Raw genomic sequence first — 63508 nt, 5'->3', positions numbered from 1 at the left:
CTCTGCCTGTGCTGCACTCTTATCAGTTGCATTGTTCCCAGCTATCTCTGAGGACTACGCAGTACCGGGCCAGCGCCCAGGCCAAGGATACGGCACCGTGCCCCTCCCCCCCACTGGTAATGTGCTGTAGAATGGGTTTGCCGCCCTGTGTCCATTCTCTGTCCCCTTGCCTACACTCTGCCCACGGCAGCTTCCCCTCCTGCCCACCCCTGGTCCCGGCCCCCGAGACTACAGAACCCGCTCTTCAATCATTTCCCTTTGGGATTAATAAAGTATTCTGATTCTGAATTATGGAGAGGAGGAGAGGGAGGTGTTCTGTTGTCCTCCCATCCTAGGGTGGCAGCACTGCTCTTCCACAAATTCTGTACGGTGGGTGGGCGGTGTCACTCTATGACAGGATGTACACTATGTTGCCAAAAGTATTGGGACGCCTGCCTTTACACACACATGAATTTTAATGACATCCCAGTCTTAGTCCGTAGGGTTCAATATTGAGTTGGCTCCGCCCTTTGCAGCTATAACAGCTTCAACTCTTCTGAGAAGGCCGTCTACAAGGTTTAGGAGTGTGTCTATGGGAATGTTTGACCATTCTTCCAGAAGCACATTTGTGGGGTCAGGCGCTGATGTTGGATGATGTTGGCCTGGCTCGCAGTCTCCACTCTAATTCATCCCAAAGGTGTTCTATTGGGTTGAGGTCAGGCCAGTCAAGTTCCTCCACCCGAAACTCGCTCATCCATGTCTTTATGGACCTTGCTTTGTGCACTGGTCCAAATCATTTGGTGGAGGGGAGATTATGGTGTGGGGGGGTTGCTTTTCAGGGGTTGGGCTTGGCCCCTTAGTTCCAGTGAAGGGAACTCTTAAGGCGTCAGCATACCAAGACATTTTGGATAATTTTATGCTCCCAACTTTGTGGGAATAGTTTGGGGATGACCCCTTCCTGTTCCAACATGACTGCCCACCAATGCACAAAGCAAGGTCCATAAAGACATGGATGAGGGAGTTATGTTCGACTCGAACATCATGCTAATCCCTATACTTAAGCACCTAAGTGAAGGGCGGCTGGTCTCTCAAACTGAACACATGGAGAGGTAAGCTGACAGACAAACATTACTGCGGATCCATGACACGGCCGATGTCATTTCTTGAGGCCCAAAAATGCCAGGACAGTACAAATACCCCCCCCCCCCCCCCAAATTACTTATTTCTGGAAAGTAAACAATCCAAGGTATTTAGTAGGAGGCAAGTTTTTTGAAGTTGTAATTTTTCAATTGAAATTTTTTGGAAAATGAAGAGATGGAGAAGTTGTTTTTTCACAGTTTTTTAACATACTGTCACCAGTGCAGTACAACGTCATCATATAACTGGGGTGGTGGTGATCAGGAACACTGACTGGTATATATATAGATATCTATCTATATATATATATATGTATATATATATATATATATATATATATATATATATATATATATATATATAGATATCTATATATCTCTATCTATCTATCTATCTATCTATCTATCTATCTATCTATCTATCGATATATAGATATATATCTATATATACCAGTTAGTGTTCCTGATCACCACCACCCCAGTTATATGATGACGTTGTACTGCACTGGTGACAGTATGTTAAAAAAAACTGTATATATATATATATATATATATATATATATATATATATATATATATATATATATATACAGTTGTGCTCATAAGTTTACATACCCCAGCAGAATTTATGATTTCTTGGCCGTTTTTCAGAGAATATAAATGATAACACAAAAACTTTTCTTTCACTCATGGTTGGTGTTTGGCTGAAGCCATTTATTATCAATCAACGGTGTTTCTTCTTTTTAAAACATAACGGCAACAGAAACTACCCAAATGACCCTGATCAAAAGTTTACATACCCCCAGTTCTTAATACCGTGTTTTTTTCCCCCTTTAACATCAATGACAGCTTGAAGTCTTTTGTGGTATTTGTGGATGAGGCTCTTTATCTTCTCAGATGGTAAAGCTGCCCATTCCACTTGGCAAAAAGTCCTCCAATTCCTGTAAATTCTTGGGCTGTCTTGCATGAACGGCACATTTGAGATCTCCCCCGAGTGGCTCACACATCCACAATACATCAGCGATCCACCTCCATGTTTCACAGTAGGGATGGTGGACCTTTCATCATAGGCCTTGTTGGCTCCTCTCCAAATGTAGTGTTTATGGTTGTGGCCAAAAAGCTAAATTTTGGTCTCATCACTCCAAATGACTTTGTGCCGGAAGGTTTGAGGCTTGTCTCTGTGCTGTTTGGCATATTGTAAGCGGGATACCTTTTGGCATTTGCACAGTAGTGGCTTTCTTCTGGCGACTCGACCATGCAGCCCATCTTCCTTCAAGTGTCTCCTTATTGTGCATCTTGAAACAGCCACACCACATGTTTTCAGAGAGTCCTGTATTTCACCTGAAGTTATTTGTGGGTTTTTCTTTGCATCCCCAACAATTTTCCTGGCAAGTTGTGGCTAAAATTCTAGTTGGTCTACCTGACCGTGGGTTGGTTTCAACAGAACCCCTCATTTTCCACTTCTTGATTAGAGTTTGAACACTGCTGATTGGCATTCTCAATTCCTTGGATATCTTTTTATATCCCTTTCCTGTTTTATACAATTCAACTACCTTTTCCAGCAGATCCTTTGACAATTCTTTTGCTTTCCCCATGACTCAGAATCCAGAAACATTAGTGCAGCACTAGATGAAAGATGTAAGGATCTGTCAGGAGTCCAGAAACTCATTGACCTTTTATACACACACACTAATTACAAGCAAACAGATCACAGGTGAGGATGGTTACCTTTAATAGCCATTCAAACCCCTTTGTGTCAACTTGTGTGCATGTCATCAGGCCAAAATCACCAGGGTATGTAAACTTTTGATCAGGGTCATTTGGGTATTTTCTGTTGTCGTTATGATTAAAAAAGAGTAACCACAGTTGATTGATAATAAATGGCTTCAGCCAAACACTAACCATGAGTGAAAGAAAAGTTTTTGTGTTATCATTCATATTCTCTGAAAAATGGCCAAGAAATCATAAATTCTGCCAGGGTATGTAAACTTATGAGCACAACTGTACATATATATATATATATATATATATATATATATACATAAAGGTAATTTTTTTACATTTTTTTTTTTTTTTTAAAGTATTACTATTTTCTTTACATTTTTTTTTGAGTGACCAGAGCAATACAGTGTTACCATAGTAAGATTTTTTTTTTTTTTATATACACAATGATTGCTTTTTTGAATAAATTGATTTTTTTTACTGAATAAATTCTATTCATTCACTGTTTACTATTGTGATGAGCTGTGATTGTCCACAGCTAATCACATGATGCAGATGAGCTGTGATTGGCCCTTTCTGTACCATGTGATGACTGTGACCAATCACAATAGTACACAATGAAAGCCATGTAACAAAGCCTTTCATTGCGTACAACTGTCACGTGATCTGCTGTGATTGGCCACAGTGGCCACATGTCCCCCCAGAACAACAGTCATTTTACAATAGGCTGGGCGGGAAATAAGATTTAATTACAATATGACTTGTGTTGCAGTTGTATATACTATATAAATTTTATTTATTTGCTATTTTTTTTCCTACAAAAGTGGATTTACCCTTTAATGAAAGAGTTTGCACTGTAAAAAAAAAAAAAAGTAAAAAGAAGAAGAAAGCGTTTGCAGTTATTTTTCGGATTGGTTTAATTATTAAATATAAATATCTTTTATAGCTTTACATATATAAAAAAAACGAGCATATTTGCACCTTCTCATACATAAAATGTGTAAAATAATAATAGGAACGATGTGACGAATATGTAGCAAATATGTAAATCATTTTTTGTACGAGAAAAAGAAAAACGTTTAAGGCAGGAGAACAGAACGGACCGGAAGCGGCATGAAGATTTTAATCCTCCAGATAAGTGCAGAAAAGAATTAAAAAAAATAAATAAATAAAATGTAATTTCTCACAAATGTGAGATTTTCAAAATGTAACGTTTTTAATAAAGAAGCGAAACAATGTATTTTTGATTCATGACCAGTTATGTCACCTGATGTCCCTCAGGTCATTGTCACTGCCGAGTGTTTGGTTTATTATACAGGACACACGATTCCTGTGTGGGAGGGGCCGCGACACCATTCAGAATTTCTTTTACAGACACAACTGAGAATTCAGATGGGAGAATCTCACCAACGGTATCCCCGAGATACGTAAAAAAAAAAAGCAGCAAGTGATTCCGTTTGCCCCCCAACCACACAAAACACAACGTCAATTTTGGTGCTATTTGACCTTTAAGATGAACCTGTCGGCACTATAATGCTCTGTCTATGGGTGGGCACCGCAAGGCATCCGCCATTATCTTTATTAGCTATAAAATCCTGCTCTGTGTGCCCCTCTGAACTGGTTTCATTTTATTACAAGAGGCCGGACTCCCTGACTTCGAAAAGGTCAGGCTCCACCGGGTCTTTCCCATTTCCCTTATTGGATAGATAAATCTGTCTCTGTGTGCTCCTCTGGACTGGTTTCACTTTACTAGAGGCCAGACTCCCTGACGTTAGAAGGCCACGCTCCATTTCCTTTATTTGCTAGAGAATCTGTCTCTGTGTGCCCCTCTGAACTGGTTTCAATGTACTAGAGGCCGGACTCCCTGACGTTAAGAGTCCACGCTCCATTACCTTTACTAGCTAGAAAAGCGTGCTCTGTGTGCCCCTCTGAACTGGTTTCACTTTGCAAGGGTCCAGACTTCCTGACTTCAGCAGTGGTATTTGCCATTACCTATTGGCTAGATTCCTCTTCTAGAGGCCAGACTCCCTGACGTTAGGAGGCCACGCTCCATTACCTTTATTTTCTAGAAAATCTGTCTCTGTGTGCCCCTCCGAACTGGTTTCAATGTAGTAAAGGCCGGACTCCTTGACGTTAGGAGGCCACGCTCCATTACCTTTACTATTTAGAAAACCGTGATAGAAAACCGCTTTAGTAGAGGCCAGACTCCCTGACATTAGGAGGCCACGCTCCATTACCTCTACTAGCTAGAAAACCGTGCTCTGTGTGCCCCCCTGAACTAGTTTCACTTTGCAAGGGTCCAGACTTCCTGACTTCAGCAGTGGTATTTGCCATTACTTATTGGCTAGATTCCTCTACTAGAGGCCAGACTCTCTGACGTTAGGAGCCCACGCTCCATTACCTTTATTTGCTAGAGAATCTGGCTCTGTGTGCCCCTCTGAACTGGTTTCAATGTACTAGAGGCCGGACTCCCTGACATTAGGAGGCCATGCTCCATTGCCTTTACTAGCTAGAAAACTGTGCTAGAAAACCGCTTTAGTAGAGGCCAGACTCCCTGACGTTAGGAGGCCACACTCCACTACCTTTATTTGCTAGAAAATCTGTCTCTGTGTGCCCCTCTGAACTGGTTTCAGTGTATCAGAGGCCAGACTCCCTGACGTTAGGAGGCCACGCTCCATTACCTTTATTTTCTAGAAAATCTGTCTCTGTGTGCCCCTCCGAACTGGTTTCAATGTAGTAAAGGCCGGACTCCTTGACGTTAGGAGGCCATGCTCCATTACCTTTACTATTTAGAAAACCGTGATAGAAAACCGCTTTAGTAGAGGCCAGACTCCCTGACATTAGGAGGCCACGCTCCATTACCTCTACTAGCTAGAAAACCGTGCTCTGTGTGCCCCCCTGAACTAGTTTCACTTTGCAAGGGTCCAGACTTCCTGACTTCAGCAGTGGTATTTGCCATTACTTATTGGCTAGATTCCTCTACTAGAGGCCAGACTCTCTGACATTAGGAGCCCACGCTCCATTACCTTTATTTGCTAGAGAATCTGGCTCTGTGTGCCCCTCTGAACTGGTTTCAGTGTATCAGAGGCCAGACTCCCTGACGTTAGGAGGCCATGCTCCATTACCTTTACTAGAAAACCGTGCTCTGTGTGCCCCTCTGAACTGGTTTCACTTTGCAAGGGTCCAGACTTCCTGACTTCAGCAGTGGTATTTGCCATTACCTATTGGCTAGATTCCTCTGCTCAGTGCGCCCCATTGAAATAGTTTCACCTTGTTACTGTAGGCCAGACATCTTTTTAAAAATGTCCTGCATCCTTCTGGGGCCATTGAGATGGCACGTGGGTGGGGCTCAGCCCTTAAATTGGCCCCCCCATTAACAAGGTCAAGCCAATGTTGGAGGGGGTCTCCAAGGAACTTCTCCTAGCTAATAAAGATAATCAAAGGTCCCTTGTGCCATTTGCCTTCATGTAGAAATGTTATTTTGGAACTTTTACAATGGCCGACGGATCCACTTTAAGTCCAAACATCAGCGTTGAAATCCCCGAAGCACCACCCCCTCTCTGTGACATCAACGCTTCCTTATAAAACGATAGGCCACTCTTGGCTTCCTGTATCCAAAAGGTGGCGTCCAGGGTGGTCATCGGTGACCGGTCCACTTTAAGTCATATTTAAAGGGCCATTACATGGAGGTCACCTTGTCCGGAAGAGCAACTATCACAAGAAAAAAAAAAGTTCCACCTCTGTACGAAACCTGAGATATTTGGCATTTGCTTTGACAGTAGCTGGACCACTCCCTTCAGCCCTTCATTCCATGTTAGCAGCCATGTCGGGGTGGGTAGAGGTTCAACCATCACTGGTGGGTAGAGGTCAACTATCATTCTTCAAGGTCAGAACATTTCCTGGAGTTGTCGAGTTATGAAATAAGAACTCCAGGAAAACTACTAACTACGGCTGCGCCCTGGGCGTCCTACCCTCCTGCCCACCCCTTGTCCCAGCCCTAGATAGATAGATAGATAGATAGATAGATAGATAGATAGATAGATAGATAGATAGATAGATAGATAGATAGATAGATAGATAGATAGATAGATAGATAGATAGATAGATAGATAGATAGATACTGATTTGCACTTATCTGGAGAAGGTTGATTATCTGTCTCATGTAGACTACATACAATAAATTAAATTTATTAAACGCCTGCATCAGGTTTCCTTTAACAATTTCAGTCCAGTTTACAAGAGGCCTCGTACCATCCTGGCATGGTAGGGGTTAATAAATAAAACGGTCCATATTTTTATTTTTTTTCGATGACCAGGGAGGAAATAAAAAAAATATTCCCTTTAAAAGTGTCCCCGAGCTTTTCCTGGTCGCCCTCTCAATCACACGGTGTTCAAGAAAGCCTTTTTTTTGATGTGGACCTATGTACAGGATATTCTTACCATAAATATGTACATTTAAAGAGATATATACATTGCATTTTGTAATAAAAAATAGATTTGCAAAAAGAAAAAAAAAAAAAAAAAAAAAAAAATTGCAGTACATGTAAGAGCCACAGTGGGGCACTGTTTCTCTGCAACAACTTCAAGGCATTCGACTTTAGCAATACCCAAGTATTACTTTTTTTTTTTTTGACGTTATTAGTGCTGATCCGTATGTGGATTTCCGTGACGCAGAAAAGTTTTTAATACTATATTTCGCATTTAACTAGAAATCTCGGTGCTTGTTGTGGGTTTAACGGATATCCCATCGGCGCTCAATTCCTAATTCTGCTATTTTTGGAACCAAAAAAATTGTAATGGCTTTCCCCTTCCCTTTAGAAAGTGTTCATTCCATTTGAGATGTTCTCTTTTTTTTCCTCATTTGCCTTTCCAAATGAGCGTTCCTCAAAACAAACGTTCCTCAGCTCAAAACGTCAACAGGAAGACAAAAGACTCCGTCATAACTGGTCAAGCTGTCCAAAAAAAAAAAAACTTGACTCTTCTTCCACCGCTTTGGGAACCATAAAACTGAGGTCACACGTGAGTTTGCATGCGCTGTTGTGCTGGTCGGCCGTAGTCACAGTGCGTGGAGAGTGAGGCGTAGGAGAGCCGCGTGGGGCCCGATTCCAGGGTCTCGAATCGGTCTGGGCGGACGTAACTGCAGAACGCTCTGGCGTAAGGTGCCGGTTGGCTACTGGGGCCCGTAGATATACTGCAAGGACCTTGGGGTATATGGATCCTTTCACTCCCTTGGCGCGGGGTGGTGGCGTATCGGTGAGCATAGTCATAGAGTTTTGGAGCTCCGGGTAGAGATGGAGTGGGGCAGAGCGGGCTGAGACTTGTGGTTGCAGAATACAGAGGCCGAGGAGGTGAGGAAAACTCTGGATAGGCAACTGTGGTTGGGCGGGAGTCATCATGGGCTCGGACTTTGTAGTAGCCATTTGTTGGGTCCTAAAGATAGAAAACATGGGTTAAAGTTATGCCAAAGAGTTGAGTTACATTATCAAGTTGGGGCTCCACCGGCAGGACAAATATCTACCTGACGTAGCATCTGTGTAGTCTACTGTAGGCCAAGCTCAAGGTTCCTTGTATAGAGATCAGTAGACCTCCAATGCAATAGTAGATCAGTAGACCTCCAGTGCCAGGACTAGGTCATCTAGAGCCCAGGGTGAACATGCCAAACTTTGCTCCCCATAAAAACACTGAGCACTAATCTGCCCGAAGGGCGGGAAAGACTGGTGGCGTTGAGCGTGCAATGTGAGCGTCCAACGTTCTGATTCCAAGTCTAACTGGAAAAGGGTAACATGAACCCTTCAGGCAGTGCCGGGACAATGTCATCTAGAGTCCAAATTGTGCCCCCCCAAGATATATGAGCATTATGTATCTGTAATAATGCCCCCCCCCCAAAAAAAAAGCAATTGAGCACTAATCTTCATGCCTACCCCCAAAGCATAAATTCCCCCTCCTCCCAGTACAAACCCACGCCCTGCTGAAATGCCCCTTCTCAACACAAATCTGTGCCCCCACATCCCCCACCCCCCAAAAAAAGAAAAAGAATTAACCCCTCTTAGCACAAATTCTCTTCCCCTAAAATTTCCCCTTCTATTACAAAATCTTCGCCTCCTCACTTCAAATCCCCTCCCAGCACAAATTGCCCCCAAATCCCCCCACTTAGCACAAATCTTCTTCCCCCATCCCTCTCCAAACACAAATTCCCCTAAATCCCCCCTTTTAGCACGTTCCCCAAATTTCCCATCCTAGAAGAACATTTACCCCCTGCAGCCTCCCAAATTCCCCCTTCTGACACAAATCCCCCCCCCACCAATCTCCTTGTGGCACCCTCCCCACCTCGCTTGATACCACAGCCGTCCCTCCTGCCTTGTCCCAGCAATAATCTATTTGTTGCCTCAGGTTTGAAACCTAATCTCTGTTGTCTCTCCCAACATAATACGAGGGGTGTTCCAAAAGTTTCCGCATTTTTTTATATTTAATAGAGTTAAAAAATAAAATGGAAACATTTCGAAGAACCTTCATAAAATGAACGTGTCTGAATTAACCTTCCTCCTCCACAGTATCAACATGAACATCTGGGCAACCCAAGCGTTTATGCTTGAAACTCAATCTAAGGGCCGTATGATGGGCCACCCTCTAACATCTATGATCAGCTTTAGAGCCTCCAACATTAGACATGTTCATATCAAATACATAACCCTGGATACAGTTCCGTAAACGTTGGTATATGAATGGAACAACTTACCTGAGAGTCGTCAGGGATGTCGCTGTGTTCCGTCTGTAAAGTTCTCTGAGATTCTGTATCGGTGTGCTAACAAAAAAATAAAATAATTTGGTTGATTAGGGTTCATCAAAAGCTTAGCATTAGGCTTCTTCTCTTTTTTTAATACTTGCCTAATAAACCTAATGACGGACTGATTTCCCCTGCTGGGCAGCCCCGTGTCCAACCCCCCCACCTCTGCAGTGTTGCCTCTTCCACTGCCGTGGGGGATGTTTCAGGATGGAGAGCGGAGTAAGGGGGTGGTAAATATGTCATTTACCAGCCCCTTCCTTTTCTGAATGAACACGGTGACCGATTGGTACCTATTATTCACTGTGTTCATTCATAATTGTGTTTAGTTTGTGAGTGGACAGAAAGCTGCTCAGCAGAGAGAACTTCCCATTCATGTCCAGTGCAGCCGAGACTGCAGAGATGCAGAGACAAGGAACTGGGAAATCTCTGTCTCAAAAACTGAGACATCAGGGGTCTGTTTAGACCCCTGATATGTCACCAAAGCTCCCCTCATCCCCCAACGGGGCTCCAAAATTTTTTTTAAAAATAAAAAACGACTGACACCATCCACTGCCCTACTGACACCATCCACTGCTCTACTGACACCATCCTCTGCTCTACTGACACCGTCCACTGCCCTACTGACACCGTCCTCTGCTCTACTGACACCGTCCACTGCTCTACTGACACCATCCACTGCTCTACTGACCTCATCCACTGCTCTACTGACCTCATCCACTGCTCTACTGACACCGTCCACTGCTCTACTGACACCATCCACTGCTTTACTGACACCATCCACTGCCCTACTGACACCGTCCACTGCTCTACTGACACCGTCCACTGCTCTACTGACACCGTCCTCTGCTCTACTGACACCGTCCACTGCTCTACTGACACCGTCCACTGCTCTACTGACACCGTCCACTGCCCTACTGACACCGTCCACTGCCCTACTGACACCGTCCATTGCACTACTGACACCATCCACTGCTCTACTGACACCGTCCACTGCTCTACTGACACCGTCCACTGCCCTACTGACACCGTCCATTGCACTACTGACACCATCCACTGCTCTACTGACACCGTCCACTGCTCTACTGACACCATCCACTGCTCTACTGACACCGTCCACTGCCCTACTGACACCGTCCATTGCACTACTGACACCATCCACTGCCCTACTGACACCATCCTCTGCTCTAGTGACACCGTCCACTGCTCTACTGACACCGTCCACTGCCCTACTGACACCATCCACTGCTCTACTGACACCATCCACTGCCCTACTGACACCGTCCACTGCTCTACTGACACCAATCTATGCTCTACTGACACCATCCACTGCTCTACTGACACCGTCCACTGCTCTACTGACACCATCCACTGCCCTACTGACACCGTCCACTGCCCTACTGACACCGTCCACTGCTCTACTGACACCAATCTATGCTCTACTGACACCATCCACTGCCCTACTGACACCGTCCTCTGCTCTACAAATACCATCCACTGCTCTACTGACACCGTCCACTGCCCTACTGACACCATCCACTGCCCTACTGACACCGTCCTCTGCTCTACAAATACCATCCACTGCTCTACTGACACCATCCACTGCCCTACTGACACCGTCCACTGCTCTACTGACACCGTCCACTGCTTTACTGACACCATCCACTGCCCTACTGACACCGTCCACTGTCCTACTGACACCGTCCACTGCCCTACTGACACCGTCCACTGCTCTACTGACACCGTCCACTGCCCTACTGACACCATCCACTGCTCTACTGACACCGTCCACTGCTCTACTGACACCGTCCACTGCTCTACTGACACCGTCCACTGCTCTACTGACCTCATCCACTGCTCTACTGACACCGTCCACTGCTCTACTGACACCGTCCTCTGCTCTACTAACACTGTCCGCTGCCCTACTGACACAGTCCACTGCTCTACTGACACCATCCACTGCCCTACTGACACTCTCCGATGCTTTACTGACACTGTCCACTGCTCTTCTGACTGACACCATCCAATGCCCTACTGACACCATCTATGTTTATAAGAGTATGTGTGTCTGTATATAATGTACATATATATATATACCACAAGTGGTCTTTAAAAAGTTTCTGCACGTTTAAATATATCTTAGTTAAAAAAAAGCATGGAAACCTTATATATATATATATATATATATACACACACACGTGTGTTTTAACTGTGGGGTACCCACCCTAATGCCAGAGGCTGCGTACTGCATATCCCTATGTAAAAAGAGATTGGTGTTTGTCTTCTGTGTGGACTTTTCGATACTCACCAATGGTTCTTTGAGGTCTTCTTCAGAGTCGCTCGGGTGTCTATCGCTATGTTCACTCCCTGAAACCTCGACGGCTAGTATCTGTGTGTCCTTTACCTCTGTGGAGGACAAAACAAAAGAGGCATTGGAGCGGCCAGAGAAGACAAACTCAGCAACCGTCCAAGTAAAGGCATCTACGAAACCTGATATCTTGATGAAATAGTAGATCATAGAAAAAAATAGAAGGTAGAAATAGAAAAGTGACGAAAGGGCAGAAGAGGACATTAAAGAGCTTAGCTGGGTTGTGAGAAGAGAGGGACAAACAAACCTCTTCAAAAAGTTCTCAACACAGAGCTTTAGCGAAAATGACAGTAGAGCACAGGAGATCAAAAATAGGCTTTTGGAGTGAGATTTAAACTTCAAAGATAGGCAGAAAATCTTGAAGAAACTTAAGACCAAATCGGTGAAAGATGGCGATGACATTTGAAGAGGTGAGCCAAGCAAAGAACCAAGCAAGAAACTCAAAAACAACAAAGAACAAAAAGTAGAGATGAATAGAACACTTAACTCTTACAAGGGGAATCAGATGATGATATGACCAAGTAGACACAAGAAGAAAGTTGACCCAAAAATTAGGCAATTGTTACCTTTCCGTGGTCGCCGACAGCAAAGAACGCAGATGGTCACCAGTACAAAGAGGCAGAGCGTCCCCAAACCCAAAGCGATCAGCAGGAGCATCAGAGGCAATGTAGCTGGAAGGGAAGCGTAGGCTTATTATGTATTGCTCTTCAAGATGGTGACATGTCAATCGCCGAGTAAAGATGGAGGAAGATAATGTTATTCTGACACTCATAGTATGACAAATGAATGACCGCTCACCTTCCTCTCTCAGGGAGATAATCAAGGAATCCTCGCCAAACTGATTGATGGCGGTGCAGTTGTACTGCATGGTATAATCGGAAGGCTCTGTTCCATCAATAATAAGGAAAGAGACAGCGTCGTTGTTTGTCACTCGTGTCTCCACCGAGAAGCGCCCCAAAGAGCCTTCGTCTAGACTGTGCTTGTCCCACGTCCAGACCTACAGGAACAGAAAAATTGCGGAGACAAATTTAATTCCTGAAAATGGTACAACCTGTTTTTTTTTTTCAAATTGTAGAAGATTGACTCTCTAATCTTGAAATGCTATTTAAGGTAGAAAGAGTTACGAAATGCCAACACTCTGGAAAAAGTAACTGCAAGAGTGCAGATATAAAAGTAGCACTATGGTCATCATATATCATGCATTCTGTCTGTAGCATTAACACAGCAGGCTTTGCCTTTCTGAGTCACCCCTTTAACACGTCCAAGGGTGTCTCCATTGCGCCTCCATCCAGAATTGCGCCACCCAAAGGGCTTGTTTATACTTGTTTCAACTTTATCACACATTAAAGCACCTATCACTTTGGCATGCTTTTTTTTGATGCTTCGGTGGTGCTTTGGTGATGCTTTTTTGAAGCGTTAATAAAACTTGGCAAACTCCTTCTATGTGTTGATTTTCTAGAACCCAAGCTCATTAGTACCCTTGTTCAACAGATCCCCAGCTTATTAGTATCCTCATTCAGCAGATCCTCAGCTTATTCGTTCCCTCATTCAGTAGATCCCCTCAGTAGTAACTCCCAGCTCCTCTGATCCCCCCCACTCAGTAGTAACCTCCATCTCTGCCAATCCCCCACTCAATAGTTACCACCAGTTTGACTGATCCCCTGCTCAGTAGTAACTCACAGCTCTGCTAATCCACCGCTCAGCAGTAACCCCCAGCTCTGCTGATCCCCCACTCAGTGGTAACTCCCAGCTCCTCTGATCCCCCCCACTCAGTAGTAACCTCCATCTCTGCCAATCCCCCACTCAATAGTTACCACCAGTTCGACTGATCCCCTGCTCAGTAGTAACTCACAGCTCTGCTAATCCACCGCTCAGCAGTAACCCCCAGCTCTGCTGATCCCCCACTCAGTGGTAACTCCCAGCTCTTCCGTCCCCCCCCACTCAGTAGTAACCTCCAGCTCTGCCGATCCCTCACTCAATAGTTACCACCAGTTCTACTGATCCCCCACTCAGTAGTAACCCCCAGATCTGCTGATTCCCCCACTCAGTAGTAACCCCTAGCTTGGCCGATCCCCCACTCAGTAGTAACCTCCAGTTCTGCTGATTCCCTGCTCAGTAGTAATCCCCAGCTCTACCGATCCCCCACTCGGTACTAATCGCCAGCTCTGTGGATCCCCTACTCAGTAGTAACCCCCAGCCCTGATGATCCTCTGGTTTTCTGATCCTCCTTTCCCTCCGGTCCCCACTCACCTCCGCTCCCATGCTGTGCACCATGTGTAACACCTCCTAGTTTTTCCTGCTCTGGTACCCCAGCTCTGCTGATCCCCCACTCAGTAGCACCCCCCAGCTTGGCCGATCCCCCACTCAGTAGTAACCTCCAGTTCTGCTGATTCCCTGCTTCGTAGTAATCCCCAGCCCTGCTGATCCCCCCACTCAGTACTAACCCCCAGCTCTGTGGATCCCCCCACTCAGCAGTAACCTCCAGCTCTGCTGATCCTTTGGTTTTCTGATCCTCCTTTCTCTCCAGTCCCCACTCACCCCTGCTCCCATGCTGTGTAGCACCTCCTAGTTTGTCCTGATCTGGTCCCACAGCTCTGCTCTGATCCTCTGCCACTCAGTCCTCACTCTCCAGTCCAGTTCCCCTTCCACTATTGGGTTCCATGTTGCACACCACATGTTCTGTCTGCAAGGTGCTCCGTTCCAGTCTGGACACCGCTCACTATCCTGTTGCTCCATGCTGCACCCCAAATGTGACGTCTGCACCATATACTCCCAGAATATATACACATGAACCAGAAGTGACTGCTGATGACGTCTTTCCGGTTCGCTTGTTGATTTCCCAGTGCATCCTGGGATATCTTATACCTGCTATACCTCCAAAACAAAGCGAAGCCAACTCTGAATAAAAGCCCCTCCAAAGCTGAAGGTGCTGTAAGCGAGCGTTGTCATAGACTTCTATGGAGGCTTTGGAGACGCTTTGACACACCAAGAAAAGTGACATGGGGGATCATTTTTGAAGCAAAGCAAACACAACGTGTGACCATTTTATTTAGTGACGGGAGCTTTGATTGGCATTCAGGGATCTTTAAAAAAAAAAAAACATGTCCAATGCCACATTTTGAAGAAAGAGTAAACGAGCCCTGATGCAGGAAGTGTATTACTGGCAGGATCACCAGGTAAAAATAAAGGAAGAAAAAAAGCCTTACAAAAATTAAAAAACGAATGCACCCAACACATCTAAGAACTGGTAAGCTGCAATATCTTACATTTCGTTTTTTTGGGGGGGGGGGGGTTTGGATATGCTTTAACTGTGACCCTAATAAACTTTTGTATTTGCCGAACCTCCGTAGCTAGGCAACTTACAATTCTGTCCGGTATCGGTGTGGTTTCAACAAGACATTCCAGCCGTGCTTTTCCTCCAAGGACACTTTCATAGCTTGTTCCACTGCTGATGACAGGTGGCCCTGACAACAAAGAAGATGCAAGGTCGTTTAAGCACTCTAGAATGCCATGAGATGTCCGTCCGTTTTTTTTTTTTTTTTCTTCAATATACAATACAAAAAAATAGGACGAATGGAGAAAAAAAAAAAAGCATACAGTATTTTCTGGGTGTACTGAAAAGAAATATCCTGCCTGTCGTCTGTAGGTGGAAAAAGAGAAATATAAGAAAGAAAGAGGCTAAAGGGTCATAAACGTTTTGAAACCATTCCCAGTATGTGGTGTGTTCATGGCATGGTAAGAGAAGTACGGAGCTTTTTGTTCCAACCGTTTATAAAACATTATAATAACATGTAATAACAGAAGACTTAAAAAACATCCGCCATTCCTACAAGTTGAAACGGCTGGTCTTGCATCGTGTGGTGGATCTCCTTACCTCTCACGGTCAGAGTCACTTCTTTCTCCATGGTTCCAATACGTGGGACGATGGCTTTGCACACGTAGGTTCCTGCATCTTCCCGGGTCACCTTGTTTAGCGATAGGGTGTTGCCATTGCTCAGCACCTGAGAGATGGTGGGAAAGAGGTTTTAAGGCTTAGATTTACAGAGCTATGGTGGCCATCTAAAGTTTAAATGTCATGGACAATCAGCCATGAACTCGTAAGCCCACTTGTCCTAAACAAGGGCTACTATGCCAATTTAGCTTTGGGCTGGGCTGTAGTTAGCTCAGACTGATTGTATAGTTTTTCCCCTGGTTTTTCCCCTAAGCTTAAGTCTGCTTATGACTTCTCACTGCCGCCAGTATCACTGGACATAGTATGAGATTTCACAAACAAAACTAAGTTATGAATATTTATATTTTCTTCAGCCAATCCAGTAGGCGTTGAATGCCACTGGTGCATGCTCGGGGAGGATAAAAAGATTTGGGACAGGCCGTGTGCTCTTTCTCTTCCCCTGGGCTGAGGCCTGGGGAGGTCCTGCTGGATGGAGCTCTGAAGTTGGGCCCAATAGCTTGTTTTGGGGCCTAACGTGTGATGAAATGGTCCTAAAGCTGTCCTGCCTGGCCTGGAGGAAGCTGTGCCAACGAGGAGACCCAGAGGAGGCTCCATGCTGGGGAGAGCCAGGAAGAAGGCTGTTTTCTCAGAAGGGCTTGGCGACTCACTTAGAGGAAGCACAGAAATTTGGGAACAGTGTTTCCAGGTCGGCTTAAAGGTTCTGACACTGTGAAGCTGGACATTGATCTGGATCTGGAGAGTATGCAAGTGATCTGCTATGGTATCTGGGACCCCCTAACCTTCATCTTCTTAACTATTCTATGATAACATTTTAAAAAGACAAATTTGACTGGTACACAATAACCTTTCTCAGTCCCCCTAAATTAGCCATTGACTCAGCCCTGGGGTGAAATGCCACTCCTGGCCTCTGGAGGTGCTATCCTGTCTTTGTGGTGTCAGAGGGGTGCTACGATAATTTTTTTTGGAAGGTTAAGAAGGATTATTACCTTCTGATAATTACTTCTAATGTTCCCCAAATAACATCGGTAGCCAACACCTCTCCAGACTCCTGTACTGTAACTTTTCATCTCAACATCACCAAATATGGCCAAATATATCTGAGGATCAAAGAGCCTACTGCCAAGAAGGAAAAGCCTGCTCTACAGTTTAACTCTACCCTCAATCATAACACTGCCCCTTTGTTCATCACCAACAATAACCTCCTCATCCTTTAACTAACCCTAACCTTATATCCAACTCTGACTCTACACCCAATCCCAACACTAACTCTACACCCAATCCCAACACTAACCTCATTCCAAACACTAAAGCCGCGTACACACGGTCGGACTTTTCATCTACAAAAGTCCAACGGACGCCGACGGACTAAAGCTGGCTGGTAATCCGATCGTGTGTGGGCTTCCCCGGACTTTCAGCAGACTTTTTCAGCCTCAAATCCGACGGACTTTAGATTTGAAACATGCTTCAAATCTTTACGTCGTAACTACGACGGACCCCGAAATCCGCTCGTCTGTGTGCTAGTCCGACGGACAAAAACCCATGCTAGGGCAGCTATTGGCTACTGGCTATGAACTTCCTTATTTTAGTCCGGTGTACGTCATCACGTACGAATCCGTCGGACTTTTGTGTGGTCGTGTGTAGGCAAGTCCGTTCGTTAGAAAGTCTGCTGCAAGTCCGCCGAAAGTCCGCCGGAAGTCCGCCGGAAGTCTGTCGGACAGGCTGTCGGACTTTTGTAGACGAAAAGTCCGACCGTGTGTACGCGGCATAACTTTACACCCAATCCCAACACTAACCTCATTCCAAACACTAACTTTACACCCAATCCCAACACTAACCTCATTCCAAACACTAACTTTACACCCAATCCCAACACTAACCTCATTCCAAACACTAACTTTACACCCAATCCCAACACTAACCTCATTCCAAACACTAACTTTACACCCAATCCCAACACCAACCTCATTCCAAACACTAACTTTACACCCAATCCCAACACTAACCTCATTCCAAACACTAACTTTACACCCAATCCCAACACTAACCTCATTCCAAACACTAACTTTACACCCAATCCCAACACTAACCTCATTCCAAACACTAACTTTACACCCAATCCCAACACCAACCTCATTCCAAACACTAACTTTACACCCAATCCCAACACTAACCTCATTCCAAATACTAACTTTACACCCAATCCCAACACTAACCTCATTCCAAACACTAACTTTACACCCAATCCCAACACCAACCTCATTCCAAACACTAACTTTACACCCAATCCCAACACTAACCTCATTCCAAACACTAACTTTACACCCAATCCCAACACTGACCTTATTCCAAACACTAACTTTACACCCAATCCCAACACTGACCTTATTCCAAACACTTACTCTGCACCCAATCCAAACACTAACCTCATTCCAAACACTAACTTTACACCCAATCCCAACACTAACCTCATTCCAAACACTAACTTTACACCCAATCCCAACACTAACCTCATTCCAAACACTAACTTTACACCCAATCCCAACACTGACCTTATTCCAAACACTAACTCTGCACCCAGTCCCAACACTAACCTCATTCGAAACACTAACTTTACACCCAGCACTGACCTCATTCCAAACACTACATCTACACCCAACACTGACCTCATTCCAAACAATAACTCTACACCCAATCCCAACACTAATATCATTCCAAGCACTATATCTACAACCAATCCCAACCTCATTCCAAGCACTATATCTATACCCAATCCCAACACTAACCTCATTCCAAACACTACCTTTGCACCCAATCCCAACACTAACCCCATTCCAAACACTAATGCCGCGTACACACGGTCGGACTCCGACGGACCAAATCTGGCGGACAATTTGATCACGTGTGGGCTTCACTGGACCTTCAGCGGACTTTTCCAGTCGCAAATCTGACGGACTTTAGATTTGGAACATGCTTCAAATCTTTACATCGTAACTCCGCCGGACCCAGAAATCTGCTCGTCTGTATGCTAGTCTGACAGACAAAAACCCACGCTAGGGCAGCTATTGGCTACTGGCTATCAACTTCCTTATTTTAGCCCGGTGTACGTCATCACGTATGAATCAGTCGGACTTTGGTGTGATCGTGTGTAGGCAAGTATGGTCGTTAGAAAGTCTGTTGAAAGTCTGCCAAAAGTATGTCGAAAGTCTGTTGAAAGGCTGTCGGACGGGCTGCCAGACTTTTGTAGCTGAAAAGTCCGACCGTGTGTACGCGGCATAACATTACACCCAATCCCAACACTAACCTCATTCCAAACAATAAACTCTGCCCCCAATTCCAACACTAACTTCATTCTAAACACTAACTCTGCACCCAGTCCCAACACTGACCTCATTCGAAAAGGATAACTCTACACCCAATCCCAACACTAACCTCATTCCAAACATTCCAAACACTAACTTTACACCAAATCCCAACACTGACCTCATTCCAAACACATCTACACCCAATCCAAACACTAACCTCATTTGAAAGACTAACACTGCACCCAATCCCAACACTGACCTCATTCGAAAAATTAATTCTACACCCAATCCCAACACTAACCTCATTTCATTCCAAACATTAACTCTACACCCAATCACAACACTGACCTTATTCCCAGCACTAACTCTACACCCAATCCCAACAATGATCTCATTCCAAACACTAACTCTGCACCCAAGCCCAACACTAACTTCATTCCAGACACTAACTCTGTCCTTAATCCTAACACCAACCACACCCATTCCCAGCATTTACTTCATTCCAAAAACAAATTCTACACCCAATCCCAACACTAACCACATTCGAAACGCTAACTCTACACAGATTGCCAACACTAGCCTCATTTCAAACACTAATGCCGCGTACACACGAGCGGACTTTACGGCGGACTTTGCCCGGCGGACTGGATTTCGTCGGACAATTCGATGTGTGTGGGCTCCAGCGGACTTTGTTTTCTCAAAAGTTGGACGGACTTAGATTTGAAACTTGTTTAAAATTTATCCGTTGAACTCGGGTCCGGTCGAAAAGTCCGCCGTCTGTATGCTAGTTCGACGGACAAAAAGCCACGCTAGGGCAGCTATTGGCTACTGGCTATGAACTTCCTTGTTTTAGTCCAGTCGTACGTCATCACGTACGAATTCGACGGACTTTGGTGGATTGTGTGTAGGCAAGTCCGTTCATTCAGAAAGTCCGTCGGAAAGTACGTCGAAAAGTCCGCCGGGCAAAGTCCGCCGTAAAGTCCGCTCGTGTGTACGCGGCATAACTCTGCACCCAATCCCAACACTAATCTCATTCCAAACACTAACTTTGTACTCAATCCCAATCATTCTATATTTTGGATACTTTGGTTAGAAAATGAATTACGTAATTTTCAGAAGAAACATTTATCTCACCTCTGTGGAGCCTTTCTTGTTCCAGAACTGGGTTGGTGTTGGATTTCCAGTCCATCCGCAAAAAAAGGATGCGTCTCCACCAACGTCTACCTCCATCGGACGCGGTTCTGTCAGGAGACGCGGTCCAACTGTTGGCGGAAAGGCAAGGATCGAAGGTTAGCTTGAATGATTTCAGGCTAAATTTCAGACAGCAGACTCCCTGACATCTTCGGTTGATACAACTTTTATTACTTACACAGAACATTCACGGCTGTGCTAACGTTGCTGCTTCCAACGCTGTTGGAGACCTCGCAGGACACAGGAGCGGTGAAGAAGGTGTGGTCCACGGTCACATGGTAGCGGTCTTCTGAGACGGAAATTGGAACTCCACCCTTGGCCCACCTATAGGTTGTCACCTCCGGGTTTGACACAGCACTGCACAGGAAAGTCACAGCGCTCCCTTCTGAGACAGTTGGAGGATTCACGGAAAGCGTCACCTTGGGGGGATCTAACAAAATAAGAAAAAGTCAAAAATTAGGAATTTGGAGATTTTGTGTCCTGGGCTTAAAGGGTTCAAGTGACCCTTTTCCAATTTGATTTGGACTCAGAACGTTGGACACTCACATTGCACGCTCAACTTCACCGATCTTTCTCGCCCTTCGGGCATGGCGGAGTTCCTGGCGTGGCACATGTAGCTGGATCCTGCATCAGCAAAGCTCGGCGTAATTAGGAGACTGCTGATGGCGTCCTCGCTCTTGCCGTCCGATTGCAAGTGCTGGAAGAGAAGAAGAGTTAGTCTGATTGAACACACGTGTGAATTTACCAAAGTGGACAGTCGGAAAGGTGCTGAGTGAAGACGAACCTTGGAGTAACTTGCTCCGTTCAGTTGCCTGCCGTCATGGTACCAAATTATATCAGCCGCCGGTTTTGCAGCGGGAGCCAAACAGGTGAGGTTAAAGGGGGTGTCGAGCAATACGTTGAGTACGGGAGCTCCGCGTATCAAAGGGTCTCCGGGAGGAACTGAAAGAAAAGTAGGGTGTTAGCAAACCCTGAAAAACCTGATTGTCCAATCTCTATACAATCTCTGGGCCATGTACACTGCTATCTGATGGACAATCTCCCTACGATCTTCATTTACCAAAATTGCCAGGGCCAGCCTAAAGTATCCATTTCATTTATATCCAATCAGGAAATGCCTTGCGCAGCATCATTGTTGGAAAACTGTTGCTTCTACTTCCATTACTACCAACCCGTCCTACCTAATATTTCCATTACTACTGGGCCTTGGGAGCAGCAGAACGTCATATAAAATAAGCAGAATATTTATGGCAAATAATAGGGGCCAAACTCCACAGAGGTTGCTGTGTGCCCTCCACATTTCCCGTCACTCACCCAGAACGGACAGGTGCGCTCGCTGTGACCTCAGGGCCGCCTGGGTCGCCTGGCATTCATAGATGGCGTCATCGCTGAGCTCCACATTCTCGATGTGCAGGTTGTGTTCCCCCGAACCCGGATCTCCAACAATGGAGTAACGAGACCAACCTGTATGAGGGTCAGATCATTATAATATGCAGTAGATTATATCAGGTTATACTTTCGTCTGCAAAACATCATATAATTAATAATTTCCCGTACTGCTTAATCACAATAAGGGATTGCTCACTGTTTGGTGGACACCCAAACACATTCTTATATCTACCTATTAGTTTCTGGGTCTGTACACCTGATGTGCCCATTATGAGGGCTTCCCACTATCTCTGTGCTGAGTTCCCAGGTCTGTACACCCGCTGTGCCCATTATGAGGGGTTCCCACCATCCCTGTGCTGAGTTCCCAGGTCTGTACACCCGCTGTGCCCATTATGAGGGGTTCTCACCATCCCTGTGCTGAGTTCCCGGGTCTGTACACCTGCTGTGCCCATTATGAGGGGTTCCCATCATCAAAATTTTTCACAGTCAATGATGATCTGAGGAGTCATGTCATCTGCTGGTGTTGGTCCTCTGTGTATTATCAAGTCCAAGTTCAGCACAGCCCTCTAGCAGGAAATTCTGGAGCTCTTCATGCTTCCCTCTGCTGACCAACTTTATGGAGATGCTGATTTCATGTTCCAGCAGGACTTGGCACCTGCCCACACTGCCAAAACTACCAATACCTGGTCACATGATCATGGCATCACTGTGCTTGATTGACCAGCAAACCCGCCTGACCTAAATCCCATAGAGAATCTGTGGGATATTGTCAAGAGGAAGATGAGAGACACCAGACCCAATAAATGCAGACGAGCTGAAGGCCGCTATCAAAGTAACCTGGGCTTCCATAACACCACAGCAGTGCCACAGGCTGATCTTCTCCATGCCACGCCTGAGTGCTGAGTTCCCGGGTCTGTACACCCTCTGTGCCCATTATGAGGGGTTCCCACCATCCCTGTGCTGAGTTCCCGGGTCTGTACACCCGCTGTGCCCATTATGAGGGGTTCCCACCATCCCTGTGCTGAGTTCCCGGGTCTGTACACCCGCTGTGCCCATTATGAGGGGTTCCCACCATCCCTGTGCTGAGTTCCCGGGTCTGTACACCCGCTGTGCCCATTATGAGATGTTCCCACCATCTCTGTGGTGAGTTCCCGGGTCTGTACACGTGATGTGCCCATTATGAGGAGTTCCTACAAAACATTTATTCCATCATCACTACTTAGTAACAGATTAAAAACATTTTACCATTTTTTGAATTTTTTTACCTGGAAGATCTCGCTCCGCTCCCAGCGCCAAACCATCCATCGTCCACTGCACCGTCCCTCGGTAGCCAGCCACAATGCAGGGTAGAGTCACCGACTTGCCGGCAACGACCACCTGATCCGACGGCTGCTGTGCGAAGTGAGCTGCGAAACCTGGCAAGACAGAAGAGAGAGGTGATTGAGTTTCACGCCCGTGGGCTACAGGGGGTCAGAGGTCAGCAATCAGCTGGCTGCTCCTGTATACCATATGGTATATAGCTATAGTCCTGTATCGTGTTATTGGCCTCCAGCCTACAGCTGCCAGACGCCTCGCGCCAGAAATATTCCGTCTCACCTCTTTACGCCTTCATTATATCTAATATTTATAACCCAATGGAGAGTACGCATTTCACTTCACTCACTTACGTAGGTGTCACCACACATCTGTGGTGGGAATACGTGGAGACAACTGCCAGCTGCTGAGGGTTAAAGAGAACCTGCTAGAGGACTGCACTGACTTTGGACTTGAAGAAACACAGAGGACCAACAAAATTTTCCACAGTCAGTGATGATTTGGGGAGTCGTGTCATCTGCTGGTGTTGGTCCTCTGTGTTTTATCAAGTCCAAAGTCAGCGCAGCCCTCTACCAGGAAATTCTGGAGCTCTTCATGTTTCCCTCTGCTGACCAGCTTTATGGAGATGCTGATTTAATTTCCCAGCAGGACTTGGCACCTCCCACACTACCAATACTACCAATACCTGGTCACATGATCATGGCATCACTGTGCTTGATTGGCCAGCAAACCCGCCTGACCTAAATCCCATAGAGAATCTGTGGGGTATTGTCAAGAGGAAGATGAGAGACACCAGACCCAACAATGCAGACGAGCTGAAGGCCGCTATCAAAGTAACCTGGACTTCCATCACACCACAGCAGTGCCACAGGCTGATCCCCTCCATGCCACGCCGCATTGATGCCGCAATTCATGCAAAAGGAGCCCCGACCAAGTATTGGGTGCATCCTATACTGTACATGGACAGACTTCTCACTAAGACAACATTTCTGTATTAAAAATCCTTTTTTTTTATTGGTCTTCTGTAATATTCTACTTTTCCGAGATACTGAATTTTGGGTTGTCACTCGCTGTAATCCATAATCATCAAAATTAAAAGTAAGAAATGCTGGAAATCTATCACTCTGTGTGTAACGACTCTATATAAAAATATATGAGTTTAATTTTTTTAATTGAATTACTGAAATAAATTAGCTTTTTGATGATATTCTAATTTTATGAGATGCACCTATACAGGAAAGTAAGTACACCCCTCACATTTTTTTTTTTTTTTGTAAATCTTTTCTTGTATCTTTTCATGTGACAACACTGAAGAAATGACACTTTGCTACAATGTAAAGTAGTGAGTGTACAGCTTGTATAACAGTGTAAATTTGCTGTCCCCTCAAAATAACTCAACACACAGCCATTAATGTCTAAACCGCTGGCAACAAAAGTGAGTACACCCCTAAGTGAAAATGTCCAACTTGGGCCCAATTAGCCATTTTCCCTCCCCCCGGTGTCATGTGACTCGTTGTTGTTACAAGGTCTCAGGTGTGAATGGGGAGCAGGTGTGTTAAATTTGGTGTTATCGCTCTCACTCTCTCATACTGGTCACTGGAAGTTCAACATGGCACCTCATGGCAAAGAACTCTCTGAGGATCTGGAAAAAAAGAATTGTTGCTCTGCATAAAGATGGCCTAGACTATAAGAAGATCGCCAAGACCCTGAAACTGAGCTGCAGCACGGTGGCCAAGACCATACAGCGGTATAACAGGACAGGTTCTACTCAGAACAGGCCTGGCCATGGTCCACCAAAGATATAGTAAAGTAAGACTATATATATATACTATACCATAGACCAGGGGTCTCAAACTGGTGGCCCTCCAGCTGTTGCAAAACTACAAGTCCCATCATGCCTCTGCCTGTGGGAGTAACTGTCAGCCTTGCAATGCCTCATGGGACTTGTAGCTTCGCAACAGCTGGAGGGCCGCCAGTTTGAGACCCCTGCCATAGACCATAGGCGTGCGCACAGGGTGTGCCAGGTGTGCCTGGGCACACCCTAATCACCCTGTGTGCTGTGGATGCCCCCCGTGATATTTTACCAAAGCCCCCCTACTGGGGCTCCAAAAAAAAAAATTGATTGGAAAAAACGAATTAAAAAAAAAATAAAATTGTTAAAAATAATAGTAAAAAAAAATGTTAAAAAAGTAATATAAAAAAATAAAATTAAAAAAAATAATGAAATAATAAAAATAAAAACTACTGACACCTACCTCTGCCCTACTGACATTGTCCATGGCTCTTCTGACACCGGCAGTATATACACACATATATGTGTTGGGGTGCACACCCTAATGCAATAGGCTGCGCACACCTATGTACTATACTACTACTATATATATATAGTAAAATATTTACAAAAATGCGAGGGGTGCACTCACTTTTCCGCATAGGTGCATCTCATAAAATTAGAATATCATTAAAAAAGTTAATTAATTTGAGTAATTCAATTCAAAAAGTGAAACTCATATCTTTTATATAGAGGCGTTACACACAGAGTGATACACGGTATCTCACAAAAGTGAGTACACCCCTCACATTTTTGTAAATATTTTATTTACACAATATAGTAAATTTACACAAGATAAATATATATACTGTATAAAATATAAGTATATATATATATATATATTTATATTTTATACAGTATATATATTTATATTGTGTATATATATTTTTTTATAGTGTATATATAATATATTACGCAGCTCTGTTCCTATAACAGATAAAATAGAAATGATTCTGGCTTCCCTTTAATATAAATGTCGTCTCGGAAGTATATATTGCGGAGTCTTCCCTCCAGCTGTCGGGATCGCAGGCTCTGGGCAATGTAACGCGCAATCATTTTGACTTCCCCGACAGCTCGGCAAAACATGACAAACCAGATTTCCGAACAGATATTTCCCGTCCGCCTGTCTGTGGCCGGCGTTGTTATCCGGCTGTCATTGTTGGAGGTTCCTGCTGCATCGTATCTCGTCTCTATTTGCCGTGTAATTACTCAATCTCCCGAGTCAGACAGGCGTGCGCGGGACTGGCGAATCTCTCCCAGATGCTGCGTTTCCGGTGGAGGAGAGCGAGGGGGGGGGGGGGGCGGTGGGGGAAAAAAAAAAAAAAAAAATCTTCCAATTTTCTCATTTCCCACAGGATCCAATTTGTTTCAAAAGAGTTATTTTAAGGAGCTCCTAATTTTTTTTTTTTTTTTTTTTTCACAGATCGCTGGTTCCTGAAGGTAGGTGTGTGTGCGCGGCGCTCGGCGTGCGAATGAAATGTTCGCTGGAGCGTGAATCGCAGGTTGTGCGGCTTTTTATTTTTTCTGCTTTAGCAAACCTGCTGAAACCGAGGTGATAACACTTCACCGCCGCTCTGCGCATCGGAGGATTTTTTTTTTTTATTTTTATTTATTTTTTTTTTTATACTGAAGGTCAACAGCGGTTCGGCTTAAAGTGAACCGGTCACGACCGTGTTTGAGCAAGAATTGGAAATCCTTAAATTAATTTAGTTAATTTAGATAGCTTTCCAATAAAATCCTTATGTGCTGCTGATCTCCTGAAGCCTCTTTGAGGCCACTTCCCGATGACAGCATGTCATTCATTTTGGTGGAGAAACATTGGGGGCAAGAAATCCCCCCAAACCCTTTTGTAAAATTGGACCACGCCGAACCGTATGGTGCTCTGACAGGCAAAAAAAAAAGCCTTTGCAAAGCTAGATATTATCTTGTAAAAGTAGCAGCGACATCATCACTGTGCTGTACATAGAGCAGAGCTGTGGGCGGGATCGAGCAGGCCCCGCCCACTACAGGAGGGGGGGGTGGAGACAAGACCAGTCACCCTGTGCAAAGCAAGAGAGCAGCAGTGACTGGTCTTTTTTATTACAGGAAGATCCTGCGTAGAGGCAAACTTTCACACTGGATTTGCTGCACAGATCTGGAAGAAATACACATAGCACACCAAGGGGGGTCTAATATTTGTTGGACGAACGTCAAAATCAAATTTTGGCTGCAATTTCTCTAATAGAGTAATCCCTATGATTGTTATCGCCATCTAGTGGCCAAATACAAAATGTTTTCTCAGTGCGGTATTTCAGAAAACTATACTAAATTTTTGGCCACTGGATGGAGCTAACGGTCATAGGGTTTACTTTATTCTATTACAGAAATTATGGCCAAAATTTGTGCAGCATGCAAACTATACCACATTTTGGCCACTCGGTGGAGCTAACAAACCTAGGGATTACTCTATTAGAGATATTACAGCCAAAAATGGCGCCGTCTAGTGGCCAAAATGCAGAATATTTTCCCAGTGCGGTATTTTAGAAAACTACTACATTTTTTGGCCACTAGATGGAGCTAGTGATCATAGGGTTGACTCTAATACAGAAATTGTGACCTGAATTTGTACAGCATGCAAACTATACCGCATTTTGGTCACTAGGTGGAGCTAACGAACTTAGTGATTACTCTGTTAGAGAAATTACAGCCAACGATCAAAGGGATTACTCTATTAGAGAAATTACAGCCAAAAAAAAAAAAATGGCGCCTTCTAGTGGCCAAAATACAGAATACTTTCCCAGTGCGGTATTTCAGAAAACGATGCTACATTTTGGCCACTAGATGGAGCTAACGATCATAGGGATGACTCTATTACAGAAATTATGGCCTAAATGTTTACAGCCTGCAAACTATACCGCATTTTGGCCACTAGGTGGAGCTAACGAACCTAGGGACTACTCTAGTAGAGAAATTGCAACCAACAATCATAGGGATTACTCTATTAGAGAAATTACAAAGAATGGCGCCGTCTAGTGGCCAAGATACAGAATATTTTCTCAGTGCGGTATTTTAGAAAACTATACTACAGTTTTGGCCACTAGATGGAGCTAACGATCATAGGGTTGACTTTAATTATGGCCTAAATTTTTACAGCTTTCAAACTATACCGCATTTTGGCCACTAGGTGGAGCTAACAAACCTAAGGATACTGAATTAGAGAAATTACAGCCAATGATCATAGGGATTACTCTATTAGAGAAATTACAACAAATGGCGCTGTCTAGTGGCCAAGATACAGAATATTTTCTCAGTGTGGTATTTTAAAAAATTATACTACATTTTTGGCCACTAGATGAAGCTAATGCTCATAGGGATGACTCTATTACAGAAATGATGGCCTAAATTTGTACAGCATGCAAACTATACCACATTTCGGCCACTGGGTGGAACCAACAAACCTAGAGATTACTCTGTTAGAGAAATTACAGCCATCGATCAAAGGGATTACTCTATTAGAGAAATTACAGCCATCGATCATAGGGAATACTCTGTTAGAGAAATTACAGCCAAAAAATGGCGCCGTCTAGTGGCCAAAATACAAAATATTTTCTCAGTGCGGTATTTTAGAAAACTATACTACATTTTTGGCCACTAGATGGAGCTAACGATCATAGGGTTGACTCTATTACAGAAATGATGGCCTACATTTGAACAGCATGCAAACTATACCACATTTTGGCCACTGGGTGGAGCCAACAAACCTAGGGATTACTCTGTTAGAGAAATTACAGCCAACGATCAAAGGGATTACTCTATTAGAGAAATTACAGCCAACGATCATAGGGAATACTCTGTTAGAGAAATTACAGCCAAAAAATTGCGCCGTCTAGTGGCCAAAATACAAAATATTTTCTCAGTGCGGTATTTTAGAAAACTATACTACATTTTTGGCCACTAGATGGAGCTAACGATCATAGGGTTGACTCTATTACAGAAATTATGGCCTAAATTTTTACAGCTTCCAAACTATACCACATTTTGGCCACTGGGTGGAGCTAACGAACCTAAGGATACTCAATTGGAGAAATTACAGCCAAAAATGGTGCCATCTAGTGGCTAAAATTCTGAATACTCTCTCACTGGCCTATTTCAGAAAACCATACCACATTCTGACCACTAGGTGGAACTAACAATCATAGGGATTACTCTATTAGAGAAATTACAGCCAGAATTTGTGCAGCATGCAAGCTATATGTCACTTTGCCCACTAGATGGAGCTAATGACCCTAGTGATTACTCTGTTAGAGAAATTACAGGCAACATTCATGCAGCACGCAGGAATGTCTGCAATATTTGGCCAACAAATCTTTTATAAATAGACCCCAAAGATTCCAGTAAGAATATATACGGCTCTTGTATTTAGACAATGTTTGCTTATCCTGGAGTTGAGATTTAAAGCATTTTCTGGATCTTTTAAAATGTTTTTTGTGAGTCTCAGTCAAGATTCTACTCAATTATCTTGAATTTTAGGTGATGCACAGCTCATTAACTTTCATGAAGGAGCAGAGAGCTGAGTGAAGTCTCAAGCCCTCATCTTAGATCAGCTGGTGCTCAGGCCGGGCACCATCAATACCCGCTCACCCCTATGTCTATGTGTGGCAGCTCATCCTCCAGCATCCGGCCCCGGCGCGGCTGACTGTTACCGCTTTATGACGATTTTCTGCCTCGGATGACAGAAAGTTTCCATCGTGCTGACACTGCAACCAAAAGCTACAGATTTTTGCTGCTTCAAAACTCTCATTCTTCCTCGTTAATCATATGCTGTCTGATCATTGCAAGGAACGCAGGAGATTTTTTTTTTGCATCTTCCATCTAAAAAAAATCTGTGTTATTTAAAGGGACAGTACAGAGCCCTTTTTTGGGGTGTCAGACTAATAGAAGATGATTGCTGGTTGGCTGCTTGCACATGCCTCCCAATTTCATAAGACGGGCATTACAGTACAACTAAGGTCCGTGTTTGACCCCCCAGGGGCCTGTTCCCCCTCCCCCCCTCCCAAGTGTGTATCACGTCACACGTGTGCAGAACTGTAATCTTGATGCGTTTGTGCACTGGCGGGGGGGGAAGGGGGGGGGTTGCACACAGGTAAAGGAGAGCATTCAAATTCCCTTCCTTATGGTGGCCAGTTCTGTGACTTTCTTGCTATTTGATAATTGCTCTTGCCTGCCACCGGTCCCAACCTTTGCCTGGTCATTGACCACTCTTGCCTGCCACTCTCTTTGTCTGGGTACATTCAAATTCCCTTCCTTATGGTGGCCAGTTCTGTGACTTTTTTGCTATTTGATAATTGCTCTTGCCTGCCACCTGTCCCAACCTTTGCCTGGACATGGACCACTCTTGACTGCTGCCTGTCTTGACCTTTGCCTAGATATGGACCTCTCTTGTCTGCCACCTGTCCCAACCTCTGCCTGGTCATTGACCACTCTTGCCTGCCACGCCCTTTGTCTGGGTACATTCAAATTCCCTTCCTTATGGTGGCCAGTTCTGTGACTTTTTTGCTATTTGATGATTGCTCTTGCCTGCCACCTGTCCCAACCTTTGCCTGGACATGGACCTCTCTTGACTGCTGCCTGTCTTGACCTTTGCCTGGATATGGACCTCTCTTGTCTGCCACTCTGTCCCAACCTCTGTCTGGTCATTGACCACTCTTGCCTGCCACGCCCTTTGTCTGGGTACAGACCACTCTTGCCCGGTGCCTGCCACAACTTTTGCCTTGACATGGACCTCTGTCACCTGCCACCTGCCTCAACCACTGCCTGGACACAGACCATTCTTGCCTGCTGCCTGCCTCAACCCCTGCCAGAATATGGACCACTCTTGACTGCTGCCTTCCTCAACATGGACCAATCTTGCCTGCCGCCTGACACCTGCCTCAACCTCTGCCTTGACATTGACCACTCTTGCCTGTCACATTCCTCTCCCTCTGCCTGGACATGGACCACTGTTGACTGCCACCTGCCTCAATCTTTGTCTGGACATAGACTGCTCTTGCCTGCTACCTGTCTAAACCTCTGCCTGGACATGGACCACTCTCGCATGCCTCAACCTCTGCCTAGATACAGACTACTCTTGCCTGATGCTTGCCTCAACCTTTGCCTTTACATGATGGACCTTGCTTTTGCTTGCCACCTTCCTCAACCACTGCCTGGACACAGACCAATCTTGTCTGCAGCCTGCCTCAACCACTGCCTGAAAATGGACCACTCTTGTTGGTGACTGCCTCAACCACTGCCTGGACATGGACCACTCTTGCCTGCTGCCTGCCTGGACAGGGACCAATCTAGTCTGCTGCCTACCTCAACCACTGCCTGAAAATGGACCACTCTTGCTTGGGAACTGCCTCAATCACTGCCTGGACATGGACCCCTCTTGCCTGCCCTCTTCCTTGACCTCTTCCTTGACATGGACCACTCTTGCCTTCCACTTGCCTCAACCCTTGCTTGAACCCTGACCTGTTGCACTGCTCTTATCCTGTATCTGCAACATACTGTAGCCACCTTACTCCTGCTATGCCCTCATGGGGCAACCCTCAGGGCTGTGACTTGGTAACAGCTTGCAGCAAAATAGCCCAAAAACTACTAGGGTCTCCAGCCAATCACTCCTTGTGGGGTTCTCTTGTGAAGACCAAGGTGCCATTTAGACCCTACATCTCAGGTGAGCCCACGTCGCCTACCTCTACAAAGTCACATCGCCTAGAACTCTACAGACAAAACATATATACCGCCCCTGATTATGGAGATCATAAAGAATTCTTGAGGAAAGCATACTATTCTAGAAGGTTGACACCAGCAAGATAAAAACAAAAAAAAAAACAAAACAAAATATAATATATTGCAGCCATTCCTTAGATGTGGCGGCTGCATCAGTTTGCTTTTTACCACACTTTTCCCCTCTTTTATACCTTGGGATCCTGCCACTGCCAGTAACACACTCCCTGTCCTGGAGTGACAACGCTCACTTTACTGTACTATCTATGGACGGGCATCGTTGTCACCCTAGGGCAGAGCTGCAGAACATCTCTAACTCTCCTCTTTTCCATCACATGGAGCAGGGGGAGTCCTGAAGTCTGAAGATGAAGATAAGAGTGCAGCCAGATTTCCAGGTATGTTTTGGTACTTAATTGAACAGATATAACACAAGACTTTTAATAGTAAATTAAAAAGGGGGGAAATAAGAGAAGTTTTACATATCCTGATTTTTATATAAATCCAGATTTATTCAAAACAAAATATGCGACTGCTGATTTCGAAAAGCAGAAAACTTTTTTTTTTTTGTTTTTTTGGCCGAGATCTTTAAAGAGTGAAAGGAAGGACGTCAACGTCTGCCTGAACTGCTTGTCCCCATATGATTAATGTCTCCCCCCTAAGAAAACAGACAATCGCAGTCATCCATCTATTGAAAGGGTCCCCCTTTGTGCGGACTTGTCCCTTTGTGCCAGTTTGTCTCTCTGTTCCCGGGCTGTCTCCTAAGCCCCCTTCCTGTCCCCTGAGTAGCCTTAACAGATTTTTAAAAGCTGTTTTTGCAGAGTTAATCTACTTTACCCCTTTTCATGCTTTCTGTGCCTTTGTGTCAACTGGCAGCGTGAAACTTGGTGGGGGCAAATGAGCACCGAGGGAGGGAGGGAGGCCGCGCAGGCCCCTAATCTCTTAGGCTGCAGAAGAAAAGCCCCCATGGGGTGAGAAAAGAGGCCCTTAACCCCAGATCTGCTGGAGATAAGAGCCTGGATTCTTCTCAGAACACTGGACAATTTGGAAAAATGTTGGGAGATACTGCACAATGAGATTTTCAGATATGTTAGAAGCAAGCAGATATTGCCCGCTCTTGGGCAAGTCTTCAGAGTGTTGGGTACCCACCAACAGGTTCAGGTCTAGATTAGGTCTACTTATGCAATGAAGAACACTTTTGACAGCCTTAGGTTCCCACTATCAAGCAGTTTTATTAATATTGAAAAAACCTCCATGGGGTAGGAAAAGAGGCCTTTGAGGGTTTAGGATGGCCTTTGAGGATTTTATCTGTTGATTCTATAGAAAAACAGGCCCTTAACCCCAGATCTGCTGGAGATTAGAGTCTGGTTTCCTCACAGAACAAATGTTGAAAGATACTGCACAATAAAATAGTCAGACATGTGAGAAGCCAGGAGATATCCCACCACTGTTGGTCAAGTACTCAGAATGCTGGGTACCCACCACCATGCTCAGCAAGATTAGGTCTACTTGTGCCATGAAGAGCACTTGTGACTGCCTTAGGCACTCATTATCATGCAATTTCCTTATTATTGAAATAAGCCTCCGTGGGGTAGGAATGGAAGCCTCTGAGGATTTGAGGATGGCCTTTGAGGATTTCATCTGTTAGTTCTGTAGGAAAAGAGGCCCTTAACCCCAGATCTGATGGAAATAAGCGCCTGGCTTCTTCTCAGAACACTGGACAATTTTGGAAAACATTGAAAGATACTGCACAATAAGATGGCCAGATATGTGAAAAGCCATGAGATTTTTGCCCACTGTTGGGCAAATAATCAAGAATGCTTGGGTACCCAACCCTATCTCAGCAAGATTAGACCCCCGTGTGCCATGGGGAGCATGTCTGACTGACTTGAATGCTTGTTATCGCCCAATTTCAATTTGCTTGCAAAAAAAGCTCCACTGGCATAAGAAAAGAGGCTCTTAAACTGAGATCTGCCAGAGAAAAGAGGCTGGAATTTTCTCAGAACACAATTTTACAAAATGTTGAAATACTCTGCACAACAAGAATGGACAGATATGTGAGGAGCCAACAGATATTTGCCTGCTGTCGGGCAAGTAATCAGAATGCCAGGGACCCACCACCATTCTCAGCAAGATTAGGTCAACTTGAGCCATGAGGAGCGCTTTTGACTGCCTTGATTCTTTCAATTGCCCAAGTTCAAGAAAAGCCCCAATGGGGTGAGAATAGAGTCCTTTAACCCTAGATCTCCTGGAGATATAAGGCTGGAATGATCTCAGAACACTGGACAATTTTGGAAAATGTTAGAAGATAGTGCACAATAAAATGGGCAGATTCATGAGAAGCAAGAAGATATTTGCGCACTGTTGGGCAAGTAATCAGACTGTTTGGGTACCCACCACCATTTCCAGCAAGATTCGGTCTCCGTGTGGCATAATGAGCACCTAAGGCACTCCAAAAGCCTTTTTTGGTGGCACAAGGAGACCCAATCCTGTTGAAATTGGTAATAGGCTAATATCTCCTTGTTTCTGTCCATCTTAGTTGGAGGCATCTTCCAACATTTTGCAAAATTATCCATTGTCAATCTGATTTTCCATCAAAGAAAGAACTGAATGAATAGTCCACCAATTTTAATTGACAGCTGTTTACAAGTCAAAGTGCTGAGTATCTGCTATGATTCTCAGCCAGATAAGGTCTCCTTGTGTGATAATAAGCACCTTTGACCGTCCTCATTATTCTTCTCTATGATCACATGGCCCTGTTGTCACAAGCCATACATTGCTAGCTATTATTAGTCTATTTAAAGCCAAACTTAAAGGCCACAGATGTAGGTCATAAGCTGGGTACACACAAGGAAACCTGATCATTCAATCCCAAGTTCAATCTGATTTTTACTTTGAAACAGAATTGAGCAAAATACCCTATTATTTGAGATCGAACACTGGGCACCAATCAAAGTTTTGGGTGCCTGGTATGATTCTCAGTCAGGGAAGGCCTTCTTGTGTGGTAATGGGCACCTTTAATTGCTGATCGCTCCACAGAGGATCGGAGGATCAGAAACAGCCCCCATGTTGCAAGTGATACATTGCTAATTATTATCGGTCTATTTGTGGCTACCTTAAGGCCAAAGATGCAGGACCTAACCTGGCCTTACAATGGGAAATCTGTTTTTTTAGTCCCAATTTCTATTTGATTTTCCATCAAACCTAAAGAACGAAAGAGAACCATTGAGTTTAGGAGTTCCTGTTTTCTAACAACTTCTGTTTATTCTCAGTATTCTTTGTTTTCGATTGAGTTCATAAAATTCCGCAAATTTTGAAAGCCAATTGAGTTTGCCCATGGCTTTGATTTTTGGATCACTTTCGACTATATTAGAGTTCAGAAGCTGGTTGAGAGTGGTTAAAGTGGTTGTAAACCCTTCCATATCCCCACGTGAAGTGACTGGCCCTCAGGTGATACACAGAGATGAAACAAATCCTCCTTTACAGTATCTCCCAAAAGTAAGTACACCCCTCACATTTTTGTAAATCTTTTCTTCTCTCTTTTCATGTGACAACACTGAAGAAATGACACTTGTCTACAATGTAAAGTAGTGAGTGTACAGCTTGTATAACAGTGTAAATTTGCTGTCCCCTCAAAATAACTCAACACACAGCCATTAATGTCTAAACCGCTGGCAACAAAAGTGAGTACACCCCTAAGTGAAAATGTCCAAATTGGGCCCAATTAGCCATTTTCCCTCCCCCGGTGTCATGTGACTCGTTCGTGTTACAAGGTCTCAGGTGTGAATGGGGAGCAGGTGTGTTAAATTTGGTGTTATCGCTCTCACTCTCTCATACTGGTCACTGGAAGTTCAACATGGTACCTCATGGCAAAGAACTCTCTGAGGATCTGAAAAAAAAAGAATTGTTGCTCTACATAAAGATGGTCTAGGCTATAAGAAGATTGTCAAGACCCTGAAACTGAGCTACAGCACGGTGGCCAAGACTATACAGCTGTTTAACGGGACAGGTTCCACTCAGAACAGGCCTCGCCATGGTCCACCAAATATATATATATATATATATATATATAACATAAATTATATTATTACAATATTATATTTATATTACATAATTATATATTTGTCATACTTTTATGGTTATTATTACATTATAAATATATATACATTTATAATTTTATAAATATATATATGTATGTATGTATATATATATATATATATATAAATTATATATACATATATATATATATATATATATATATATATATATATATATATATATATATATATATATATATATATATACACACATATATATATATATATATACACAGGTATATATATATTTATAATGTAATAGTATATATATATAATATAAATTATAATGTAATAATTAATACTGGTATTAGTAAAAATAATACAATTTAATTAATAAAAAGTCCAAAATGACACCTGCACCACTTTTAGGCACATTTGCTCAGGAGGAATGATGGGTCCCTGGAATTCTGTACCTTAATATGAACCATTGCCATCGCTTCTGCGCCCTGGATTCGAATGAAAGCAGCGATCTCCCTCTGCTCATTAGAGAGACTACTGCAGAGATATCAAGCTGTTCAGCGCTAAAAGAAAGTATTGTATTGAATTGCAAGCTCTTTGGTACTTCACTGCCCCCCCCCCCCTCTCTGCACACACAAATAGACAAACACACACCAGCTAGCAGCCTGTGGGGGGTTGAACTGTGTTAAGTGGAAGTTAATGCACCATATGGTGTGTTTAAGAGACAGTTTGTCTTGTGTTGCCTCTGATAAGTTTACTGGAGCGTGAGAGATCCCATTCACAGATATGGCTCTGGGGTCACAGGCCTTGCAGAGGGAGGGTCCCAACAAATAAAATGGGGCATTCAGTGTGAGAATGGAGCCAGGCCGTTGTAAGGGGTCCCTGTACCCCCCCATGTAATACGCCAGAGTTACACGGCCTGCCACCAAAATCACATTAACTCCCTAACGAGACACCTTTTCTCCTCGTGTGTGTACATCGCTATGGTATAGGTTGGAGCTGACGCACCATCAACGCATTATGCTTCCCGGGGACATTTTTAACTTCTTAAAAAAATATGCCAGATTTGGGAAAAAATGATTAAAGTGTATACAAGCTCAAATCAGTAAAATTTTACTACCATGGCAATGCCATTTTCATTCTTTTTAAATCTGCAGCTTTCATTAAAATAATCCCCGGTGATCCTGCCATAAAGGTCCTTGTTCAGGCCCTTCCTGTTATAGGGTGACAACGCTCTGTCCCCTTCTCCCAATTGTGATACTGCGTTGTCACCTTGTGATCCTGCCATTAGGGTCCTTGTTCAGGTCCTTCTTTTTATAGGGTGACAACACTCTGTCCTTGTCTCTCAATAGTGCTCCTGCGTTGTCAACCGAGGATCCTGCTTACTTGAAGGTTCTTGCTCAGGTCTTTCCTGTCAAAGGATGACAATGCTCTGTCCCAGCCTCACAATTGTGTTCCTGCGTTGTCACCTTGTGGTCCTGCCATGAAGATCCTTGCTCAGGCACTTCCTGTTATAGGGTGACAACACTCTGACCCTGTCTCCCAATTGTGCTCCTGTGTTGTCACCTTCCGTAAAGGCCCTTGCTCTGGCACTTTCTGTTATAGGGTGACAACGCTCTGTCCCTGTCTCTCAATAGTGCTCTTGCGTTGTCAACCGAGGATCCTGCTTACTTGAAGGTTCTTGCTCAGGTCCTTCCTGTCAAAGGATGACAATGCTCTGTCCCTGCCTCACAATTGTGTTCCTACATTGTCACCTTGCAGTCCTGCCATGATGGTCCTTGCTCAGGCACTTGCTGTTATAGGGTGACAACGCTCTGACCCTGTCTCCCAATGGTGCTCCTGCATTTTCAGCTGGTGATCCTGCTTGAAGGTTCTTGCTCAGGTCCTTCCTGTTAAAGGGTGACAACGCTTTGTCCCTGTCTCCCAATTGAGTTCCTGCATTGTCACCTTGTGGTCCTGCCATGAAGATCCTTGCTCAGGCACTTCCTGTTATAGGGTGACAACACTCTGACCCTGTCTACCAATTGTGCTCCTGCATTGTCACGGTCCATGAAGGCCCTTGCTCAGGCACTTTCTGTTATAGGGTGACAACACTCTGTTCATGTCTCCCATTGGTGCTCCTGCATTTTCAGCTGGTGATCCTGCTTGGAGGTTCTTGCTCAGGTCCTTCCTGTTAAAGGGTGACAACGCTCTGTCCCTGTCTCCCAATTGAGTTCCTGCATTGTCACCTTGTGGTCCTGCCATGACAGTCCTTGCTCAGGCACTTGCTGTTATAGGGTGACAACGCTCTGACCCTGTCTCCCAATTGTGCTCCTGCGTTGTCACCTTCCATGAAGGTCCTTGCTCCGGCACTTCCTGTTATAAAATGACAAAGCTCAGACCCTCTCTCCCAGTTGTCCTTCTGCATTGTCACCCTTCAATCCCACCATGAAGATCCTTATTCAGGCCCTTCCTGTTATAGGGTGACAACGCTCTGTCCCTGTCTGCCAGTGTGTTCTTCTGCATTGTCACCCTGTGGTCCTGCCATGAAGATCAGTGTTCAGGCCCTTCCTGGTATAAGGTGACAATGCTCTGTCTCACACTTGTGGTCCTGCCTTGTCACACTTTCTCCGATAGAGCCTACAATACATATTATGTTGCCATGGTTGACACCGTCAGGATACCTGTCCTAAGGAATGCCATGTAAGGATGCAACAAAAGATGAAAACAGGTGAAAAAAAGTATATTATTAAAAGAGAAAAAATGGAAATTGTTTATATAAATTTCCCTTGGGATTAATATGATCTTCTGAATCTGAATGAGGCAGAGAGCACAGAGCAGATGCAGAGCAGATGCACAGAGCAACTTAGTTACATGTCATCCTATTAGGGTTTCTATCTAGTTTGCTTCTAATGTAAGTCCTGTTTTTTAAATTGTGGCTTTCAGATTTATCTATTTGTACAATCTAGAATATTTTCTCTATGTGTGCTTAAAATTTATTTTATAGCCCAGCATGATACATTGTCTCCATTTTCTTTGTATATACCGTATTGATAAAGTGGTGAGTAAGTGCAGAGATCCATCACATTATACCTTGGTCCCCGGGGGAGCCCGGTGAAGTGACCCCGCCACGCTGGTACATACTTTTACTTGCCGCTTGGTCACAAGCCAATAAACTTGTCTGTCTGGTGCTGCCAAGTTGTTGTCGAAGGAAGACGACTTTTCGCATAATTCATAGTGATTGGCTTTCCTTAGAAAAATAGGATACAGAGGAAGGCTGCAAGGCCTTCCGTAGAGGAAACTCATTGTAGGGCTAATTTAGTCAGAACCCAAATAACCTCCCGATAGGGTTTGCTGAGTGTGGAAAGAAAGGGAAGTGCATTGGGTGAATCCTGTACAAACAAGGGGGGATAATAGCTGATGGGTATGTTGATCTTCCAACCCCAGAATGATTAAAGCCCTTTGGCTGTTGTGTTTTTTTCAAATGAATATTTTTTTCTGTAGCTATGTGTGCTATGAAAACGTCAACCTTTTATGAATCATGCATTGATTGTCCCCTTAAAACCATGACCAGTCCAGCCAATGGTGAGGCTTATGACTACAAAAAGTCTGTAGAGTCCATCTGGGATCCCAACAAATCCTCTCCCATTGTCTACCTGGGGTTCCAATATGTCCCATCTCCATGTCTATGAGGTGTACCACTATATCCCCTTCTAATGTCTATGTGAGGTTCCAATATGTCTTCTCTCCATGTCTCGGTGGGGTACCACTATACCCCCTCCTAAATGTCTTCTCTCCATGTCTCGGTGAGGTACCATTAAATCCCCTCCCACAATCTATGTGGGGTTCCAATATGTCTTCTCTCCATGTCTCAGTGGGGTACCACTATACCCCCTCCTAAATGCCTTCTCTCCATGTCTCGGTGGGGTACCATTAAATCCCCTCCCACAATCTATGTGGGGTTCCAATATGTCTTCTCTCCATGTCTCAGTGGGGTACAACTATATCCCCTCCCAATGTCAATGTGAGGTACCAATATGTCTTTCCATGTCTGTGTGGAGTAGCACTATATCCTCTCCAAATGTCTATGTGGGGTTCCAATTTGTCTTCTCTCCATGACTGTGTGGGGTACTACTATATCCTCTCCCAATGTCTATGTGGGGTTCCAATATATCTTTTCCCCATGTCTAAATAGGTATATCTTTTCCCAATATCTGAATAGAACACCAATATATCTTCTTACTTATGTCTGAATAGGGTCCTTATGTCTATACACCTATATATCTTCTCCCCGTGTCTACGTGGTGTTCCAGTATACTGTTCATGCTCCCCATGCTTGAATAAGGGTCCAAGAAATCTTTTCCCTATATCTACATGGATTTCCTATATACCTTCTCCCCATGTCTGTGCAGGGTTTCAAGATATCATCTCCCCATGACTTTGTGGGGTTGCAATATGTCTTCTTCTTCCCATGTCTACATGGTGTTCCAATATCTTCTCTCCATGTCTGTGTGGGGTTTCAGTATATCTCCCACTGATGTCTGAATAGGGTTCCAATATATCTTATCCCCATTTCTATGCGGCGTTCCAATATATTTTCTCCCAATGTATGTGTGAGGTTCCAATGTATCTTCTCCTAATGTCTGTGCGGAGTTCCAATATAACATGTCCCTATGTCTACGTGGGGTTTTTTCATATGTCTTCTTACCATTTCTACTTGGGTTTTCCAATATATCCTCCCCCTATGCCTATATGGAGTTCCAATGTATCTTCTGATGTCTCTGTGAGGTTCCCCATATATCTTCTCCAGATAGGTGGGGTTACAAAATCTTCTTCCTATGTCTGTGTGGGGTTCCTATATATACAGTATATTCCACAAATCAATGTGGTGTTACCATAAATCTTCTCCTGAAGTGTTTGTAGGGTTCCCATATATCTTTTCTCTTTGTCTACATGGAGATCCAATACATCTTCTCTGCAAGTCTTTGTGGGGTTCCCATATATCTTCTCCCTCTGTTTACATTGGGGTTCCAATACATCTTCTCTGCAAGCCGATGTGGAGTTCCCATATGTCTACTCCCCAAGTCTTTGTAGGGCTCCCATATATCTTTTCCTTATGTCCACATGGGGTTCCAATATATCTACTCCCCAAGTCTTTGTGAGGTTCTTATATATCTTCTCCTTATGTCTACATGGGGTTCCAATTTATCTTCTCCCCAAGTCTAGGTGGGGTTCCCATATATTTTCTCCCTGGGTCTACATGGAGTTCCGATATATAATGCCCTCATGTCTACATGGAACCACACTATACATTCCACTTATGTCTTCGTGGGATTCCAGTAAATTCTTCTCCTTCTGTCTATGTAGTGTCCCATGGTGTCTTCTTCCCTCTATTACTTCTCCTTCCCATGCCTATGTGGGATTCCAACCAAAACCCCATACACGTACTGGTAGTTTGACCCCTTTCTGACCATACATGCCTTGGTGTGTTAATAGATGACCATGTTAGTAGCCCTACAGAATATAAATTGATGAAATAGGTATATAGAGTATAACTTCTAATCACACATATGAAGAGTAACGAGCAGAATGAATTCAATGTGATCACACAGGGAAAATATAATATTCGTCAGTCAGCAAGTGGCCGATGCGTCCACTTTATGTTGTATTTATGGAAACCTCTCTCCATCGACTCGGCCCCAGTAATTGCTCAGTGATTACAATAATCAATGTCTTATTATCCCAGCGATTTCTATCTATGTTTCAGTTTATCTTAATTACAGTATAACTAATGATCTGCTTCATCAGCACATGATTCACTCTAAATGGATAAAGCGAAGCAATGTATGACCTATAGGATGCCAGAGCTGTGCAGCCTTCATATTATTGTACGTATAATCGACACACTTCTGTGCACGCCAGTATTATCCTGGAGTAGATAATCAACTGCTCTGTTTACTCTCAAGCAAAAGCCACCGAGCAATTAATACCCAATCCATGATCCCAAATCCAGGCTCAGATACCCCCACCGAACGAATATATATCCCTAGCTCCTGCATTGCATATGTGATTACTCGTGCATATGCAGTGTAACAATATGGTAGATGAGCTTTCCTCCTTGGTTAAGCCCACCTCAGTAGTGACACGTAAAAATGAGAACATGGTCATGTACACTGGCAGGCTAAGACTACACATCCCATAATACCTCGCGTTCATGTTCTGCAATGCCCATGCGGTTCTTTGTCATTCTACTATGCCATAGGTGGCGCGGTTATTGTAGTGTACTACTACAGGAGCACGTTCAGGATGGTGGCTATGCTGGTTCTACATGGAGACCCTATAGAGCTACTGTAGCCACCGTAAGGTTAAGTTCACATGGGTTGGCCCAGTAAAAACAGGCACTCGATCAGCTTTTTTTCCACCCCTGACCACCTACCTACAAAATTACATAGCAGTCGCTCAGGTCTATACACATTGCCATGGCCCTAATGCTGCTTAGCAAAGGCGCCCGCCCATTGGAGTCAATGGGACCTCACCAAAAGCCCGTTGAAGAGGTTGGCTACACTAGTCCTATAGGGAGATCTGGTTTGGCCAGCGTAGCCACCGTTAGGCTGAGTTCACATGGATAGGGCTGGTAAAAATGGGCAGTTGATCCATATTGACTGATATTGTCCTTGCTGGTATTAAAGATGGACCAACCTGAAAAAAATAAAAGCTGAACACCAAAACCCATTTTTTAACTGCTCAGAACTAAGTGGGGGGCTTGCCCAAAGGGAGACACCCCCAAGGCAGGGGAAGAGGGAAGCTGATGGCCACACATGCTCCCCCTAGACATACATGCATTTTTTGGCTGCGGCACCGAATTAAGAACACAATCGTATACCACATGACCCCGTTAGGGTCTTCACCAGTAAAAGCCCCAAACTCCACTTTGATAAGCCTGCTAGAGAGATGGACCAACTTGAAAAAAAAAGAAAAAATGTAAACACCGAAAATCCTTTTTGAACCACTAGGGCACCAAATTAAGCAGACAATTGTAGACCTCACGACCTGGTTGGGGTTTTCACCAGTAAGAGGAGGTGAGAAAATAAAGAAACTCCATGTGCTTATTGCCCCTGCTGGTGTTCAAGATGGACCAACCTGAAAAAACAAAAAGTTGAACACCAAAACTCCTTTTTGAACTGCCTAGGCGCGAAATTAAGGAGACAATTGTTGACCACACAACCCAGCTGGGATATTCACCAGTAAGAGCCCTGAATTCCATGTTGGCAAGCCTGCTAGAGAGAAGAACCAACCTGAAAAAAAAAAATGTTGAACACCGAAACCCCTTTTTGAACTGCTCAGGCACCAAATTAAGGAGACAATGTTGATCACATGACCCGATTGGGGCCTTCACCAGTAAGAGCAGGAGAGAAAATAAAGAAACTCCATGTAGATATTGCCCCTGCCGGAGTTCAAGATAGACCAAACTGAACAGAAACAAAAAGTTGAACTCCGAAACTCCTTTTTGAACTGGCCAGGTAGGAAATTAAGGAGACAATTGTAGACCACATGACCTGGCTGGGGATTTCACCAGTAAGAGCAGGAGAGAAAATAAAGGAACTCAATATAGATATTGCCCCTGCCAGATTCCAAGATGGACCAGCCTGCAAAAAACAAAAAGTTGAACACCAAAACCCCTTTTTGAACTGTCCCGGTACGAAATTAAGGAGACAATTGTTCACCACCCGACCCGGTTGGGCTCTTACTGGTGAAGTCCATGTTGGCAAACCTGCTAGAGAGATGGACCAAGTTGAAAAAAAAAAACTTTGAAAACGTAAACCCCTTTTTTGAACAGCTGAGGCATGAAATTAAGGAGACAATCGTAGACCGCACAACCCAGTTTGTTTTTTTTGAAGTTAGAGCAGGAGAGAAAATAAAGAAACTCCATGTAGATATTGCCCCTGCCGGTGTCAGAGATTGGCCAACCTGAAAAAAGTTGAACACCGAAACCCTGTTTTAAGCTGCTCAGGCATCAAATGAAGGACATGATTATAGACCTGGTTGAGGTTTTCTACAGTAAGAGCAGGAGAGAAAATAAAGGAATTCCATGCAGATATAACCTCCGCTGGTATTCAAGATGGACCAACCTAAAAAACAAAAGTTGAACACCAAAACCCCTTTTTGAACCTCTCAGGCTTGAATTTAAGGAGACAATCGTAGACCTCATGACCCGGTTGGGGTTTTCACCAGTAAGAGCCCCAAACTTCATGTTGACAAGCCTGCTAGAAAGATGGACCAACCTAAAAAAAAAAGAAGGTTGAACACCGAAACCCCTTTTTGAACCTCTCAGGCTTGAAATTAAGGAGACAATTGTTGACCACACGACCCGATTGGGGTCTTCACCAGTAAGAGCCCCAAAATTCATGTTGATACTCCTGCTAGGGAGATGGACCTACTTGAAAAAAAAAAATTCTAACTGCTCAGGCACCAAATTAAGGAGTCAATTGTAGACCCCATGACCCAATTGGAGTCCTCACCAGTGAGAGGAGGGAAAATAAAGAAACTATTGCCACTGCCGGTGTTCAAGATGGACTAACCGGAAAAAACTAAAGGTTGAACACCAAAACTCCCCTTTGAACTGCTCAGGCACCAAATTAAGAAATTCCATGCATATATTGTCTCTACTGGTGTTTAAGATAGACCAACCTAAAAAAAAAAAAAAAAAAAAAAAAAACTTTGAACACCAAAACCCCTTTTTGAACCTCTCAGGCTTGAATTTAAGGAGACAATCGTAGACCTCATGACCCGGTTGGGGTTTTCACCAGTAAGAGCCCCAAACTCCATGTTGACAAGCCTGCTAGGTAGATGGACCAACTTGGAAAAAAAAAATGTACGCCAAAATCCTTTTTTGAACTGCTCAGGCACCAAATTAAGGAGACAGTCGTAGACCACACGATCCGGTTGGGGTCTTCACCAGTAAGAGCCCCGAACTCCATGTTTAAAAGCCTGCTAGAGAGATGGACCAATCTGAAAAAAAAAAATGAAACGCCAAAACCCCTTTTTTTGAACTCCTTAGGCTTGAAATTAAAGAAACAATTGCAGACCACATGACCTGGTTGGGGTCTTCACCAGTAAGAACCCCCAAACTCCATGTTGACAAGCCTGCTAGAACGATGGACCAACCTAAAAAAAGAAGTTGAACACAGAAGCCCCCTTTTGAACCTCTCAGGCTTGAATTTAAGGAGACAATCGAAGACCTCATGAACCGGTTGGGGTTTTCACTAGTAAGAGCCCCAAACTCCATGTTGACAAGCCTGCTAGGGAGATGGCCCAACTTGGAAAAAAAAAAGAAAGCCAAAACCCCTTTTTGAAACTGCCCAAGCACCAAATTAAAGAGACCATGGTAGACCACATGACCTGGTTAGGGGTCTTCACCAGTAAGAACCCCGAACTCCATGTTGGTAAACCTGCAAGAGAGATGGACCAACCTGAAACCCCTTTTTGAACTGCTCAGGCACCAAATTAAGGGCACGATTGTAGGCCTGGTTGGGGTTTTTACCAGTAAGAGCAGGAGAGAAAATAAAGAAATTCAATGCAGATATTATCTCTACTGGCGTTCAAGATGGACCAACCTGGAAAAAAAAAAAGTTGAACGCCGAAACCCCCCTTTTTTTTAACCCCTCAGGCTTGAAATTGAAGAGACCATCGTAGACCACATGACCTGGTTGGGGGTCTTCACCAGTAAGAACCCCCAAACTCCACATTGACAAGCTTACTAGAACGATGGACCAACCTAAAAAAAGAAGTTGAACACCGAAACCCCTTTTTGAACCTCCCAGGCTTGAATTTATCTCTACTGTTGTTCAAGATGGACCAACCTGGAAAAAAAAAAAAGTTGAACGCCAAAACCCCCTTTTTTTTTTAACCCTTCAGGCTTGAAATTAAAGAGACCATGGTAGACCACATGACCTGGTTGGGGGTCTTCACCAGTAAGAACCCCCAAACTCCATGTTGACAAGCCTGCTAGAACGATGGACCAACCTAAAAAAAAAGAAGTTGAACACTGAAACCCCTTTTTGAACCTCTCAGGCTTGAACTTATCTCTACTGTTGTTCAAGATGGACCAACCTGGAAAAAAAAACCTGGAAAAAAAAAAAGTTGAACGCCAAAACCCCCTTTTTTTTAACCCCTCAGGCTTGAAATTAAAGAGACCATGGTAGACCACATGACCTGGTTGGGGGTCTTCACCAGTAAGAACCCCCAAACTCCATGTTGACAAGCCTGCTAGAACGATGGACCAACCTAAAAAAAAAGAAGTTGAACACTGAAACCCCTTTTTGAACCTCTCAGGCTTGAATTTAAGGAGATAATCGTAGACCTCATGACCCGGTTGGGTTCTTCACCAGCAAGAGCCCCGAACTCCATGTTGCTAACCTGCAAGAGAGATGGACCAACCTGAAACCCCTTTTTGAAAGGCTCAGGCACCAAATTAAGGAAATGATTGTAGGCCTGGTTAGGGTTTTCACCAGTAAGAGCAGGAGAGAAAATAAAGAAATTCAATGCAGATATTATCTCTACTGTTTTTCAAGATGGACCAACCTGGAAAAAAAAAGTTGAATGCCAAAAACCCTTTTTTTTTAACCTCTCAGGCTTGAAATTGAAGAGACCATGGTGGACCACATGACCTGGTTGGGGGTCTTCACCAGTAAAGAACCCCCAAACTCCATGTTGACAAGCCTGCTAGAGAGATGGATAAGAGGGCAGAACAATTCCACCCCTCCCCCCCCCCATCTCGCTCCTTATCTTTCCATTCAGAGCTGTGATCTGCCTGGGGATTACACCGCGCTCCTTGCCGTCTTGAGTGGTTACACTTAAAGAGAATTCAGAATTATAAGGAAGAGTCAATCGCATTTCTGAAGCTTCTTCTGTGCGAAAAAAAAAATAGAAAAAAATATAGGAAGAAAAAAACAAAAAAAAAAACAAAAAAAACCACCTTTTGTATTGTGAGACTAAGGAGCGTGATTCGCCATCAGGCTGCGTGGGGGGGGGGTGGGGGGGCAGCAGGTTCAGCCCCCCCCCCCCGAAACGCGGGAGTTCTCCTAACCGGCGGCGGCGGCGGAGGTCGAAAATCCCCCGCATTCCCTTCAATCTCCTCCGCTCCTCACTTAAACCCGAGCAGAAACCTCTTCACAGGTTTTATAATTAGACGGCGGCGTTGGGCGCGCAGGAGAGTGTTGCTATGTGCGGGCGCCGCGCCTCGCCCCTGACCCTTCCTGCAGATTATGTGCGGCCGCCTCACATAATGAATAATTATAAGAAGCTTTATGATAAAGGAGCTCCGTCCTTGGGAGCCGCTGAGAGCTCAATTAGAAGTCGGAGGTGCGAGACCTCAATCAATGTCATTTGTAGAGCCGAGCCCCGTGATTGGCAGCCCCGGCCGGGAGCGCTGATTTTTATTTTTTTTCACCTGGCGGGGGGGGGGGGCGGGGGGAGACCGAGGACTCAGGTTGGCATTAAAAATGGCTTAAAGAGGACCTGTCTTTTTTTTCATAAGCGTTGCGCTGCCACCGCCGACCGTGACCTCATCCGCAGAAGGACGGCGCCATCTTTGTTCGGGCGTCACCCAGGGTCACCGGCTATTTCTTGGACTGGGATTGCTGGCTCGGAGGCGGCGCGATCCTCTAAATCCTGGCGCCTGTGCAGCTCTTTTGGTGTTCACAAATGGTGGACACAGATCAGACCCTGACTGCAGCCTTGCTACAACGTTACCATGTTGTAGTCTGATCACTGGGGGGGGGGGGGGGGGATGAGACAAAGATACAATGTACAGTCCGATCCCTGGGGGAGGGGAGACTGAGGAAATGAGACAAAGTTACAATGTATAGCCTGATCACTGGGGGAGGGGAGACTGAGGAAATGAGACAAAGTTACAATGTATAGCCTGATCACTGGGGGAGGGGAGACTGAGGAAATGAGACAAAGTTACAATGTATAGCCTGATCACTGGGGGAGGGGAGACTGAGGAAATGCTCCTTCCTCCTTCTACAAAGTTACAATGTACAGCCTGATCACTGGGGGAGGGGAGACTGAGGAAATGAGACAAAGTTACAATGTATAGCCTGATCACTGGGGGAGGGGAGACTGAGGAAATGAGACAAAGTTACAATGTATAGCCTGATCACTGGGGGGGGGGGGGGAGACTGAGGAAATGCTCCTTCCTCCTTCTACAAAGATACAATGTACAGCCTGATCACTGGGGGAGGGGAGACTGAGGAAATTAAACAAAGTTACAATGTGGGAACGTCTTTTTTGCGTCTCTCACGCGTTGGGCGGCCCGTTGAGGTGAAGGTGCTGCCATACACACGACGCGCGGGGACGTGCCCGCACCTGTAGGACTCAAGCAAAGCCTTAAAGGTTTATAACCGGAGTGCGGCTTTAAGTGAACGTCACCGAAAAGACCGGCGCCGACCGTCTCCCGTACCGCCATCAGCGATAACGCCGCCCCATACCAGAGAGATGATGTGACCGGCCCCTACAGCAGACAATACGCGCCATTCTCAGTGTCACCGAATTCCCGTGAGACCCCAATCTTCAGCCAGCTGATAAGCCGGCCAAGTCCCTGATTCCCATACCTGGCGGCCCCTCTTATCACCTCCCCTCCCCCCTCATATCAGCACCCCTCCCCCCTCACCACCCATGAAAGGCCGGTGATACTCCTTATCATGTCTGGTGTCCCCTGTCATGAGAACAGATATTTCTGCAATGTGCCCCCCCCGCCCCCCCGCGCTATTCCCTGAATGGCGAGGTATCGGCGTTGTGAAGCGATCCGCGGCACCTTTGCGGATTGGTGTCAAGGAGAATTCTATTTGAGGAAGAAGCGATAAGGACGACGGCGCGGGGCGTTTAACCCTCCACAGACAGACATACGGCGGCCGCCACCCAGGCGCCTAAAACCAACCGCGGCGACAAAACCGCCCACAAACGCTGCAATCTGATTGGACGGTCTCTGTTCATTAACGCCAACTTGGGAGTTTACCGAATCTCCGAAGACGCAAAAATTCGGTCTGAACCGGCAGCTCATCCCTGGATTGAAATGAAAGGAAATGAAATGAAATGAACCCCCCCCCCACACACACACTTCTGCTGATGTGCGTTATCGCATGAGCCAGAACGCATGGAGGCGCAGCACCGCGTTTTAGGAAAAGAGTCAGTAATTTATTTTCCGCTTTTTTGTGTGAAGGGCCCTGAAATGAACTGCCGTGGGAATGCATGGAGAATTCAGGAGAACGTATGGGAACATAGGAAAATGCATGGAAACGTAGAAGAATGCATGGGAATGCAGGAGAACGCATGGCAAAGTAGAAAAATGCATGAGAACGCACACACGCTCCATTGCACCAGCATGATTGTACCATTTTCTTTAGGCTCTGTTCACACCTTGCTTGTGCAATGGAGCGCACCTATGTTCCATGCATTCTCCTATGTTCCCATGCGTTCTGCGTTCTCCTATGTTCTCATGCGTTCTCCTATGTTCCCATGCGTTCTCATGCATTCTCCTATGTTCCCATGCGTTCTGCGTTCTCATATGTTCCCATGCGTTCTCCTGTATTCCCCTATGTTCCCATGCGTTCTCCTATGTTCCCATGCGTTCTGCGTTCTCCTATGTTCCTATGCGTTCTCATGCATTCTCCTAGGTTCCATGCGTTCTATGTTCCCATGCGTTCTGTGTTCTCATATGTTCCCATGCGTTCTCCTGCATTCTCCTATGTTCCCATGCGTTCTGTGTTCTCCTATGTTCCCATGCGTTCTGTGTTCTCCTATGTTGCCATGCGTTCTCCTATGTTCTCATGCGTTCTCCTATGTTCCCATGCGTTCTGCGTTCCCCTATGTTCCCATGCGTTCTCCTATGTTCCCATGCGTTCTGCGTTCTCCTATGTTCCCATGCGTTCTCCTATGTTCCCATGCGTTCTGCGTTCTCCTATGTTCCCATGCGTTCTCCTATGTTCCCATGCGTTCTGCGTTCTCCTATGTTCCCATGCGTTCTCCTATGTTCCCATGCGTTCTGCGTTCTCCTATGTTCCCATGCGTTCTCCTATGTTCCCATGCGTTCTGTGTTCTCCTATGTTCCCATGCGTTCTCCTATGTTCCCATGCGTTCTGTGTTCTCCTATGTTCCCATGCGTTCTCCTATGTTCCCATGCGTTCTGCGTTCTCCTATGTTCCCATGCGTTCTCCTATGTTCCCATGCGTTCTGCGTTCTCCTATGTTCCCATGCGTTCTCCTATGTTCCCATGCGTTCTGTGTTCTCCTATGTTCCCATGCGTTCTCCTATGTTCTCATGCGTTCTGTGTTCTCCTATGTTCCCATGCGTTCTGCGTTCTCCTATGTTCCCATGCGTTCTCCTATGTTCCCATGCGTTCTGCGTTCTCCTATGTTCCCATGCGTTCTAGTATGTTCCCATGCGTTCTCCTATGTTCCCATGCGTTCTGCATTCTCCTATGTTCCCATGCGTTCTCCTATGTTCTCATGCGTTCTCCTATGTTCCCATGCATTCTGCATTCTCCTATGTTCCCATGCGTTCTCCTATGTTCCCATGCGTTCTCCTATGTTCCCATGCATTCTCCTATGTTCCCATGCGTTCTGCATTCTCCTATGTTCCCATGCGTTCTGCATTCTCCTATGTTCCCATGCATTCTCCTATGTTCCCATGCGTTCTCCTATGTTCTCATGCATTCTCCTATGTTCCCATGCGTTCTGCATTCTCCTATGTTCCCATGCGTTCTGCATTCTCCTATGTTCCCATGCGTTCTCCTATGTTCCCATGCGTTCTCCTATGTTCTCATGCATTCTCCTATGTTCCCATGCGTTCTGCATTCTCCTATGTTCCCATGCGTTCTGCATTCTCCTATGTTCTCATGCGTTCTCCTATGTTCCCATGCGTTCTCCTATGTTCCCATGCGTTCTCCTATGTTCCCATGCGTTCTCATGCATTCTCCTATGTTCCCATGCGTTCTGCGTTCTCCTATGTTCCCATGCGTTCTCCTATGTTCCCATGCGTTCTGCGTTCTCCTATATTCTCATGCGTTCTCCTATGTTCCCATGCGTTCTCCTATGTTCCCATGCGTTCTGCATTCTTCTATGTTCCCATGCGTTCTCCTATGTTCCCATGCGTTCTGCGTTCTCCTATGTTCTCATGCGTTCTCCTATGTTCCCATGCGTTCTGCATTCTCCTATGTTCCCATGCGTTCTCCTATGTTCCCATGCATTCTACTGAATTCCAATGCGTTCCCATGTATTCTCCTGCGTTCCCATGCATTTTCCTGTGTTTCCATGTGTTCTCAGAGCGTTTCCATGCATTGTCCTGAGTTCCAATCGTTCTACTACATTCCCATGTGTTCTCCATGCGTTCCCATGCATTCTACTGAGTTGCCATGCATCCTCCTACGTTTGCCATGCGTTCCTATGCATTCTCCTTGCATTGCCATATGTTCTCAGTGCCTTTCCATGCATGGACCTGAGTTCCCATGCGTTCCCATGCATTCTACTGAGTTCCAATGCATTCTTCTTGCACTCCCATATGTTCTCAGTGCATTGCCATGCATTCTACTGAGTTTCAATGTGTTCTCCTGAGTTCCCATGCATTCTTTGCATTCTCCTGCATTCTGTGCGTTCTCTGTGCGTTCACATGCGTTCTCTCTGCATTCCCACACCAATTCATTTTGAATGGTTCTGCCCTACACACGAGAAACACAGAAAATAAGTCCCCGACTCTTTTTCCAAAAACGCACCGTTACCGAACCACGCGGTGCTGCGCCACCAGGGAGCCTGGCGCATGCAAAGTATGGGGGGGCGTCCTCACCAAATAGTTGCCTCGTCGTGCGTCTGCTACAGGGCAACGCGTTTCTGTCGAGAAAGTGCCCGATTTTGCTAAGCGCTTCCATTGTGGGAAAGCATGAAAAACGCATGAGCGCTCCATCGCACCAGCATGATTGTACAGTTTTCTTTAGGCTCTGCTCGTGCCATGCTGGTGCGATGGACTGCATGTGCGTTCCCATGCGTCCTCCGTGCGTTCCCAGACATTCTGCTTGCGCGCTCCCATGCATTCTCCTGCGCTCCCATGCCTTCTCCTGCGCTCTCACACCAATTCATTTCGATTGGCCGCCCTACGCATGAGAAACACGGAAAAAAGAAGTAACCGACTCTTTTCCAAGAGCGCGCCGTACCCAACCACGCGGCGTTGCGCCACTATTGCGGTCTGGGTGGTGCGAAGTGTTGGGCGCCATTAACAATTAATGGCATCGCCGCACATCTGCTGCGGGGCAACGCGTTTCTGTGCGAGACGAAACCGCGCCCGATTTTTGCACCCGTTCCCGACACGCAAGGGCGTGAACCCAACCTTAGGTCTACCACCAACTATGTAGCACAAGATTGGATCCAATCTGATTGGATGGTTTAGGTAGGTCCTCGTATTGCACAGTTTTGGTCCAGAGGTCGCGCGCTCAGATGATGTCACATGAATGGCGAGCCGAAGATTTTTTTCCAACAACTGCGCAGTGCAGAAGGGGCCCCCCCTGATTGGATGCAGATTGGCTTGTTAAGGTCGGGACAAGGGGTGGGCAGGAGGGACGGCTGCCCTGGGTACGATGGTTTATTGCAGGGATTGGGGTACCCCGAACCTAACTCTAAAGGATGGGGGGGGGGGGCAGAGGGGGTTCGCAGTTTGGCATCTTTGCCCCGGGCACTAATCGACCTTGTCCCGGCATTACCCCTAGGTGACAGTTTTTTGTAAATCTAAAAAGGAGATTGTATAATAAGATTGGAATGTGTGTGGCCAGCTTAAGAGAAGACAATCAGTTGGGCCAATGCCGGGGGAGGGGGAAAATCCGTGGGTGGGAACAGTCGCCCAGGCTGGTTAAATCTAAAGAAGATCGTATGGAGATCGAATAATAATGTTGTAATGTGTGTGGCCGGCTTAGGAGAAAACAATCAATTGGGCCAATGTCAGGGGGACAAGTCCCATCATCTCCCCTCCAGGCTGTCAGATCCACCCCCAGCTTTTTGGGTACTACAAGTCCCATCATCTCCCCTCCAGGCTGTCAGATCCACCCCCAGCTTTTTGGGTACTACAAGTCCCATCATCCCCCCTCCAGGCTGTCAGATCCACCCCCAGAGATCACAAGCTGTTTAGGAACTACAAAGCCCATCATCCCCCCTCCAGGCTGTCAACTTCACCCCCAATGATCACCAGCTGTCTGGGTACTACAAGTCCCATCATCCCCCCCCCTCCCCCCCCTGCAGGCTGTCAGCTCCGCTCTCTGCCATATGTGTGGGTCTCAGGTGTCCTTTAACTCACCAGCTGCTGCAATGCTACAACCCCCCCGGTGTGCTGGGCATGCTGAGAGTTGTAGTTCAGGATCACAGGCTGACGTCATAGTACATCACAGAGGCTGGCTGAGACATGTAGTCCCCCCCCCCCCACCACCAGATCTCCCCCTACAATCGGGAGTACAATAGCGAGGCAGACAAAGGCTCCTCCAGCCGGCCAGCCTTCTCCTCAGCAGAGCACTGCACCATTCCCTGCTACAAAACGCACTGCAACCACGTCTGACACCACACACCGGCAGATCGCCATTGGCGAAAGATCTCTTTGCTAAGATCACCTAAGGGTCCGTATACACCTCTGACCGTACAATCTTCATACGATCGGCTTTCTATTTACCAATGAGCTACGTAATCAATTTGTGTCCAATCAGGCAGGTCCTCGCGCCATATAAAGCAGATCGTACAATCAGATTGTAGAGTGTGTGTGTGGTGAGCTTAAACAAGGCCGACGGGCGTAAGATCTTTACAAGCACCAACGGTCAGAAAGGTTCGATTGCACGTGGCCTGAGCGACCGATTGTTACAAGGCCTCTGGTTAACAAAGGACCAATCCCACAGGCCACCGGTTTCCCCCCGTGGCGTTTGAAGGACCACAAGTCCCAGCGGTATTCATGTAAGATTCACCCGCCATGCAAGGACCGCATCATAAACGTGCACCGGCCGAGCGTGCGCTCTTATCGGTTCCTCATGGACTACAAGTCCCAGCAATATTCATGTAAGATTCAACCTCCATGCAAGGACCGCATCATAAACGTGCGCCGGCCAAGCATGCGCCCTTATAGGTTTCTCGTGGACTACAAGTCCCAGGAGTATTCTCGTTGGATTCAACCGCCATGCAAAGACCGCATCATAAACGTGCGCCGGCCGAGCGTGCGCCCTTATCTGTTTCTCATGGATCACAAGTCCCAGCGGTATTCATGTAAGATTCAACCCCTCCCCCACCGATTAGCGCGCACGCTCGGCAGGCGCATGTTTATGATGCGGTCCTTGCATGGCGGTTGAACCCCACATGAATACCGCTGAGACTTGTGATCCATTAGAAACCAATAAGGGCGCACGCTCAGCATTGTGCATGTTTATGATGCGGTCGTTGCATGGCGGGTGAATCTTACATGAATGGTCCATGAGAAACCAATAAGGGCGCACGCTCGGCTTGTGCATGTTTATGATGCGGTCGTTGCATGGCGGTTGAATCTCACATGAATACTGCTGGGACTTGTAGTCCATGAGAAACTGATAAGGGCGCACGCTCGGCAGGCGCATGTTTATGATGCGGTCGTTGCGTAGCAGTTGAATCTTACATGAATGGTCCATGAGAAACCAATAAGGGCGCATGCTTGGCAGGCGCATGTTTATGATGCGGTCATTGCATGGCGGTTGAATCTTACGTGAATACCGCTGAGACTTGTGATCCATGAGAAACCAGTAAGGGTGCACGCTCGGCAGGCGCATGTTTATGATGCGGTGGATGCGTGGCGGTTGGATCTTACATGAATGGTCCATGAGAAACCGATAAGGGTGCACGCTCGGCCAGCGCATGTTTATGATGCGGTTGATGCGTGGCGGTTGGATCTTACATGAATGGTCCATGAGAAACCGATAAGGGCGCACGCTCGGCCAGCGCATGTTTATGATGCAAGCGTTGCATGGCGGTTGAATCTCACATGAATACTGCTGGGACTTGTAGTCCATGAGAAACTGATAAGGGCGCACGCTCGGCAGGCGCATGTTTATGATGCGGTCGTTGCGTAGCAGTTGAATCTTACATGAATGGTCCATGAGAAACCAATAAGGGCGCATGCTTGGCAGGCGCATGTTTATGATGCGGTCATTGCATGGCGGTTGAATCTTACGTGAATACCGCTGAGACTTGTGGTCCATGAGAAAGCAATAAGGGGACAAGTCCCAGCAGTATTCATGTGAGATTCAACCGCCATGCAAAGACCGCATCATAAACATGCACCGGCCGAGCGTGCGCCCTTATTGGTTTCTCATGGACCATTCATGTAAGATTCAACTTCTACGCAACGACTGCATCATAAACATGCACAATGCCGAGCGTGCGCCCTTATTGGTTTCTCATGGACTATAAGTCCCAGCAGTATTCATGTAAGATTCAACCCTTCACCGATAAGCGCGCACGCTTGGCAGGCGCATGTTTATGATGTGGTCGTTGCATGGCGGTTGAATCTCACGTGAATACCGCTGACACTTGTGATCCATGAGAAACCGGTAAGGGTGCACACTCGGCAGGCGCATGTTTATGATGCGGTCGTTGCGCGGCAGTTGAATCTTACATGAATGGTCCATGAGAAACCGATAAGGGCGCACGCTCGACTGGCGCATGTTTATGATGCGGTCATTGCATGGCGATTGAATCTTACATGAATGGTCCATGAGAAACCGATAAGGGCGCACGCTCGACTGGCGCATGTTTATGATCCGGTCCTTGCATGGTGGTTGAATCTCACATGAATACTGCTGGGACTTATGGTCCATGAGAAACCGGTAAGGGTGCACGCTCGGCAGGCGCATGTTTATGATGGGGTTGTTGCGCGGCGGTTGGATCTTACATGAATGGTCCATGAGAAACCGGTAAGGGTGCACGCTCGGCAGGCGCATGTTTATGATGGGGTTGTTGCGCGGCGGTTGGATCTTACATGAATGGTCCATTAGAAACCAATAAGGGCGCACGCTCGGCAGGCGCATGTTTATGATGCGGTCATTGGATGACGATTGAATCTTACATGAATGGTCTTTGAGAAACCGATAAGGGCGCACGCTCGGCAGGCGCATGTTTATGATGTGGTCGTTGCATGGCGGGTGAATCTTACGTGAATACCGCTGAGACTTGTGGTCCATGAGAAACCGATAAGGGCACAAGTCGCAGCAGTATTCATGTAAGATTCAACCGCCATGCAACGCTTGCATCATAAACATGCGCCGGCCAAACGTGCGCCCTTATCGGTTTCTCATGGACTACAAGTCCCAGCGGTATTCATGTAAGATTCAGCCCCCCACTGATAAGGGCGCACGCTCGGCAGGCGCAAGTTTCTGATGCGTAAGCCACATCAGCCAATCGCCGCCCACCTTCCGCCAGTTTAGCAGCCATTGGGGCGCCAAAAGGCGATTTCTGATTGGTCGCCAATCTTCGCCATTGGCTACCGGTCCCTCTCGCCGGGGGGGCCAGGTCGCCCGACCCTTAAAGAGCCCAGATACAGTAATGGAAACTCAATTCCCTCCAGGAGCAGACGGCACGGTATAATTACTGCAGAAAAACTTGGCAGGTAAGTACAGCGCTCATTAGATTGGTATTATTAGGACGCATCCGCTTTACCGTAGGGAATAAGACCCGATATAGAACAATTATCACCAGCCGGGTAACAGCCAAGGATGACAGTAAATATATTAATGAAGCAAATGCGTGGGGGGGTGGGAAGAGGAGGAGGGGGCGGGGGGGGGGGTCGCAGATTGAAGCCCTGCAGGTTAAAAAAAGAAAACGTTGCAACGGTTGGAAGATTCCCTATGCAGTGGGATTATTGTCTCCCCCTACCCAACGCATGCCGAGATCCCGAATATCAGAACGGACAGGCACTGCAGAGGAGTCCTCCTGACCACACACACTGCAAGATCCGTGCAAAGCTGCACCCCCCCCCAGATCTCTCCACGCCGCATGTGCGTTAAAACACCCCCCCCTCCTCCCCCAACAACTGCATAGAATTTCCAGCATGCAGAACAGCACCCGCACCCTCAGAGCTGACACTCTAACCACTAAAAAAAAAAAAAAAAAAAAAGCAACACAGTTTTCCGTAGCTGAGTCGGAAAAGATTCGCCGCTGCGTTGGCGTTTTTTTATGCAACCGCTAAGAGAATTGTTGCAATTTTTTTTTTTTTTGGAGGGCGCTTTCGCGACTTTATTGGAAACATTGAAAGGCGTTGGAGGATGTTATGCGGCGGCGTGATGTCACATTACTACCGGTAATATAAGCGCCGCGCAAACTGTTGGCGCTAAATAAATCCTGAGCGATAAAAAATTATTATTAATAACACAATAGAAGTATTAATTGTGTTTCGAGTTTTTTTTTACTTAACGGCTGGCGTATGTTGAGCGGCGAACGCCGGCGCGATAAAAAAATTGCTACCAATAATGATAATATCAATTGTATTAATTTTGAGATTATTATTATTGTATATTAATATTGTTGTTGTTTTTTTTAAATTTTTTTTTTATATATTATATTATATTTTTATATATTTTTCTTTTTCTAAATAAATATTATCTAATAAATATATAACAATAATAATAATAATAATAACATATAAAAACAACAATAATAATATTATATTTGTATATTTTATTATTGTTATATATTTATTATTATTCTTAGAATTATTTATTATTGTTGTTTTTATATATTATTATTGTTATATAGTTATTATTACTAGAATTATTTATTGTTTTTCATGTTGTTTTTATATATTATTACTGTTATATATTTATTATTATTATTATTATTATTATTATTAGAATTATTTATTGTTTTTCATGTTGTTTTTATATATTGTTATTATTATTGTTATATATTTATTATTATTATTAGAATTATTTATTATTTTTCACATTGTTTTTATATATTGTTAGATATGTATTATTATTTTTAGAATTATTTATTATTTTTCACATTGTTTTTATATATTATTATTATTATTATTATATATTTATTATTATTACTAGAATTATTTATTATTTTTCACATTATTTTCATATATTATTATTATTGTTATATATTTATTATTATTATTAGATATGTATTATTATTTTTAGAATTATTTATTATTTTTCACATTGTTTTTATATATTATTATTATTATTATTATTGTTTTATATTTATTATTATTTTTAGAATTACTTTTTCTTTTTCACATTATTTTCATATATTATTATTATTGTTATATATTTATTATTATTATTAGAATTATATATTATTTTAATTTTTTTTTATTTTATATATATTACTATTAAATGGGGTTTATATAGCGCCAACAGTTTGCGCAGCGTTTCTAATTAAAAGGAAATAACCATGTTACATGAACTTTTTTGCCCCCCCCTCCCCCCCCCCCATTTATTGATTATTTTCTGTAGCATTGATCCATATAAAAAAAAAAAAAAAAGTCACTTACTTGCATGCAGCGTGGTGAGCAGCAGAGACAAAAGTAAGGTGTCATATCCATCCATCCTGATCAGGTCCTCAATCTGGTCCCCTCTTGGCTCTCTTTGTCGCAATGTTCCGGAGGGGCTTTCCACTCTTTACAGTCCCTCTGCTGTTACCAATGGTCCCCTCTGCTGTTAAGGGTCCCTCTGCGGTGGTCCTGCAGTCAGCGCAGACCCGCACTAGTGATTCCCCAGTTGAACTGCGCTCCAGCGTATGTGTCTGCAGCAGCAGCAGCTTCTCCTGCACTCTGCTGTCTACTGGTCCCTCTCTCTGCAGTGGATTTAGTGAGAGAGGCTATTCCCTCCTCTCCTCTCTACCATTGGAGAGAAAGTTCATTCTGCTGTAGAATAAAAGGAGGATTCTCCTCCTACTCTGCATGTGTGTGTGAGTCTCCCCCCCCATTCCCTCCTGCTCTCAGGTCCCCCCCCCCCAACCCTCCCTCCTTTCCTCCCTGCACTGCCTCTGCTAACTTAGATCATCTGCCGTCTGCATGAACTTTACCAGCCGAGAGAGCTGACTGCAACCTGACGCCAGGCAGCCAGCGCCATGCAGCAAAAAACGCTGCGCTGTCGCAGGGTGACGCCGCTCCGCTGTTGTGGCTTGGGGTGGCTTGAAGCTTCCTCAGAAGGGTTTCAATGTTCAATTTGAAGCTTCACCAGAAAGGTTTTAATGTTCAATTTGAAGCTTCACCAGAAAGGTTTTAATGTTCAATCTGAAGCTTCAACAGAAGGGCTTCAATGTTCGATCTGAAGCTTCAACAGAAGGGCTTCAATGTTCGATCTGAAGCTTCAACAGAAGGGCTTCAATGTTCGATCTGAAGCTTCAACAGAAGGGCTTCAATGTTCGATCTGAAGCTTCAACAGAAGGGCTTCAATGTTCGATTTGAAGCTTCAACAGAAGGGCTTCAATGTTCGATTTGAAGCTTCAACAGAAGGGCTTCAATGTTCGATTTGAAGCTTCAACAGAAGGGCTTCAATGTTCGATTTAAAGCTTCAACAGAAGGGCTTCAATGTTTCGATCTGAAGCTTCAACAGAAGGGCTTCAATCTTCGATCTGAAGCTTCAACAGAAGGTCTTCAATGTTCAATTTGAAGCTTCAACAGAAGGGTTCAATGTTCGATTTGAGGCTGCACCAGAATGGATCCAATGTTCGATTTGAAGCTTCAACAGAAGGGCTTCAATGTTCGATCTGAAGCTTCACCAGAAGGGTTTCAATGTTCAGTTTGAAGCTTCAACAGAAGGGCTTCAATGTTCAATTTAGAAGCTTCAACAGAAGGGTTTCAATGTTCGATTTGAAGCTTCAACAGAAGGGCTTCAATGTTCGATTTTAAGCTTCAACAGAAGGGTTTCAGTGTTCAATTTGAGGCTTCACCAGAATGGATTCAACGTTCGCTTTGAAGCTTCAACAGAAGGGTTTCAATGCTCGATTTGAAGCTTCACCAGAAGGGTTTTAATGCTCAATTTGAAGCTTCACCAGAAGGGTTTTAATGCTCGATTTGAAGCTTCACCAGAAGGGTTTTAAATGTTCAGTTTGAAGCTTCAACAGAAGGGCTTCAATGTTCGATTTGAAGCTTCACCAGGAGGGTTTCAATGTTCAGTTTGAAGCTTCAACAAAAGGTCTTCAGTGTTTGATTGGAAGCTTCACCAGAAGGGCTTCAATGTTTGATTTGAAGCTTCACCAGAAGGGTTTAAACGCTCAGCTTGAAGCTGAGGGGCTTTGACGTCCAATTTGAGCCTTCACTAGAAAGGCTTCAATATGCAATCTGAGGCTTCATCGGAAAGGCTTCAACGCGTGACTTGAAGCTTCACCAAAAGGTCTTCAATGGTCAATTTGAAGCTTCACTAGAAGGGCTTCAGTGCTAAATTTGGAGCTTTATCATAAGGGCGTGTTTTGAAGCTTCACCAGCAGAGTTTCTTGATTTAAAGTTTCACCAGAAGGGCTTCAACATGGACTTTGAAACTTCACCAGAAGAGCTTTAATGCGTGTCTTGAAGCTTCACCAGAAGGGCTTCAGTGTTCAATTTGAAGCTTCACCAGAAGGGCTTCAATGTGCAATTTAAAGCTTCATCAATGGACTTCGCAATGCAATTAGAAGCTTCACTAGAAATGCTTCATTGCTCGATTTGGATCTTTATCATAAGGGCCTCAACGCATGCTTTAAAACTTCACCAGGAGGGCTTCAACGCCTGTTTCAGCATTTGGTTTGAAGCTTTACCAGTAGGGCTTCAATGTTCAATTTGAAAAAAAAAAAGTCTTTTGTAGACTCTAACAGGTTTTCTTCTAAGATTGCCCTGTATTAGGCCCCATCCATATTCCCATCAACTCTGACCAGCTTCCCTGTCCCTGCTGAGGAAAAGCATCCCCACCACATGATGCTGCCACCACCATGTTTCACGGTGGGGATGGTGTGTTCAGGGTGATGTGCAGTGTTAGTTTTCCTCCACACATAGCGCTTTCCTTTTAGGTCAAAAATTCAATTTTGGTCTCATCTGACCAGATCACCTTCTTCCACATGTTTGCTGTGTCCTCCACATGGCTTCTCACAAACTACAAACAGGACTTCTTATGGCTTTCTGTCACCAATGTCTTTCTTCTTGTCACTCTTCCATAAAGGGCAGATTTGTGGAGAACACGACTAATAGTTGTCCTGTGGACAGATTCTCCCACCTGAGCTGTGGATCTCTGCAGCTCCTCCAGAGTTACCATGGACCTCTTGGCTGCTTCTCTGATGAATGCTCTCCTTGCCCGGCCGGTCAGTTTAGGTGGACGGCCATGTCTTGGTAGGTTTGCAGTTGTGCCATACTCTTTCCGTTTTCAGATGATGGATTGAACAGAGCTCCGTGAGATGTTCAAAGCTTGGGAGATTTTTTTCGAACCTAAACCAGCTTTAAACTTCTCCACAACGTTATCCCTGACCTGTCTGGTGTGTTCCTTGGCCTTCATGATGCTGTTTGTTCACAAAGGCTCTCTAACAAACCTCTGAGGGCTTCACAGAACAGCTGTATTTATACTGAGATTAATCTACACACAGGTGGACTCTATTTACTAATTAGGAGACTTCTGAAAGCAATCGGTTCCACTAGATTTTAGTTAGGGGGTATCAGAGTAAAGGGGGCTGAATACAAATGCCCCCCTACACTTTTCACATATTTATTTGTAAAAACGTTGAAAACCATTTATCATTTTCCTTCCACTTCATAATTATGTGCCACTTTGTGTTGGTCTATCTCATACAGTGATGGCAAACCTCGGCACCCCAGATGTTTTGGAACTACATTTCCAATGATGCTCAACTACACTGCAGAGTGCATGAGCATCATGGGAAATGTAGTTCCAAAACATCTGGGGTGCCAAGGTTCACCATCACGTTCCACATGACAAAATGTGGAACGTTTCAAGGGGTATGAATACTTTTTCAAGGCACTGTATAACAGGGGACAGGGGGAGGTATCAACGTCCACCACATCTCATATAAATGGGCCCCGTAATGGTGGCCAGACATGGCGTGAATTGAGTTATGTGATCTATCAGAAAATGATCATTTAATTGGTTACAAATGGTTTTCCGACACAAATACGAATATTGATTGATTGTAAATATGATTGGCAAACTTTCGCCACCATTGAGGGACTTGGACTTGAGTCCCATCGATTGACAGTTCACTAAATCAATTGAATGGAGGAGGGCATTTGGTTTGATCGATTGAATGATAACCCCAATCTTTTTTTTTTTCATTTTGAACGGCGCGCAACTTCATGGAATAAAATCTATTTTAACCTCTTGCCGCCCACAACAAAAAGAGTGGGCATTGCGCACGTTGCACATGTGCATCAAAGGGCGGCCGAGGTGGCCAAGCACGGAGATCGAGCTATCAGGCCCCATTTACATATTATGAAGCGGGAACAAGCGTTCTCACTCGCGATTTTTGTTTTGCACGATTTTTTATGCGATTCCGCATGTTGCGCATGGGGTAAGCCCATTCACTTCATCGGGCTGCCCTATACGTGTTTGTCACCCTAAAGAAGCTCTCGCCCTTTTTGGCTCAAAAAACTTAGCGTGATTTTTAAAAGTGTATTTTGCCACGATTACTGCACAATTCTGGTGTGTGACAACCATGGCGTTCGGGGGGGTCCCATTAAGAATAAATGGCACCCAAACACGCGTCGCTTGTTTTGCCGCGATTTTGGAATTGCAGGCAGAATCGCGGCGAAGGGGGCCTTTAGAGATACACTATATTGTCAAAAGTATTGGGACGCCTGTCTTTACACACACATGAACTTTAATGACATCCCAGTCTTAGTCCGTAGGGTTCAATATTGAGTTGGCTCCGCCCTTTGCAGCTATAACAGCTTCAACTCTTCTGGGAAGGCCGTCCACAAGGTTTAGGAGTGTGTCTATGGGAATGTTTGACCATTCTTCCAGAAGCGCGTTTGTGAGGTCAGGCATGATGTTGGATGAGAAGGCCTGGCTTGCAGTCTCCACTCCAATTCATCCCAAAGGTGTTCGGGTTGGGGTCAGGACTCTGTGCAGGCCATATGAAAGTCCACACCAATACACCGATGTTTATGCAATGACAAAAGTCCCGCAATGGCAATGTCCCGCTCCAATTTCACCTCTTTGTTCTATGCAGGCCAGTCAAGTTCCTCCACCCCAAACTCGCTCATCCATGTCTTTATGGACCTTGCTTTGTGCTCTGGTGCGCAGTCATGTTGGAACAGGAAGGGGCCATCCCCAAACTGTTCCCACAAAGTTGGGAGCATGAAATTGTCCAAAATGTCTTGTAATGTATGCCGACGCATTAAGAGTTCCCTTCACTGGAACTAAGGGGCCAAGCCCAACCCCTAAAAAACAACCCCCCCCACCATAATCCCCCCTCCACGAAATGATTTGGACCAGTGCACAAAGCAAGGTCCATAAAGACATAGAGGAGCGAGTTTGGGGTGGAGGAACTTGACTGGACCTGCACAATGATGGGACATTGTTACGGACGCCAGGTCATTTTGTACTTCTACAGTCTGGCACCTCTAGAGTCTGAAGGATAAAAATCTGCCTCTCAGAGCCCTGACCTCAACCCGATAGAACACCTTTGGGATGAATTAGAGCGGAGACTGTGAGCCAGGCCTTCTCATCCAACATCAGTGCCTGACCTCACAAATGCTCTTCTGGAAGAATGGTCAAACATTCCCATAGACACA

At 45.1% G+C, this 63508-nt stretch overlaps 1 protein-coding gene across 1 annotated transcript; it reads right to left on the bottom strand.

The window, feature by feature from the left end:
* Positions 1–3736: 3736 nt before the first annotated feature.
* Positions 3737–58655, bottom strand: KIRREL2 (kirre like nephrin family adhesion molecule 2). Its single transcript, XM_073601604.1, has 14 exons — positions 58283–58655; positions 23086–23235; positions 21746–21895; positions 21216–21373; positions 20978–21128; positions 20610–20861; positions 20375–20502; positions 15861–15987; positions 15350–15450; positions 12785–12983; positions 12553–12657; positions 11927–12024; positions 9574–9639; positions 3737–8267 (listed from the first exon to the last, which is right to left on the bottom strand). Exons 1-14 carry the CDS (start codon positions 58335–58337, stop codon positions 7851–7853), a joined length of 2157 nt encoding a protein of 718 aa, XP_073457705.1. The 5' UTR covers positions 58338–58655; the 3' UTR covers positions 3737–7850.
* Positions 58656–63508: the final 4853 nt, after the last annotated feature.

The sequence above is a fragment of the Aquarana catesbeiana genome, linkage group LG10 (assembly GCF_042186555.1).
Source record: "Aquarana catesbeiana isolate 2022-GZ linkage group LG10, ASM4218655v1, whole genome shotgun sequence".
Classification (NCBI taxonomy): domain Eukaryota; kingdom Metazoa; phylum Chordata; class Amphibia; order Anura; family Ranidae; genus Aquarana; species Aquarana catesbeiana.
This window is presented reverse-complemented; position numbering and strand designations above follow the sequence as displayed.

Coding starts and splice junctions, on each gene's coding strand:
- KIRREL2 (XM_073601604.1), bottom strand. CDS start 58,337: ATGGATGGATATGACACCTTACTTTTGTCTCTGCTGCTCACCACGCTG. Junction 20,862..20,977: donor GGTGAAGTTGAGCGTGCAAT/GTGAGTGTCCAA, acceptor TTATTTTGTTAG/ATCCCCCCAAGGTGACGCTT. Junction 12,025..12,552: donor CTGTCGGCGACCACGGAAAG/GTAACAATTGCC, acceptor TGTCCTCCACAG/AGGTAAAGGACACACAGATA.